The sequence below is a fragment of the Boleophthalmus pectinirostris genome, unplaced genomic scaffold (genome assembly GCF_026225935.1).
Source record: "Boleophthalmus pectinirostris isolate CB_2022bp ecotype Guang Dong unplaced genomic scaffold, ASM2622593v1 HiC_scaffold_5, whole genome shotgun sequence".
Classification (NCBI taxonomy): domain Eukaryota; kingdom Metazoa; phylum Chordata; class Actinopteri; order Gobiiformes; family Gobiidae; genus Boleophthalmus; species Boleophthalmus pectinirostris.
In genome coordinates this window covers 26830670-26900167 of record NW_026571404.1, presented here as the reverse complement: position 1 = coordinate 26900167, position 69498 = coordinate 26830670, and the positions used below count along the sequence as shown (strand labels likewise).

The window sequence follows — 69498 nt, the reverse complement described above, 5'->3', positions numbered from 1 at the left end:
AGAGAGATGGCACCACACGTCTCACACTGAGCACATACCTACAGAGTCATCCCTCTGGCAGAAGTGTGTTACTTCCACCTGTTTTAATGGAATAGTATATTGGGCAGAGGATGGGAATGAGGTAGGATACATTTACACACACATGCCAAGAACACAACACTCTGCCTAGCAACACGGTGCCAGTACAGATATGGAAATACAAGTCTCGTGGGCAGCCGACATTTCTTGACGAGTCCATTTTAAAAAGTGACATTAATTGGAAGAATCTCTTACTTACCCGTGTGTGTTCTGAGATGGGCTTTCAGATGAGATGATTTGGTGTAAACCTTCTTGCAGCCTGACAACACAGATAAACACAAACAGATCCTTACTGTGAGTAATTCATAATCTATTTGCAATATGAAATAACCAAGACACCGAGCTGTGGAATGGGAGAAATGTGAGCTAATGAAAAACAGAGTTTGTTTTGCATTTCTTGGGAGAAGTCTTTGAAATATACTGTATGTGGAAATAATGTTGTTTTAAACTTAAAAAAGGTAGAAAGAGTAGAAAAGACAATCAATATATAGTCAATATTTACACCTAAAATGCTGATGATTTGTCAGCATAAAACAGCTGTAGGTCAGAATGTAACTAATACATGTATGTTTGTGAACTATACTAAGCTCTGAAGAGTAGTCACCGCATTAAATAAATATTAAATTGGGGAATACATCCCAAGGTTTACAAGCGCAGACTTGTACGAAGAAGTTCCACTGAATCCCATTTTACACACTGCTGCGGGCTAGTTGACATTACGCATCCTACAAGTAGCTGCACATCATATAGCTATAGTAGATTTAGCTGTAGCTTTTGAGCAAGCTTTGCCAAATAAGCCCTTTAATTTGCTTCAGAGCATGCAAATTCAGTGGAGCCTGTTTGCAAATGTGTGTGGGAAAAACAGCTCAAACGACTAAGGGCAGAAAGTGCTTGAGAGTCTGTGATACCAGTTGGTCACAGTCAGGTTAAATACATCTGATAAGTATTTAAGCTTGGGCTGACATACAGGACTATCTAATTAACACAAACACATGCACCCACACACTGACACCAGCAATGCCGACAAAGCCTCAGCAGTCACTCTATCAAAAGTACTGGTCTATGTAAGATGGAATATTTCACTGTAGTTCTGCAAGCAGATATTTAATTATAAGGCTGTGACAGGAACTCCCATTGCCAAACAAGTTAAATGTGCCATGTACCACCTTCAGTCATTCCTCTGGCACACAATCACAATATGACTCAGAGTTTGGAGAAAGATAACTTGAACTTTGGAAAACATGAGAGGAGTCAGCCAAGTGACAATATCAAACTCGATTCTCAAACTATAAGACACACAGGTGGCAGAAGATACAGTCTCGTCTTTTTATCAAATTTATACTGCAGGATTTCTAGTTTCTAGGTTCAACTATTCCTCCTCACAAACTTAAGGATGATGTATTTGTGTAACATGTAACATGAGCTGTATAACTGGTGGTTTAGTTAGAATGTGACAAGGTACTTTGTTTGAACTGCAGCGAGAACAGTTTTATTAGAGCATACCTGGGTAATCACAATGGTGAATCCTTCTTTTCTCAAGATCAGGGTTGTTCCGCCGGTTATATCTGACTGGCATGGTGGTCTGAGAGGGAGCTGGAGTGCTTTGTGGTGCTTGAGGGGGTCCTGATGGAGCTGGCCCGGGCACAGGAGAGTGATGAGGCAGGGAGAGGTTAGCACCAGGGCTGTGGCCCAGGCCAGGGCTGCTCCCTGCAAGCTTGGAGGCGATGGAGGCAGCATATGATGGAGGGGGAGACAATGTGTGGAGCAGCTCCTTTTGCCTGTCAGGACTGCCAGGCTCGGAGCTGGGTGGGGAGGGGGGCAGGTAGGCGGGCTGCTGGAGGAAACGGGGGTGTGTGTGGGCACCAGGACGTGTGTATGACCCGTTGTTAAGGCCACAATATTCAGGCTTCGTACTCTGCTGTTCGTGGTAAGGTGTGTGAATAGGTGATGGTCCTGTGGGCATCTGAGAATGATGATGTTCCATAATGTTTCCATGGTGATGTTCCAGACCGGAGTTCAGAAGCTGAAACAGAGAGCTGCCGTTGTCGTGGAGCGCATGTTGTTCAAACTGAGGGGGCATTTCTTGTTTAATAAACACCTCAGAGCCTGAACCGTTGCAAACATTTCGAGAGTTGTTAAAAACACTAAAGTCTGGTAAACCTGTCATGTCCATAGGCATCCCACTGGCAGCATGTCCGGGGCTGCAGTTACTGGTGCTGCTGGGGCACTGAGGGGGGAGATGAGCAGAGAAGCACTGGGCAGTGGGCTCTGTTTTGATTTGGGGCACAGTGGAGTGGTTTTGGTCCTGAGGCAGCCGTACCTGCTGACACAAGCCCATTCTCAAATAGGCAACGTCCTGGAGATACAGGTTCATGTTGAGAGTATAGGGGGCACCTGTCTGATCATCACTGAAGAACTGGTCCATCACAGACACGGGCTCTCGGGTGGGCTTTTGCTGGCCGTCTCCTGATGGTTGAAGAAAAGAAAGATACCTGTCCAGTTCACACTTTGTCTGTGGAAAAAAACAAACAAACTGTGTTAATATCACAAGAAGAAACAGAGCTCAGACCTCAATGTAAGGGAGACAGGTTTGATAATACGGTCACTGCAAAAGCATTTATCAAGTAGTCATCAATAAGTCCCTGCCACATTCCCTTTCTGGCTGCGAGGTCATCTCAAACCCAGCAGGGATAAAGCACATTAAAAACAAAACACTGAGCGTTAAGAAGTACTCTATAAGATCATGGCTGTATGCAAATGCAAATAATATGACATTTGTAATATTGTTTTTGACATAAACCTGGAGGGTAAGTGAACAGGGATGTGACAGACACTTGACGCCTGCAGTAGCCAGGGCTGGCAGTGCAACATGAAAGGCAATGGGGAAACACCCATGCCTCCTGCCTGCAGCAGCAGCAGCAGCAGCAGCAGTACTGAGGCATGGCTGCTATTTCTAGCCTCCTGATCCGAACAGCTGTTGAGACCTCCCTCCTCTTAGGCTTGACAAGTTTTCTGCCTGGACTACTGAGCTCGGAGGGAGCTTTGAATCAGGGGGCTGCGGAGTCAGTTGCTGTCAGCATGGTATGATAGTCAGATCGGACGCCAAAAAGAGCCCAACAACTGCTGGACCAACTGGCAGGAGGGCGAAACACGCGGAGAAGAATGCGTTTACAGGCTGAGCCGCGCGCCAGCCTGCCACTGGCAACATCCATGTCCGTGCGTTTGTTCCCTTATGATTAAATACAAAGTAGTCTATAATCCATTTAAAAGGAATTATTGAAGCGAAACAAAACAAGCACGTCTGCCACGCCCATTCAATGAAAAACACGGTGTTCCATCGCCCGTGCTGACTACTAATTTCCAAAAGACATACCTGCGAGTAGTCGTTTTGGCCGCTCTTGTCTGTGTCCGGGATCTTGGAGTCCAAGCCGAACAGCGCGGAGTCCTCCAGAGGAAAACCCACCGGTAGACCAGACTTTTGCAGCGTATAGAAGGGCTCCTCCTGCCCCCCGCCGCCGTTCATCGTCAATGTCGCGGCCATGAAGCTCCGACGCAGCACAAATGAGCTCGGGGGAGTTGGGGGGAAAGTGATGATGCTACAGAGGTGTACGCTCAAAGAGGAGTCGTGCGTCTGCGGCTGTCTGCTACATCTCCTTCCTCTGGTTTCATCCCTCCACTGACTCCTTGCAGTTTTCTATGTCATGTTGCAGGGCGGGGCTGTCCAGAGTAAATACAGCGCACGCACCGCCTCCTGAATCTTTAAAAAACCTTTGATCATTCATGCACCGGCCACCGCCCTGCGCGCCATCTAAATACATTATCTGTGCCGTAAAGTGAGCGCAAAGCACGCAAACCGCAGTGAACACAGGGGCAGCGAAGGTTAATGCAATTGATCCACATTAAAAGTCAGGTCAATTTATGCATTAATACATTTTTCTATTATGAAGGCATTTTTTTCCCTTCTGCATAAAAAAGGTAATCGTTTGGGTTCTGACAGCATATTCCCAAAGTCTATATATTTGTATTTACTATAACTTAAAGGTGCACTGTGTAACATTTCTATTGGAGGTCCGCCACCTGCTTGTCTCCATAGAAATATTATTGCTTTGTCTAGAATGTTTCATAGTGTAGATTAAACACAAGGGTGACATGCAGGTTACAGCACTACGCTACATTACAATGCAGATCTGTGGAGAGTCGCCCCTATTCACACAAGAAACTTTTGTATTTTTGAGCAATAGAAACACCCATAATTAATAAATGTTAAATGTATATGTTTAATGTCATACAATGGTAACATACTAACATACATGAACATTCACACAGACAGTGGCTCCCTCTTTTCTGCTTCACTCGAGGAAAAACAAAAACTAATTAGCTTCCAGGCAAAGCAAGAACATCTCCATGGAGAAAAGTAGGTGGACCTTCCACCAGAAAAGCTGCATAGCGCATCTTTAAGGACGGTTTCCTAATGGTCACATTTGTCCCATTCTATAGCTACCCTATCCTTTTCCCGTATGCCATTGCGCTTTGGACAACAAAACATAAATTGAGTCATTTCATTGTGAAGTCAGTGGTGTGTAAAATTTCACAGCAGGGTTCCCTTTTATTACCATACAGCTGAAAAAGGACATGGCCAGACCAATACACAGTCAAATTATTTACAAATATCATACTATAAATACACTATACAGCCACATTTTAGTTTTTTTATTTGATGCACCGAATAGAAAGGCTCATGGCTTCATGCAGTGAATCAAAAGTACATAAAAAAATAACTCTGTCAAACTCATTCCTTTCAGTAAATTTGACACTAATAATACTAAGGTGCAAAATACAGAAATGCTGATATGTCTGCTGTTTCTATTCAGAACAGGGATTTGACTTGTGGAAACTAAAATCAGTGATGCTTGGATGGGTTTGTCTGTAGGCCCAAGCGTACTTGCAAATCTGGAAAAGATGAGGTTCTAATGATAGACAGACCTAATAAAAGAGTGGACTGCCAAGAATCAGGAATTCTTTTCTTTGTTAGTGAAGGCTGTGTACCTTGTGAAAAATACTATGACCAATTTATCACAACATTCTCACTTAATAAAAACATAATCACTTAACAGTTAAAATAATGTTTTCTGTTTTATAATGCTAAAATTAAGTTAATAAAAACAAAAATGTATAAAAGGAATCTCATGTCAACACTGCACTGGTCATTTAGGTTTCTGCTTTGTTTTAGCGTACCATCCAGGGGCTTCTTTCTTGGTCTGGAATGAAAATATAAAAAATAATTATTATTTCATAATTTTATGTTTCTAATTTTATTTTATTAAAAGGTCATAGAAATGTCATGTTTAACTGTTCTGTGTTCTTTGTTTCACACGTTAGCTGCGATAGAAACGAATATCATGCAAGCTAATAAAGTGAACAATAAAAAACGATTTATCAACTGCATTGAATGTCCTGCCAAGTGCTGTTTGTCTAAACTTGGTGGAGGCAGGTTCAAGTGCAGTGACTCATGTGAGGGTGTAGTCGAGACAGACACTTACAAAGACTGTAGGTTTGGGTTTGAGGGGTGACTCTTCCTCGGACCTGCTTAAGCCTCTATCTCTGATGCCCGCTTTGTCTGCGCTCAACATGGTTAACTCCTCTTTGTGACCAGACTGCATGCTAATCAGAACCTGCTTCATTACAGCTAACTCCTGTAGAAAAACATCCAAGAAAAATCACATCATCAACTTAACTGCTGAATACTGGATCACACACTTGGAAAGCTAATTAATATGAAAGCCAGAAAATCTATCTACAAAGCTAAAGCCCCACAGTTCAGCTCAAGAAATCCCAGATGAGCTTGACAAGCTCAGGGGTGTGTTGGGGTGGCAGCAGGGCAGAGGACTCTGGTTCTATTTATCAGCCCTGAGGACATGAGCCCCGGCATGTTACACACACACACTCACACACACACACACACACACACACACACACACACACACACACACACACACACACACACCACACACACACACACACACACACACACAACACACAGCATCTCAACCAGCCAGGCTGAGCAACAGCTGTCTGTGACAGGGCACATACTTCAGGCAGCAAACGGCTGGCCCTGGGACTCGCACACAGGCAAAATCTTCAGGGAAACACTGCAACACATGTGCAATAACCCAATGTGGATATTCAAACATGGAATGAAAGACAAGAGATAAGTGGTCCAACTGCAAAAGTTGTGGACATATGCTGTGACATGTTGGTTTTGCCAATTAATCTTTTAATTCTCTAGGCAGGTTCTGCTGGATATACCAGCTTCTCACCATTTAAACAGTCCAAGAGACTGGGCCAGTCAGGGTGCATTAAAAACAGAAACTATAATACTACACAATGCAACAGAAACTGAAGACATTATTACACTGCCAAGACAAGCACATGTGTACCTCTCGGTGGTTGAGGAGTCTCTCCAGATCAGCGGCCATGTTGTTTTTCACCTGTTGCAATGTTGACTTTTCTCTCCTCAAAGAGCTAAGGAAGAGAATATCACAAACACATTTAAACTTATTAACTCAGGTCATTGGTCTGGTAATTTGGTAATTTCACATGGCATGTTTTTGCTTATTTCTCCAACTTAAGCTATGGAAGAGAAACTGCTCCCAGAAAACTTCAGCACTCATGCATTTACAAGTTTACTTATCTGTGTTTATAATCACATCCACTGGTGGACTCAGAAGTACAAATGGTTTATGTAACTTTAAAATAAAAACAATTATTCAGCCTTTCAAAATGTCTTCCTATCAGATTAATAACTCCTTCCTTCCACTGTTCTTACCACAGGCGACTGGAGTACAAGCAGGAGCGTGTAGTCAGGTTCTTAAAAGCAAATCATCTGCAAATCTTAAAATAACAGCTGTGTAGTCATCTAAGATTTAACTGAGCACTCAAGAAAAGGCTATAAACCCATGGGTCTTGTAACCTTAGACACAGGTGCTCATTGTGATTCTGTAAATATTGCATCAGAGCTTTAAAAGTTTAATGCTAGCAACCTCCTCTTATTTACAGTATATAAATGCCTGTTATGACACGCAATTACCTGTTTAAGAAGTATAATGTAAATATTTTGTTCAGAATTGGCTAAAGGAAAACTTTGAAGTATCTGCATTGTAAATCATGACAGTGTATTTTATCACTAGTGGAAGAGTCGGATGGCAAGTTTGAAAAATATGACATTTTAAAAGCTACCTTGCTTGCCTCAGGTGAGGAGAGCAGCAAGAGAAAACCTGCCAAGTGTCAGTTCAAATATTTCTCAGATAAAGTTGGAATGGGAATCAGGAGGGATTTAGGTCAGTATTAAAACAACAGAACTGATTTTATGCATTAAAAACTATAATTGACCACCAGTGTGCTTCTGCTTTTATGCTAGTCTGCTAATTTTATTAGTATTCATTTTCAATCTTTTCATTTAATTTGTTTCACAAATATATTAAACACAATGCCTTCATCTTTTTTTCCACAAACAGGTAACTCAATGGCCAACTACCTTGAACTTTAAAACTTCTCAAATATGCTAAACATTCACTTTGGTCACCCCGTGTTAGATAAGGTGAAAGTAAAGATGCCTCAGGGTGTTCTGCTTGATGATGGGTTAGCTGAATCACCTTACTAATTTTGTTGCGCGTGACAGGATGCCAGTCAAAAACCACTGTCATTTAAGTTCAGTGTTTGCCTATAACAGATTTTTTTTTTTTATCTACAGTGTTCGTACTTGACATCGTCCTCAAGTAACGCTATGCGCTCCTTCAAAGTGCTGATTTGAGCCTCGCGCTGCTTCACCGTCTCGATCAGGTAGCTGTAGGGCTGCTGTGTCTGCTGCAATAGCTGGTTAACTGCCAAAAGCTGAAACATAAATGTACACACAGTAAATAGTAAATAATTACGAGTAATTACATTATATCTCAAATACTAAAAACATGAGCACTCATTACACAATTTAATTACAGCTCAGAATCAGACACACTGTTCTCTCCTCACGTGTCAGAGACGAGGTGTTCTCTTTTCAAGGTGAACGGGCGGGTAGGGAAATTAAATGTAAACTGTCCAAATCCAAATCAGTTTTATTTATACAACACATATGATAAACAGACACTTCAAAACAGTCCAAACTTGTGCACAAAGACTACGTTTGAATGAGGTTTGAGATATAGTGTAAGGCCAGTCCATTTTAGGCTTTAAGTTAAAATAAAACATATTTTGGACACTTTACGAAGTGAAAAAGGCAAGTGTGAGCTGACATTGTTACAATTTCATGTTGTACCTGGAATCATTATTATTATTGCATTTCCAGGAACTGTGTTTTTAATTTTACAGAAAGTGGCAAGTCAGTCTGTACTGGTGTAAATGTAATTGTAATAAAATTAAATGTAGTAATTTTTAGTTAAATGATTTTATGCTGAAACTAAAATTTAAAGTGACCCCAGGAAGAGAAGCTCATGCAGTGTGCTGCTCTCCCTCCCTTGTATGACCAAACTCCAAACCTGGGGAGACAGAGCCTTCTTCATCGGTGCACCCACCCTCTGGAACTCACTACCTTAGCAAACCTATGGCTGTGCTGAACTCACCACCTTCAAAAAACTGCTTAAAACCCATCTATTTAGAACCACTTTTAATGTCCAAGTTGCTTTTAAGTCATGCCAATATTTTGTCTCATTACCTTGTTTTTTTGTTATTTTTTAATATGTATTCTTATGTATTTTAATTTATATTCTTTGTACAATGTCTTTGAGTGTTTAGAAAAGCGGCATGTATTATTATTATTATCAACATTAATATTAATAATAATAATATATGCTAATTAATATATGTTATCGAAACAAACAATATGCCAAAAACAAACAAAAAAAGAAGTTAATTAATTTAATTTAATCATTTATACAAAAGCAGACCAAAAAAGCTACAATCAAAGTAATGTGGTCTTGTTTTTTGCAGCACAACTGTAAGCTAGTTCAAATTAATTAAAATATGGAAAAGGTTTGGCTCAAGATGAAGCATCAGCGGTAGCGAGAAACCCCTGAAGAAATTAAAAACAACTTACATACCATAATTTTAACATAATTTAATCCAAAAACAATTTGAGGCCTATATGGCAAAGTTTAACTGGCGTTACCTTTAAATGTCTTTTAAAGATAAAATTAAAATAATTACACTATAGAGTAGAAAGTAGACAATAATTACAGGTCTACATATTATAATTGCAAACACTTGAGTAATTATTTATAACTGCAATTTATGTTTACATTTTTTTTCCCACAACTGGTTCACAACCAAATGTCTTGACTCTATCTGAGTTTGGTTGGATAGATCATTACATTAAAATAAGTTTGTATGTATTATAGAATTTAATTAATGTAAATAGGCAGGTAATAGCTTCTTTTAATTGAAATGTGATAAATCTAAAAATTCATTAGTAAATATAGACTAATTACACATTACTGACTTCTTGTGAGGTTTAAGGCACGTTATGATGTTGTTATCCTATCAAAAACCTGTTTCATTCACACATGTTTGAGTAACCATTTATTTTTATTCTGTCTACATCTCCATCTTGTGATGTCATGAAGTGGTAGTTTTCCTTATCTGAAATTATCCAAATGATTCTAGTAAAGATGCATGGAGTTTAAAAACACAGTGGAGCATTTCCTGTATTACCATATGATATCACAAGGTGGAGTGTTATCTGTTTGAGAGAAGAACTCAGCCTAAATATGCAGGAATTGTGTATTAAATGAAACAAACCACAACTCCAGGCATGTTCTTGATGAGGAAACAACATTGTAACATAAATGTGAAAATATCGTAACACAGGCTCTTTGACATTCTATATAAAGAATGATTTATATGTACAAATTTGGCTCCATGGTGAGCTAATTTAATAACAATTTATATTTTGTTTACGTGAGACACCTGTATAGTTGCACAACATCTTGTTTTAGAATCAATGGACAAAATATAAAAAGAGCATGTTACACATTAATCCCATTTTACAGCTATAAAGCCAGTGCACACTGTTGGGTGGGAGCTGCAGGACAATAGTTAGTCAGAATATCTGTGTGGGTGGTTAAGCGGTTAACACCCATGGCCTATGTGAATGGGACATATGATTTTTCACTCCTTTTCTTTTCATACTCTATGAATCATGAAGAATTCAGATAAATGCCAGTCAATCACAGCTGACAGTTGAATACCCGGCTTATAAGGACTTAAATATGACTAGCTTTTCCTTTTCTCATTGCACAATCACTGCTGCACTGTAGTAGTAGCAGGGCCAAGCAAACACAGTGGCTGCCTGAACTGCCAGTCATTCAACCTGAAATCTTACTGGTAGATTTTCACACGAGTAGCGTACATGTGACTAATGGATGACAAAAAAAAAAAAAAAAAAAAAAAAAAAAAAGGAACTCACTGTTAATATTTAAGTCAGCTGATTTTTTAAAGTTTGCTCAGATTAATTAAAGTCTGACAGATTTTATCATTCTCAAATTTTGACTTAAAGGTGTACTATATAACTTTTTCATTGAAACAAAAAGGGTCACCTGTTTGTTTCTATGTTATTCTTCCACCTGGAATGTTCCACAGCATGACATTAAACAGCTATACCTTACATTCATTAAATTAAAGGTGGTTTTAAAGCTCAAAAATATCTAAAAAACAGGGATTCTGACAGTGAGCGGGGTCGTTTCTCCTCAGATCTGACCTGTAACTTGGTCTAGTTTGGCTATGAGGATGAAATGTTTAATACCATAATTTGAAACATTCCAAAGCAGTAACATCTCCATACAGAAAAGCATTTGATGGACCCTCCACCAGAAAAGTTACACAATGCACCATTAACTTGGTGATATGATAACAGCTACTATAAATATATAGTTTTACACCAATCAAGAAGCAATTTGAGATGAAAAGTTGAAAAATATGTTAAAAATTACAGGAAGTAGAGAGTCCAGACAAACTGAGGTGAGGTACATTTCTGATACTTTAAACATGATTTCGACAAAATAAAGGCACTGGCAGATTTTCACACGAGTAGCGTACATGTGACTTGTATGGAGAAGAAAAAAAGAAAAGGAACTCACTGCTAAAATTAAAGTCAATGCACATGGTATGCTGACAAAAGGCTTAGTGATTGGTGTAAGCTAGCAGTTGGATGATTGAAGAGATGGTCGTCACGGTTTCTGGCACTGTTTCGCCTGTGTCAACAAGTGTGACAAGTACTGAGAAGCCAACCTGTCTTCTGTCTCATGTAAAGCTCTCACTGTCTGCAGGCTACTCCTAACAAACTGTCAATTCTGTGAAAAGCCCTGGCTTGCTTTATTGTTCAACAGACAAAGCATCCATGGCTGGTGATTCCTGTAGCAATAACTCCTCAAGCATCTCTAATGGGGTGTTCACAAACTGTACAAACACAAAATTACATAACAAAAAAGAAGCGCTGATTTTTATTTCTTTTTTTCTTTTTTTTTCTTGGTATTGTATCTAAAGGGTACGATACATACTTGAAGCATCTCCAGATGTTGTATGAGAAGGTGGGTGGCTCGTGATGGAGAATCGCTATGACTCATTAAAGGTACACTACATAACTTATCCGGTGCAAGTCTAGCACCTGGTTGTGTCCATGGAGATATATACGACGGAGATATTTTTATAACTTATTTTCCATTTTCTTTTTACTTGTACATATGCATTTATATAATTATGCTTTATTTGACACCAGTCTCTTGCTATTTTTTGCACTTATTTAGAATTCCTTATTACCATTTATATTTTTCACCCTTTGTTATTATAATATATTCTGATTGTGTCAGCTACTGTGTCCAAGTAATTTCCCTTGTGTGTCAGTAAAGTTTGTCTGAGTCTACGTTCCCTGAAATTTACCACAGTATGACATTAAACTTGCTTATTATTTAATTAACGGTTTTTACAATAAAACTATACCTTGAAAAATTATGTGTTCTGCTGTACACCAGTCCACCTCTCCACAAACCAGACCTGTTAACTGGCATGGTGCTTGTTTCCATGGAAATAAATTTGTTTAATATCATAGTGTGAGAAATTCCAGCCAAAGCAACATCATCTCCATGATGGTTGACCCTGCTCTATGCACCTTTAATAAATAAATCATTATAACTTTAATAAAGGCTGGGAAATAACTGTAATTTATGTTTCTAAAATTGTGGATAAAAATGGTTGCTCAAATGAGTCATGCAATATTTTAGCTTAACTACAAGGTATTACCAGTCAGTGTACTCGTGTCACTTCCAAACCTGGAGAAATGTCATCTGGTAGAAAGCCAATGGCAGAATATTGAAATAAGAATGAGGTGTAAATTTTAGACTTAAAGCAGGATGATACACAGAATGTTTAGTATGTGTTATAGGACCTACAGTTAGGTCAGTCATGATAACTAATTTTGAAGTACTATATATTGCTGAATTAATATAAGATGATGAACAATAATATTGAAACCAAACATAAAGCAGATTTAGACCCCAATATGAGTCTAAATGTGTAATATTGTAAAAAAAACAAACAAACAAACAAAAAAACAAGCTGCACCACTTACAAGGTTTGTTTGTATAAACTATAATAATATAATATAATATTCTATAATGAGTTAAAGAAGTTCGTAATTCAACCTTCTACAGCTCAAATATTATTGTAGTAACGAAAAAAAAAATCCCACTAGTACATAGAAAAATTCGACACGCGACACGATAAATATTGAACCCCAAAAAAGATTGTTCCATGTAACATATGCTAAACGATAAGTCAACATAGTAATTATTGTGACAGGCTATTACTATTATTATTATTACTACTATTATAATAATAATAATTATTATTATTATTGAAAGCACAGAATGCAAACTTGCTTCCATCCATGGTTGATATTAACATGTGAACACCATCTCCCATGTCCCTGTGTGTGTGTAAGTGTGTGTGTACCTCTTGAGATACTTGTCCAGCCTGTGCCTTGTTTGCATCGAGCTCTCTCCTCAGTGCTGTGTTCTGTCTCTCAAGCTGTAGCACCCTCCGGGCTAGGTGAACGCTACAAGAAGAAAAAAAAAAAAAAAAAAAAAAGCACCCATGGAATTTCCAAAACACCATAACATCAACAAGAGCACACTAATTCTTCACTCTTGTTTCCATAATATTAATGTTTGTTTGCCTGTTTGGCACCACACGGTTATGTATACTCCTCCACAAGATAGGTTTATGTTCATGGGAAAAACTTGGCCTGTCACAATAATTGCTATATTGACTGTTTAATACATGAAAGCTGGAAGAATAATTTTTGGGACTCAGTATTTATCATGTATATGTTTTCTTGCAAAGGTGGGGAGATTTTTGCCATTTTTCTGAACTATAAGATTTGAGATATAGAGGGTAGAATAAATAACTTCTATACCTGATTATTGGTTCATTATGCACTGGTACGCTCATGGCTTTTACTTATACAATGTACTATATATATATAGTAGTTTAAATATTATCGTTTTTTGTGGTATTTGTCTGTAGCAATATATTGTGCATCAAAATGTGTTATTGTGACAGGCCTAGGGAAAACACTACTACATATATTCTATAGAAAACATTTATATTTTTATATACTTAGATGCCATGGGTCATCTGGTAGTATGGGTGTCTTTCCCAGGGACACAACAACAGTATACGCTGGAGGAAAGGTTCAAACTATAAATCAATGTTACAAATTACAGTTTATACAAACAGATATTTTCAGTATCCTCCAATGGCATAGTTAAAATAAAATAAAAATGTACCTTTGTTTTAGCCTTCTTTTTGCTGTTGTGGGGACATTGGCACCATAGCCATAGGAAAACAACACTCTCTCAGCCTCTTCTTCATTTTCAACTAGAAACACAAGCGCAATTCATACACTTAAATGGTTATTTTTTGTAATGTCATTACCTGTTCCCTTTGTAACGATGTGTAATGAAACAGTGAATGCATACTCTCAGCTGCCTGCATGGTGACCTGGTCCAGCTCCTGCTCCAGCCGCTCGTAGGTCTCCAGCTTCGAGGCCTGTTCTGCCGTCTGCGCCTGGAGTTCAGTCACCCGCTTCTCCGAGCTCGTCTGCAGCCGGTAAAACTCCTGAGTCAGGACCTGCCCAGTGAGAGACATACAGTTACAAGGGCAAACATTTTTGGAAACTTTCATTGTTTTAGATTATTGAGATACTAGAGTAATAATTTGTAATTTTCTTGGGTGTTATTACGATTACAAAATGTTATTATGGCATGTTATTACTGTAAAAAACGCTAATCAATGCCTAGTTAATAAGCAGATATCAAGGCTGTGTTATGACCTTAATGACCACAATTACTGTAGTAAAGCATGTGGTACCTCCAGTTTCTTCTGCAATTTCTCACACTCCACTTGGCACTGGGCCAAGGCTTTGGCTGTCTCCTCTTTGACCATCTCGGCACGCTCAGCCTCGAAGCTGTGAAGTTTGGCTTGATTGGACAGCTCTGCCACTCGATTGTCAGTTCCTAGCTGCAACTGTCTGAACCTGGACAGATCATAACAAAGCAGAAGCTCAATAAATATTAAGAAAATACGGATAATGTTAAACCTCCCAGGGCCAGTGACAGTTATAGATGATTTTATCTCTTGAGAAAGCCCAGTCTTCAACTTTACAAAACCTAAACTCAGCTCTAGGCCCTGGTTAGGCTCAGGCTTGTTCCGCGGTTTCCAATAAATGCTGCAACGTTTTTTTTCAAACACATGAAATTAGTTTTTGTGGTTAATTGCATGCCAAAAAAACTAGGAAGTGATAATCGGGTGTACATTGCGCAATGAACAATTTATGAGTTTGATGTATTTAGTGACACCTAACAGCTTGATGAGTCCATAGAGTCACAGAGCAGGAAAGCAAAGTCTTAAATCTTTTTTAATGATGCTCATAGCAATGTTTGTTCATGTGCAACTTCAGATCACTGGTTTGGCAGTTAGAAAACCATGCTCATGCTCAGGAATTAAGTAATTAAACATAAAAGCATTACATCAGAATACAGAGGCAAACACATAAAGGGACGATTCTCAGAAAGAAAGGAATGAGAATTCCCCACACAAAAACAGACCCGACTAACAGCAGCATTTTAGCATAAGTGGCCTCAGTTACCCTAGACAAAGTACAACGCAACCTGCACATGTAGATGTAATGTCACTTGTGAGAATGAAAGGTTTTACAGTCACACAAACATAAAAACACTATGAAAAGCATGTACAACTTTAAAGCCCTGTCACAGACTGCGTTTCACACATAGAACATAAAGCGCCTAGTTTGAATTCAGTGCAACATACTAGAAATACTTCTCTATACTCACATTAAAGTGAGTCTATCAATAATTGAAGCATTTCTGAAATTAACAAGCCAAATTATTCATGATCTCCTGGTCGTCCTCAGGCAGCTCTCAGACATGCGAACAAACAGATACACACACTCTGTGGAGCTGATTCTTGGCTGGATAATATTAATAACTCGATTACAGCTGACCTGATAGGATTTCATCATCCATAGAGCGCAGTCCTAAGCTGTGTGCTCACGGTGATAGACATGTGCACATGGGCCACACTTCAGACCCTCTGTTATTAACGGGGGCTCCATCCTCGGTCCTCAAACAAACTATAGCGTTAACACTTAGACTCTGAAAAAACTCATTAGTAGCTCATTAGCTTAGTAGCTTATATTAGTGGAGAGCTCTGTACCAATTTCTTATAACTCCTTGTGCTTTACTGTCCTGCAAAAAAAATCTCTTCATGAAATTGTTTGAATTCTTAAAAGTGTATTATGTAACTTTTTGGTTGGGGGTTTGTCACCTGTTTGTTTCTATGGATATGTCATCACTTGGCTTTGAATGTTCCACAGTATGACATTAAACAGCTCTACTTTAGTCACAGGTGGTTTTATAGCTAGGAATTCTGACTGTGAGTGTAGTTCTCTTTCCACAGATCTGACCTGTAACTTGTCTAGTTTTGTCTCCATGAACATAGAAAGGTTTAATACCATACTGTGAAACATTCCAGACAAAGTAATAATGTCTCTATGGAGAGAAGCAGAAGACGGACCTTCCACCACAAAATTTACACAATGCACCTTTAACTTGGTGGGAGTATAACTACAGAAAATATACATTTTACTTTTACACCAATCAAGAAGCAATTTGAGATGAAAAGCTGAAAAATATGTTGAAAATTACAAGAAGTAGAGAGTCCAAACATACTGATGACACTGATCACACTAGGGAGAATTCTATTCAAAAGTGAGGTGCATTTTACGTAGAAGAAATTTAACAATTTACAGTTCAAAAGTCTTCTCAACAAAGCCCTGACATTAATTCTGTCTTTTATTTGGTGGAATAATCTGACGCCATTTCAGGCTTGTCCACTTCATTCTTTACCCCAAAAATAGGGAGCTACTCGGGGTTAGGGGTTAAGGGCTTGTGGCTGGCATCTGTCGTTGCTGGCTTGTGATGCGACACAGAGCTGGAATGTGATCGCGGCAGAGAGAGAGTGGAAGGGAGAGTGTGTCAGCCTGGAAAGACCAACAGCTGGTGGTTTGGATCTGGAGAAATGACCGGCATGTCAAGTGAGTAGTAGTAACTCAGTGCAGCTACATACTACTGCTGACTGTGGGGGCACACACAAAACATGACTGAAAATACTGTAGGATTTTCATATAAAATTGCTACCAGTGATGGGGAGAATACTTTGAAAATGTGTTTCGTTACAGAATACCTCCATTAAGATGTATTTTGTTATGTATGCCACTGCATGGGCCAATCAGAGTACTGTATTCTGAATACTTAGAATATATTTACATCGAGTTACATGTAAATTACAGGGTAAAAGACGCAATGTAGTATTAAAAACAGCATTATATTTGTTTTGTTGTTTGTTCTGCATTTCCTTTCACAAACTGGAGAAGGAAAAACTATTCATGCTATATTTTGCTGTTTTTCTCACTGATTCTGTCCAGTTTGAAGCCTAAATTACATGATCAAATACTGTAATTCCTTTGATTTTAGGAAAGTAACTGTACTCTGAATACTACCAAATGAAAAAGTAACTGCACCATAATACAGTTACTCAGGATTAGTATTCAGAAATATGTATTCTCGGTACATGCATTCAGTTACTTCTCAGCACTGATTGCTATGTGGTACAATATATAAATCATATAACTATAATGAAATCAGTGTTACTTATAAAAGCAAAACAGAGTAAGTTCAAGATGGTAAAAGGTATTCTAAAATTGGGTGTATCCAGAGAAAGTTTAGCTTTTAATATTTCTGCTGCAATTTTTATGCAAGAGGTGAAACTTGTTTCAATAGAGTGACCCAGAGGCACGTTTTCAGGCAGTGTTCAGTCCAGACAATGAGCCTGGAGCATGGACAAGAAACTTTGACAGCTCTAAACTTTTCACATTTTAACTGTCTCAATCTATTTCAATTTACCATGTTTTTTCAATTGGGATCAATAAAAGGATTTCTTTACACCGAGCCAGTGGGGTCACTGGCACCAGCAGGTTGCAAACAAACCTTTAACCCCTCCCTTAACCTCTGACCCCTCAGCAATCCTCCATCTCATTCATTCCAACAGAGTAAAGGAAGCAAAATCACAGTTACCACAATGTATTTCTACTTTCTAAGCAGTACAAAAAAATTAAAACACAGACATCTGTAGGATAAATTAAATACATCAGAATGAACCATACAGTTAGACTTATATATAATTAAGTGGGATATATTGGGTCTGTAGTTCAGAGATAATTTAAGGAGTACAAAAAAAAGTGGAAGAAAAAAACACATGGAAGAGACTGAGCAAATAGTTTTACTTAATAACCGGAAAAGATTGAGGGTTAAGACAGGTGAAGTTCCCATTACTTTGATAACTATCTCAACTGTACCAGGAACTGATCCTTTTAAAAAGCTAACAATTAGTTTCACAGAATGAAGAGGTGATCTAAATGCCCAGGAGTGTATGCATTTGGGTCACTGTAAATGACCAGCACCTCTTGTGACAAGGTGTCCTTTTCAGAAATTTTGGTCTTCACACTTCAAAGCAAGGTATGCAGTGAATACACGTTAAACAGGAAATCTCTCCTGGGGCCATTCACCATTATCTAGATAATGATTACAGACTCAGATTAGGTCAATATCATATGGAAACCTCATGCTGTTCATTTTTATATGAACTAAAGAGGCACAAGAAGTCCTGTTGGAGCTATGCAAGTGTGTTGACAAGTGTTTGATTCTATATTTATTCCGTTATGACTGTTATGTGGAATATGGCAGAAATTTGCTTCAGTAGGCACTTAAGGGGAGCTCTGACTATGATGTACGCTAGGCAAGTTAAAATCTGTTATATGGAAAATTCAAGAACAGAATTGTCACATTTTGAAATATTACATTTTACAAGCATCTACTTTAGTTAGTTTACTTGTTATATAGAATTTGTCCAAATAACATTGCTTCTACTCTGTAACAGTTTAAGGTGTCAAAATTAATCATTACACAATTAAGTGTTCTTTATTTTTATATTTCAATCATAATATATAAACATATTAGATACATAACCATAACTTAGGCTCCTGAATCTGTCATTGTGGTATGTAAACTAAATTAAGAAGATGTATGTGGCATTTTATTGTAATAAACAAAACTCACTGTTCCAGCAGCTGGTCGTATCTAGACTGGGTATCCCTCTCAGCTGCCATCGCTCTGTCTCTCTCCAGCACTGCTATATCCCTGGCTTCACGCAAGTTCCTATTTAAAACATAGAATACAAAATGTAATGTAAAATGTAAATGTAAAAAAATTATGAAACTGTAAATATTTGTGTGTGTTACCTGTTCTCGCGTTCATACATCTCCCTGGAGGCTCTCTGTAGACTGTCCATTTCCTGTCCAGTTTTATGTCTGATGTTCTCCAGCTCTTCTCTCAACCTGGCCTCATATTCAGATTTGTAATGGTCTCTAAAACAGATAAATACACACATTAGGTAGGTAAGTACAATGTAATATCACAATAGTAATGTCTTAATATTGCTTCAAAACAGCTGCAGCAAGTTCGGAATTAAGAATCTAAAATTTTTATTCCACTGGAATCTAAAATAGTTTTATTTCAACCAGTTACCTTATTATTAGCATATTTAACCTTATTATTATTCTTTTTTTAAATTATGTGTTTTTGTTTTTGTGGAGTGAAAGTTGTAAGAGTTTGATGTCAAACCTGGATGTCACATATTTCTCGTAGGCCTCCTCTCTGGCCTTTTTGGAGTCTTCCAATTGTACCTAGGGTTTACAGTGACATGTTAGAATATATTATATAGTGACACTGTGTAATTGTTGATGTTGTATTTGTATGATAAAAACCTGAAGCCTCTCCAGGCGGTCCTCCTCATGTGCACACCGGACACTCAGCTCCATGTTCTGTCTGTGTAAGTACTCCTTATCCTTCTGTAACAGGGTCACTGACTGCTGCAATGTTGCCACCTGCAGGAAAACAAAAGTAAGGCAGAAAATAAGATCATAATAAGAATTATAAAAAACAGTATCATTGAGTGTAGTACCTCTTTGCTGAGTGTGTCCCTCTCTCGGTTAAGAGCAGTATGTATTAAGTCAAGGCTCTCATATCTCCTCTTCAACTCGTTCAACTCTACATCTAAGTGGTCACGCTCACTAAAATAGAGCACTGATTGATTAATTATTTTTAATGATTACATAAAACACAACAAATCTATTTAGAAGATTCACACACCGTCTAATGGTGGGATAGTTCTCCCTGCGGTAGTCTCCTTCCTGTATTAGTTGTTTTGTGTCAGCCAAATCCAGGGTCAGTTTTTGGCACCTGATCTCCAGCTCTGCTCGGAGACGTCGTTCCTCCTCATAGCTCTAAATGCACCCACAAACAACTTAAGCATGAGTGTGGGCGATGCATAAGATTTCAGTCACGTGGAGTAATTAAATAACATATGCTACCTCCATCAATGACTTCATCTGGGTTCGATGTACCTCGAGTTCCTCACTTAAACAGCCATTTTTTAAAGTGAGCTGTGTTACCTGAGTGCGCAGAGGATTCACCACTTCATAGAAAAGCACCTAAAGCACAGTGTGGTTATATTGGTGGAGGTTTTAAAAGGGTGATGTTATTTGGCTGGATATTGATCTTACAGAAACATATTCCTGTATGGTCAGTTTGTCTTCAGGTAAATCCTTTAGTTCCTCGTATCTGTCCTGGGAGATATCCAGATTTCTTAGAGAGCGGCGCAGTTCTCCAGCTTTGTCACACAGCTGTCTGTTGGTTTCCTCCAGCTGCTTCTGCCTCAGCATGATGGTGTCCATCTCCTGCTTACGCAGCGCCTGCTGCTTCCTGAGCAACAATGCCACATTGTCTCTACATGCAGTGTCACTATTCACAATAACATACTAGAGCATTAGGAGTGATTTATTATTTTAACAATTTAATAGTAATATTACTTGTTTTCCTCTTGAGCAAGTTTCAGCTGACTGTCCAACCTAAGGGCCAACACTTGCTTCTGATGTAAAGCATCGTTGAGTCTCTCCTCCAAATCTTCAACCTGGAAAATCAAAACAACGTCTATAAAATTGGTGCTACGGGTAACGGGAAAGTGATAAAAGGGTTTTCCCCTTTGATCACTTGTTGTTATGGTTTGCGTACCTTAGTCATGTGGTCAGCCTTCATGTTATCCAGAAGCAGGTTTTTCTGGGACAGCTCTATTTTGAGCAACTGGAGGCTGTGCAGCAGCTCCTTCCTCTCCAGTAACTGACGGGTCACCCTCTGAGAGCCGTCCCGGAGCTCGTCGGAGGAGGACACCTCCTCGGCGGTGGGGACGGTGGTCTCCAGGCTGATGTCCTCCGACTCGAGGTCCAACGAGCTGGACACATTTGCTCCTTTTGGTTTTAGGTGATGCTTCTTCGGCGGCATCTTGAACCTTTTATCCCAAGTCTGCTACTTTACACAATTAGATGTAGTTTCAATTCAGGCTGGTTCTGCACGCGTCAATAAAACAAGACGTGCATTTTGGTAGTTTATACGTTGTTGTTATTAAACCGTTAACTTTGAATGTGAACAGTCGGAAAGCGGAGAAAATCTGTCTCCAAACCTCAACTACGCTGCCAAACACAGAACGTTGGCAAGAGGTGTTTGAGGGTCCCGCTTCCAGTGTCCATAGCCCGCCGCTGTCGCCTTCTCAATGGGCGGTGGTGGAGTGAACATTTTACGTAGGGCGCCCCCGTTGAAATGGGCCCGTACTGCATATAACCCGTTCTCACAACCACAGTCTCTCCTTGTTATATGAAATGACAGTGTCATGTAGGTTGGACTCCCTGTCGCAAGGTGGCAGTGTAAAATGATACATTTTTAACCCTGCAGGAAAAAATGGCCAACCATAAACTATTCCGTGGTGACTGAATGTTCGTTTAGGACTACACACACACACATATATATATGCTTTTCATAATACAATGAACATATTTGTAGTTATTAAATCGAATGTCTGTTTAAAGCATATGCTGAGTATAATTGTGCAGATGCACTGTGATCGGAATCGGAAGCTTTCTTTTTAACTCCGGAAAAGTATGTGGTCGGCCCACGCGACTCGTTCATAGTTTACACATGCACAGATTCCTGCTAACGCTGTAAACTGGCACATGTAGGGGAAACAATTGTAATATTTCATTTTTTAAGATTTGGGTGTTAACATGTTGAAGTCTAAAACATTCGTAAAGAAGACGCGGTCAGGTGGGGTGGTGAAAATAGTGCGTGAACATTATTTGAGAGACGATATTTGGTGTGGTAGTGAGATATGTTCCGAGTGCAAACAGGAGACCACAGTGCTTCAGAGGGATGCTCGCATTGAGAGCAATCTGTGCACCTACCCACACTATTTTATTCCTGACACCAATGTGGTTCTGCATCAGGTAAGGGCATGTAAAGAAGAAAAGGGTAGAGCAAGACATTTTTACTCAACTGAGAGTACTGAGTAAATGTAACAGCGCAGCATCATCTCACTTATCTAATTATAAATATTATCTGTTACATTTTGTTTTGCAGATTGATGTGTTGGAGGATCCTATTATCCGTAATGTCATCATACTACAGACTGTTCTCCAAGAGGTCCGTCACCGTAGTGCACCTATCTATAAGAGGGTTAAAGACATGTTACATGAGAAAGAGAAGCATTTTTACACGTTTACTAATGAACATCACAGGTACACACAACTCGCATCATATAGGCTACTATTTGCATGCCAGCCTAAATTCCAATTTTCCAAATGTCTCCAGAGAGACATTTACTGAACGTGAACCAGGAGAGAGTGCAAACGACCGCAATGACAGGGCGATACGTGTTGCTGCAAAATGGTACAGTGAACACCTGAAGACCTTCAAGTCTACTTCTGATGGACTGGAGGTGGTACTCCTCACAAATGACCAGGGTAACAAGCAAAAGGCTGAAGAAATTGGACTGATAGTTTTTAAATGTAAGTTGTTTTGTTAAACAATGATTTATTTAAAATATATGTACCCTATGCATATACCAATATCGTATAATTACTATTATGCAGGTGAAGAGTACATTAAGAGTCTTATTGCAAATCCCGAGCTTGTAGATCACTTGGCATTGACTAATGATGAAAAGGTAAACAATTGTTAAGTCAGTTTAATCACAAAATTATATTTATCTGTCATTTCTCTGGTATTAATTAATTATATTTTTTGTCTTTCAAGAATGAAATCTCAAAGAAAGTATTATTCCCAGAGCATCTTCCACTGTCCAAGGTCCATGCAGGCATCAAGGCTGGTACTTTCCTTCAAGGAACCTATCGGGCCAGTAGGGACAACTACCTGGAGGGAACAGTGTTTGTCCATGGAGAGGGTGAAGAAAGTACTGAGGTACGGCTGTGAAAAGGGCATTATCATTCATTCATTCATTCATTCATATGATTGTTTATACCTACTTGAATATTACATTTGCTTATAGGTTCTTATCCAGGGCCTTACAAACCTAAACAGAGCAGTGCACCAAGATGTGGTTGCTGTGCAGCTATTGCCACGGGACAAGTGGGTGGCTCCTTCTTCAATAGTGCTTCAAGATGAAGGCATGGCAAAGGATGATGCTGGTGAAGAGGAGGATGAAGAAAAAGCAGTATGTTTTCTTGCTGATTACAAGCCTACTTTGAGATTCAGTCATTTTTAATCACAGACCCTTTTAAATAGTTGAAAACATCAGCAGCTGAAGCAGCCAAAAAAACAACTGGGAAAGTAGTGGGGATCATCAAAAGAAGCTGGAGACCTTTCTGTGGGATGCTTAATGTTTCTCAGATAAAAGAGGTAAAAAAACCACACACATTTAAACTACCTACTATGTTGCATACTATGTGGATAACATTCTTTGTTTTATTATAGTCAACAAGGCATCTTTTCACTCCTGCTGACAGACGTATTCCACGTATTCGTATAGAAACCCGTCAGGCATCCACTCTGGCTGGGCAGAGAATCATGGTTGCCATTGATGGCTGGCCCAAAGACTCCAGATATCCAAATGTAAACTATTTTCCTTTACATCCTCTAAATTGTGCCATTGTGTCATTGGGGCTTAAAATTGTTTTGGTGCTAGGGTCACTTTGTGCGCAGCCTGGGTGGTGCAGGTGAAAAGGAAACTGAGGAAGAAGTGCTATTGCTGGAACATGATGTACCACACCAGGCCTTTTCCCAAGCTGTGCTCAGTTTTCTTCCCAAGATGCCATGGTCCATCACTCCAGAAGTAGGCACAGTTCCAGCAAGCTAATTGTGTTGATTCCTAGGCTGATAATTGTTTTCTCTAATATTTATATGGCAGGACGAAGCAAAGAGAGAAGACCTAAGACAGCTGACTGTGTGCAGTGTGGACCCACCTGGATGTACTGATATTGATGATGCTCTTCACTGCAGAGAACTGGACAATGGAAACTTGGAGGTGTAAACACAAACACAATGCTTTTGGTCTGGTTGACATGGATAAAATAATTATTACTCAAAAGATTTCTTTTCATCTATTCTTGGCCGCGTGCATTTAGGTTGGTGTCCATATTGCTGATGTCAGCCACTTCATCAGACCTGGCAATGCTCTTGATCAAGAAGCAGCCAACAGAGGGACGACTGTCTACCTGTGTGGAAAGGTAGGAGCATCACGTAAATCACGTCATCATGTAAAGTAATATTATTGAAATATAATACTGCTGCTTTTTCAACAGAGAATTGATATGGTTCCTGAGTTACTGAGCTCAAATCTGTGTTCTTTGCGCTCCAATGTTGAAAGGTAAGGATTTGACCAAAGCTTCCAGTCTCTTCCAGTCTCCAGTGGTGTAACCTGTCCTAAAACTAATCATTTTTATTCATATGATTCTAGGTTGGCATTTTCTTGCATATGGGAAATTAACCATAATGCTGAAATAATAAAGACACACTTTACAAAAAGTATTATTAACTCCAAGGTAAAGCGTGCATTTACATTTATTGTAAATTTAAGTGTAAAATTATATATTAGCAAATAACTGAATATGTACTTGAGTTAACTGTTCAAACTTCCCAGGCATCTTTGACATATGCAGAGGCCCAGATGAGGATCGATGATACAACTATGAATGATGACATAACACAGAGTCTGCGGGGTCTCAACAAACTTGCCAAAATTTTGAAGAGACGAAGAATAGAGAATGGGTAAGCATAAATATATCAGTATCATATAACAATCGTTATGCCTTTTTAATCCTTTTTTTTTTAAGGGCACTAACTCTGTCATCCTTGGAAGTTCGTTTCCACATAGACAGTGAAACTCATGATCCTATTGACCTTCAGACTAAAGAACTAATGTTAGTGTCTTTTGATAAACTATCATTTTTTTATTCAGCCATTTGTTGCATTTCGTTTATACCGTTTAACTTTATGTAACCATGTCTTCTTCTTTTACTGGTTCATGTTCTCATTAGGGAAACCAACTCAATGGTAGAGGAATTTATGTTGTTGGCTAATATTTCTGTTGCCCAAAAGATCTATGATGAGTTTCCAGAGTGTGCGTTGCTAAGGAAACATCCAGCACCCCCACCTTCAAACTATGACATTCTCATAAAGGCTGCCAAGTCAAAAGTAAGCTAGCCTTGTTTGCATTGGAGCACAGGAGCAGACTAATTTATTTTATGTTTTATAATACATTTTTACAGAATGTAGAGATCCACACAGATTCAGCAAAGGCACTGGCAGACTCCCTTGATGTAGCCCAAGTGGACAGCTTTCCATACTTCAATACTCTGTTGCGAATCTTGGCTACCCGGTGCATGATGCAGGCGGTCTACTTCTGCTCTGGCATGGACAGTGATTTCCATCACTATGGTCTTGCTTCACCAATCTACACACACTTTACATCCCCTATCAGAAGGTAATGTATAAAAGCAAAATCTGTTGGGTGATATTTCTTTGATAACAGTCATATTCTCCACACAAAGGTACTCTGATATTATAGTGCACCGCCTTCTTGCTGTGGCTATTGGTGCAGACAGCACCTATTCAGATCTAATGGATAAGCACAAGCAGTCTGCTCTGTGCAACAACCTCAATTACAGGCACAAAATGGCTCAATATGCACAGAGGGCCTCGGTGGCTTTCCACACACAGGTAACAATGATCACCATATATTCACATTGGACAGCATGAATACATAAAAACGTTTTTTCTTAAATGCATCCATTTCCTTTTTTAGCTGTTCTTCAAAACCCGAGGTGTATTAAATGAGGAGGGCTTTGTTTTGTTTGTGAGGAAAAATGCCATCATTGTACTCATCCCCAAGTTTGGTTTGGAGGGAACTGTTTTCTTTGAGAATAAAGACAAAACAGGGCCAAGCCTTGTTTATGATGAAGAGGTAAGAACGGTCAATGAGTTTAAATGTAATGTTTAGGAGAAATAATGTAAGACCTCTTTTTAGGGCCCCAGTTTGACAGTGCTGCAGCATACATTTCACATTTTCGATAAGGTCAAAGTCACAATCAGTCTTGATGCATCCAATATCCAGCACCAGAAGATTCGAATGGCACTGCTAGAGCCTGTGGTATGTTGAAACGACTTTAATGAATGTTAAGAACTTAAATTGGTTATAATCAAGTTCTACTTCCACTAGATTCCTGGCGTGAGTGTTCCAGCTGAAGATCTGGAGCCCCCATCAAAGAAATCTAAAATTGATCACTAGATTAAAAAAGATGAATACTTCTATTTTTATATGGTGATGTATTTGCAGATGTTTTAGATTAAAAGAAAAAACTAAGATTTGTAGTAGTGCTGTTTTCTGACTTTTACAACATACAAGGTTCTGCTGTAAGTTCCAACAATAAAACTTAAGTTTCTTTAATTTTGACAATTATTCAGCCCACAGTAAAGTACAAATTTATAAAATGGCTCATTCAGCATTTGATTCAAGTGGCATGATTTACTTGCTATACTGGAATAAATAAACTTTCAAAAAGGTTAAGAACAATACTCGGATTTTAGCAATTCTTAAACAATTCAACAGTATGAGGACATTTTATAAAATCATGATAAAATATATAAAATATAAATACATTCTAATTTAGATTATCAATTCAAAATTAATGCCACAGCAAGATACCATATTCAAGTTTTTTAAACCCATTACAGTAGAATAATTGTGTAAACAGTTAAGTTTAAGTAAAAAAAAACTTCTGATGTTTAAAAAAAAAAAAAAATCTTGTTTTTCCACTGAAGTCTGCTCTGACAATTGTCATTAAAAATCTCAATGATAAGGGTAAAACATCTGCAGAAACAAGAAAACCATCAGAATTGGAAGACAGAAAATTATTTTTTTTTTAAAATGAGGACTAGCCAAACTGAACTTACCTTTGGTTTAGTGTGTCTTGTAAGTTGAAAGGTATCTTCTGACATATTTGATGTGAAAGACTCTTTGCCATTGCACTCTGAACCAAGTCCATCTATTAGACTGCCAGCGCCAGCTGAAGTAGTGTTGTAACCGCTGTCCACCTACAATAGAATAATAAATTCAACCCCTGCATATAGTGTTGTCAGAACTGCTACCCAGAGTCTTGTAATCCAGTCTTTTGCAAGTGTAAAGCTATGGTTGGTAAAGCCAGTCCATCTAAAAATATTATAGCATCCTAAACTTAGAAATTAAATTAATTAATTTTTTTTTTTTTTAACCAACCTGCATGCTTGACTCGTAGCGTATGCTGCTTCCCTCTGCCAAAAGGGACATAAACATTTGAGAGCTCTCTCCTGCAGACACATTTCCCATTCGAGAGCTGGTTAGTCGCACTCCTGGCCCTTCAGGTTCATGTTCCTCATCCTCTAATCTCCCCTCAATGTCTTTTCCTCCAACTTCTTCCATTGTCATAGGCTTTACATTTATCTCATTAATTGCTTTGGTGTCTTGAAAACCAGGCATCCGAGGAGACACTGGATCCAAATCCATTGAGGGTAGTGGCTGGAGGTCCTCAAGCTCTTGGCCGTCCTGGAGTCTTGGATTGAGAATAGGAGATATTGGAGGAGGTGAGGCCCAAAATCCAACACTATTCCTTAGTTTGGATCTGGAATAGTTTTTGAGCTCATGGTAGTTGAGCTGATGTGGGGAACAGCTACGAATAGGGGAACAGCTACGAATAGGGGAACATCCCTCAACAAATGGGCTCTCAATGCACGAAGTAATGTCACCATCCAGAGGAGCATTTAGTGGGGTCAAACTTGTTGGTGGCTTGTTTTCTGCAACAAGAAAGAAAAAAATTTTGATTGCCAGTGTTTACATTCAGTGTTTGCAAGATGGACAAAAGTATGAATTACTTGTAGCTATGGGTGTGCAAGAAGCTTGTGCAAAGATAGGGGAAATGATGGGTGACACAAGGCGAGCTGGAGACGATCTGTCAGGTAAAACAGGACTATTCATGCTACCAAGACTGCAGTCCCGGAAACGGCCATTCTGGATTGGGCTAGATGAAAACTGACCCTACAAAAAGCAAGTTCACAACTTTTAGAAACGGAACTCACAAAACACTGGTTGAATATCACTGTAGCTTTCTACCGTAGAGGGAGTTGCCGTAGGAATGCCACAAGACAAAGGGGAAGAGAAAATGGAGGAAGCAGTTTCTCTTTCTGGGATGTGCAAGTTCTCTGTAGCTCCGTCTATGCCGTCTGCTTGTAGTCTGGGTTGCTCTGGAAGGCCTCTTACAGGACTTGGAGGCGTGGAGCTATCTGACCCACTCCCTTGGCCATCAAGGAAAAGTTTTCGCCTCAAAGATGAGGAACTAAGGCTCTCCTGTACAGCATCACTTGGCTCTTCATATCGGTAGTATTCCCCTGTGGAGAATAAATCTGCATTAGATTTGTTAATTACAAAAACACTGGACATGATGGCCCTAGTATAATTTAGTGTTTTGATTCTCAAGACCAATCAGAAAGCAGAATGAGCATCACATGAGCCTCTTGCTTGGGTTGCCAGTTTTAATGCTAAAATCCACTTGGTTTTAACCTAAAAGCCTCTTGCAAATCTGAATTCTAACTACCCAGTACCTGCAGCCAATTATCTGTGTAATCTGTGCTGATCAGGTTCTGATCTTTCACATGAGACGTCTCATGAAGAATGAGAAAAGCATGTATGTATTCTCTACATGCAGGCACTGGCAACCCAGGTGTAACTTATAACTTGTTTTTTAATCACCAACCAATCTGAGCGCAGGCTACATACAGAAATCTTGTTGCAACTGTCAGGTGACTCACCAAGTACTTTTTCCAAATCAAAGGCCAGTGGCAACGAGAGCATTGTCTGACAACCAACTAGGGAAAAAAAATATAATAAAAAAAAAAAAGTCTGTAACCAAGGAAGAGTTAAAAATTGATGACATATCCTGATGTATACGAACCAGATATCTTCCCCAGGTTTTCAGCTATCAATGGAGACACAGTACCTTCAAACATAATAATGGAATGAGCACTTATTCTATTAGCCCACAGTAGGTGATGTAGAATATTGAAACAAACCTACTTTTCTTACAGACAGGACCAACTTTACGGGATTCTGATGCAGCCCAGGGTGAGGGGACAATGGATCCTTTGGTGAAAAACTGAAAAAAGGAATGAAAATTTTAATAAACATATAGTATATAAAACCTTTAAATTAATGAAAAGGTGCAACTATAAACATACATGGTCAATGGCATTTTGACACTTTTGTTCCATGTCTGAATCTGTTCTAAAAGGAGAATTATGAACAAAAACATAAAACATATAAAATTATAAACTGTTTATAATAAATTTGACAGTGTTTTGACATACCTTGTTTGGCTGAGATAGAAAGACTGTCGTTGAATTTCCTCTTGGTCTATATGAACAGGAAAAAGACTGGCCATTTCTTCAATAGACCAGGTAAATTTTGGAGGAGTCTAGAAAAGAGGCAGAAAATAGAACCATTAACTACAAGTTTGCCAGAGAATAATGTCCAGAGTGTGCTCATACTTACTGCTTTACAGGTTTTAGATTTAAACACAGATGGACTGGGTACAAGAGGCTCTCGAAGATGGTGGTAGTCATTTGGGCTTTCAAAAGGATTTCTAATTGAGGGTCTTCCCGGAGTCTCTGGTGTGATATGTACCTCAACATGATCCCCCATTTCAGCTAATGTAAAAAAAAAAAAAAAAAGTTTAAATGTATAAAAACAAACAACACCTTAATCCAAATGAACAGTTGTTTGGCTGCCTTGTTTGGCTGGAGGTTTGACTTGACGACGCACTTAGGCGTAGGTAATGGTTAAAAATTTACGTTAAGCTACATACATTCAGCAAATCAACCATGCAAACTGTATATTTTGACAATAGCAATCTCATTTGTTGTAAGTAGAGTAGTTTATACTTACACTGAGCTGGTGAGGAATTAAAACACTAGTCACAGAAAGAGCCAGAACAGCAGCAAAGCAAACGTTCAATTCAATTTCGCCTACAGCACATATCAGCCAATCAAATCAATGCAAGAAAACCTGTGTGAGCCAATCAGAACTGACGCACAATGTCACACGTCACATCCGGCGCATGGCTAGTGGTTTGTGTTTAGCAGCTAAATGGTTTGCTATCAACATAACAGATAGTCTGTTAAGCATTCATTTGTAAAATGACGTTTAGCAATATTACAGACATATGGTAAAGCTACTAAAGCAAGCAGACTGCACGTGACTTACGATTTTCCCCGTTTCTAAGTCATCTTTAGATACAGCTAACATACAGCTTCTGCAATGGCAAGTGCAGCCAACGCCAACCTGAACGCAGTACGAGAGACCATGGAAGGTAAGCATACTTACAATACTTTTGTGTACTTATGTTTAAAATGTACACATTTCAAAAGATATGGAAGAATACAAAAAAGTAGAACAAAGTGTAAGAACGTTGTTACATTCTGCTATTGTCAAAATGTCTTAATGCCATGTTTCTTCTACACAAGAGGGAGGAACTGAGTAATAATTTTACTCAAGAATAAATTTTGTTATTTGAAAATAAACAGTATTGGCCACGGTATAGCACAATATTTTTTTTCTAATATAAATGTACCCAAGTAATAGATGAATAATGCTACCCATCTCAACTTAAAAATATGATAATGTAACAGGTGGTAGATCCTTGATAACAGGTAATGCTTCATGTCACAATTAATATCAGTTATGTTTTCTTATTCCTTACAGTGTTACTGGAGATATCCAGGCTGCTAAACACCGGTTTGGACATGGAGTCTCTCTCCATCTGTGTTCGTCTATGTGAACAGGGTATTAACCCAGAAGCGCTGTCCTCAGTGATCAAAGAACTGCGGAAAGCTTCAGAGTCCCTAAAGGTGAATGAATGCTGCATAAGATATAGGTTTATAAAAACAAAGTTTGTGTTGCATTATGGTCAGATTTTATTATAAGAAAGAAGACCTCAGGGAACACCTCTATACTGAACTACATTTTTTACAATATATATTTTTTATCTGTTACATTTTATCTTCTAATCTTTGCCTTTTCTTTGCCCTTTGCTGTATTTTCCTCTGTAAAATGTCTTTTGCACTGCTGTGAAAGATCAGAAAGAAAATGTATTGCTCACATCAGTGTCACATTCCTTTTCAATAGTCTGACAGCTCTAGAAATAAAATTTGACGATTCAAATGATAAGATTCTAGGGCTGCAATTAACAATTTTTTGCTAATTGATTAATCCAGCAATTATTCCTTCGATTATTCAGTTAGTTGACAAGTCAAAAAGACTGAATTTAATGGTTATTTGATTACTGAACTGGTTGACCGCTATTTAAATAATCGATTAGTTGCAATTGTTTGATTAACTTGTTGCACCCTTTTTGTGTCAAGACCTTCCCACACCTTCCAGTGTGAATGGGTGAATTATTTTTGATGTATAAAGTGACAAGATTCATTATAGATAGAAAATCATATGGAAAGATGTTGTAAAAATGTTAGGGGAATGGTATTGCTATTGGCATTAATTATTATAATGTTATGTTTTAGACTTCAGAAAATGGCACAAGCTGAAGAAAGGAAGAGATGGCTTCTGGTCCTGAATGGAACTTGTGTGTTAAAGACATCAGCCAATCATGCTTTTTTTTTGTTTTGTTTTTTTTGAGTAAAATCCTTTGTCTTCTCTTAGATGAACAGGATTTACTTGACACATTTTTATAGATGTTGCATTACATTTTGCCCCTAACTTTTCATTTTAAGTTATACATTTCCTTTGTTTAATTTGACTTTAAACGTGTTGAATATTCTGTTGTTTTACTGTAAAATTAAAAACATAACAGCAAATGCCCACAAGATGGTGCTGTTTCATTCTTTCTGTGCCAAGCGTTTTCAAAAAAATGTGCCTGTTATGATATACTTTTAACAATTATAAATTATACTTATAATGGGATCTCATTCAAGACTGATCAGTAAAGCAGTACCTAATGTAATGGCAAAAGAGAAATACATTTTTATTTATTACCTGTTTTGTCTTTGTATGTGTGCTTTACAAAAACATCCATAGTCCCTATACTTCCCTGTCCCAGCATAGACTTTTTCCTTTATTTTATAGAACACAATTGGCCATTTTTTTACTATATTGCAAACTTGCCAAAAATGTATGCCTTTGATCAACCAGAAATGGAGACCGTTCATCACAAATCCAACCATACAGAACATTGTTTTGTTTCTCCACTGTCTGTAAAATGGCTCTATTCATCTTGTAGACGAGGGAAAATGCTGAGAGCACAGAAGATTCCTCCACAGGCCTCTGCTCGGGCCTGGAACGACCTCTCATCTTGTACCATGGACTGTCAGTGTTTGTGTGTCTGCTCCCCGCTGAATGTAGGTTTAAACCAGTGGAGATGTCTGCAAATGAGTAGCCCCTAAGCCCTTTAACAACACCTCTCCCTCAGAGGCACAGCGAAAGCCCAAAGTGAGCAGCAGGGTATGTGTGTGTAAGCACTTCTGTCTTCCTCTGCTTTGTCTCAACATCTTGACTGACAGACTCGCAGTTGAAATCTCTGTACCGCTCCTTTGATCTCCTAACACACTATCTTTCTGTTCCTCAATACCAGCATCGTGTTCTCCAACTATGAAAGGCATACAGACGCGCTGCAGCAATGGCTTTTCTTGATACCCCATAAAGCCCAGTGATGGAAAGAGTACTGAAACCGTGTATTAGACTACTGCTGTCAAATATGTACTTAAGTAAAAGTATAAAGTAGGCTACATATAAAACTACTCTAAGTTTGAGTTGATTTTTGTGCAATTTAGATCAAAAATTTAAATGAACTGTTTAAAGCTGAACAAAGTTTTTTTTTTTTTTGTAAATATGTACTTGTGCTGCACAACTTTTCTGATGGAGGGTTCGCTACCAGCTTGTCTCCTTAGAGATGTCATTGCTTTGCCTGGAATGTTCCATGGTATAACTTTACATATTTCTATCTAGTGTTTATTTATTATGTATTTCTATTGCTCAAAAATACAGTAATTCCTTCTGTGAATAGGGGCAAATCTCCACAGATCTGAATTTTAAGGTAGCACAGTGCTGTAACCTGCGTGTCTCCCTTGTGATAGATAGGTTTAATGTATACGGAACATGCTAGACAAAGCAATAATGGTTCCATGGAGACATCAAGTGATAAACCCTCCTCTTCAAATGTTACACAATATACCTTTAAGTTTAAGTATAAGTAAGCTACATATAAAAACACTATTCTAAGTACAAGATGCTTTTGGCGAAAAAAAGCAGGCAATGCAATGCTGTTTCTCATTTTTGCAGGTATCTGAGAGGAGCAGAGACAGAATTGAGACAACAATGTATTAACCATTGGGACCTGTGCTGTACTCTGAAACTCCTATGGTTTTAATGTAGCTAATTCCAAGTAGCCTACCCAGTTACAAGTAAAAGTACATGTGTTAAAATTTGCTACTCAGGCTCCCCAAAAATTATACTACATAACAGTAAAACGAGTATTTGTAACTTTTTAGCCCTGGAACAAAAAGCTGAAACGATTCTGAGCCCTATGTGGGGGGCGAGCTAACACGATGATGGGGAGAGACCCACATGAAGAATCTTTTTCTGTTACAAAGAAGACAGAGTTATGCATGGCTTGATTGGCTACTGTGGGCGTGGGACGCATTGGTCTCTGTTTGATGTGTTTGAAGGGTTTCTCCTGATCTTAGCCTGTTACTTTGATCTCTGTTAAACAAAATATTCCCAAATCCCACAGTCCTGACTGAGAGATTAGCGTCCACATATGCATAAACATCTAAGAGTGTTCAACTAGGGCACTGGTCAGGTCACATGACCGAATCAACTCAAGGAGTACATCCTCACATCAAACTTCTAAAGGTGTTTGTGTTTGTACGTCTGATAATTATCCAGCCTCTGGACTATTTTTCTGATAAATGAGGGCATTCTCATTTAAAAGTGAAAGGATCTTGTTTTGCAGGTGTGAGGAATGCACTTTACTAAAATAATTAGACTGATTAGTGGACACCAGCGTATTCTAAGATGGTAACCCAATTATGAGCACAGCTGTATATAACCATGTACCTCAACCAAGTACACTTTTGTTTTCATATTTCTAACTCAGGTTATCTGGGCCTCATCACCAGCATCAATGTAAGGCTTCACTGGCTCTATTTGCCCTGAGAGGAGTTCCATGACCTTGTTAGAGTTTACAGCAATATTGCACCCTTGATTAAATACAGACCACACTTCTACACTGTAAGATTATACTATTTAGGTACCAATTAAATTCATAGCAAGGAAATTGGATCGTAAACTCTTTAAAGGATCGTTAACAATCATTAGACAGATAATGGTGTGGCAATCAAAAAAAAGTCTTCAAAGTCTTAGTGACTTTGTTGGTTTTGGACATTTTCCAAACTGATTAATGTAGAATTGATTGATTTACAGTTGTAATTAGCAATCTTCTGCATGCATAATAATGATATATATGGAAAGTATTAATTGGTTTCATTAACAAAAGCAGTTAATTGAATAACAATTAACAAAGTTGTTGATGGCATCGACCGAGCGCGTGCCTACTCCCTTGTGTTTTCTCCTGGCTGATAATGAAAGTACCTTTTATCAGATTGGAATTTTGTGTGTTGGACTATGTAATGACTAATATGATATTGTGCTTATTAGTTTATTTGAGTAGCTCACTGAGGCGTTAAGTTGCTGTTGAGCATGTTGTGTTTAACAGGTACAGACCATATGCTGCCTTAATCAGACACTGAAATCGAATTTGGTTGTTAAATTGTCTTCTAATAAAAGCAGGTAGTAAAACAACTTGCACTAATTCAATCTCAAATGGGTTTGTGTAAAGTGAACATCTGTTCGTTTAGTTGGGTTCTTTTAACATTGCCTTTCTTGTTCTCCCTTTAAACGGCAATAGCCTGTTTGTTACTCAACTTTTCTTAAAGAAGAAAATAGAGATAGAGGGTGGACTAGCTGTCCACTCTCCTTAAAAGAAGACAATGCCAGGCATATTGCGGTGACAGCTTGTATTGTGTGTGTGTATGTAAGAGAAAGAGAGAGAGACAGGAAAAAGAGCATGTGTGTATATGCTGTAAAAACAGAAAATATGGAGTGTGTGTGTGTGTGTGTGTGTGTGCGCATGTGTGTTCACTGACAGCTTGTATTCTCAGTGATTAATGATGTGCTGTGTGACTTGATAAGTGCTTCGGAGGACCAACGCTTGTTTCAATTAGACCTTGTGAAGGTCGCGACGCCGCGCCGGCCTCTCATTATCATATCCATAATCAATCCACATTATCATAGGGGAATGTGCAGTGGATGTGTGATATCTTGGTCATACATCCATAGACACCTAATCACAAACCAAAATACAATGACATCCTCTCTTACTCAGCCCAGCACACACTTCACTCGGAGTTGATTTGAATCATAACAGTGGCTGTCGGAATGGATTGTCTGTTCAGATTAACTGTGTGTATCTGGGAATTAAGCAGCAATGATGGTGGTGGCATTTCAGATCCCATCCACAGGCACAAATGCCAAAACATCATCCTGTCAGCCCCTCTCTCCCTCACACAGACGTGTACACATGCAAATACACACAAGGACAATCCACTAAGGCCCTGGGGCATTTTTAATAGAGGCGAAGTGATTCGTACGTTTTTACTCCTCTAATGAGAACAGATTGAGTGGTATTTACACTTCATCGGCTGATCTAGCCACCTACACATTCCCCTCATGCTTCTGCTGCTCTGTGGCCAAAAGAGACATGTGGAAAGGACCAAGATCTTGGCTTTCAAACAACAACACAACATGCATATTAGCTTTGTCTCATTGACTCATAACAGCTAATATGGAATACAAGCTTTTAAATTTGGAAGATTGCACCAGAAATGTTGCTACTGCAAATGCGCCAATCTGTCTTTTTAGTACAATCAATTAAAGGGATCCAAAATTGTAGAAAGATTCAACTTCAGAATCATCAGAAAAATTGCTTTTAAGAGGATACCCATCAGATTTTAGTTTAGAGTTAGTGTTCAGGAAGCAAGCACAGCCCACCACAATTTTATAAAAATCACTTCTGGCAGAAGCTTTTGGCTTTCTGACATATTAACATGAGACAAATGTTGGAGGTTAAAACTGAGGAATTACAGTGTTCTGAAGCAATTAGCGGAATCAAAAGAGATATTAAAATATTAATTAGCAGGGCAATGTTGAGCAAAAGCAGATTACCAGCATTTGAGCAGACTATTATGTTGTAAAATGACACTGTTGAATTGGTTTCCTCTCTCCTGGTGGATGCATATGGGTGTATATGTATTAATAATAATAGAGGGGAGCTCATTGTTTCATTCAGTAGAGTAAAGGTACAATGGCTGCAGTATGAATTAAACCAGTGACCTTCCTGTTGTGAGACAAAGTCACTTCCCACCAGGGTATCCTGCTACACTTCTAACCTGGCTCCTGTGCACTTTCATACTTACCCCATCTATTAGATCAAACACTAAACATTTTACATTCACTAAACACTTAACGGTGCCCTGACAACAATAGGTTTTAGTCAACACTGATGGCTTTATTGGGGTGTTTTCCACAGATGTACAAAGAGAGTCGTGACATTTCTTTTTGGCACGGAAAAGGCCATACTCAGCAGGAGTTATCAAAGGCAAAAAGTAAAAAGTTCGAGTTAGCTATCTCTCTCCCCCTCTCTCTCTTCCCCTGGAGATACTCATGTTAAGCATAATTAAGCAGATTTGATTAGCATCAAGCCTGGCTTCCTCTCTTGACTTTTAATGAATGTAAATCTACCATCTACATCCTAAAGATTAATTTCTGCCAATTAAAAAACACAAGAGGGCTTATTGGGGCGAGGGGGTGGGGTGGCAGGGAGTGTTAAAGTCCTTTGAGTTGAAGTACAGTCTGAGTTTTATCCTCTTCCCCCTTGTCTTATGGTGAGATGGTCTCTGGAGATCTGTGTCTCTCTCTCCCTCACGACCAAGATCATTATCAGCACAATGTTCCGTGAAAGCCACTTTGAAAGGACTGCAAGCTCCATATGTAAATGACAGTGGCAGTGTGAGTGTCTGTGTGGACCGCAGAAGGGCTACACAGAACAGGTAAAGGGGTCAATTTGTCAAACCAAGGTTATTGCCCTCAGTGCCTTTAATAGTCCATGCCCCATATGAAGGATGGCAAGGCAGTGACTTTGTTGTCATTCTGAGTCCTATTGAGTATGGCCAACGGTTAGGCCTATAGCTGTTTTATGTATTGTGGGCAACTCACTGGTCTCATAGTGTGAATAACTTTAATGCTTACTTCTATGCTCTATGAAACTTCCTAATAAAACAACTAACCTATTTCACATTTGTAATAAAGAAGCAAATGTGCTGCAATAAATATTTTATTAGGTCTATGCAAAAGTTGTAGGATTTTAATGGCCTAATTATTAAGAGTGTTACAGAGAAGACATGATTACACCCACACTAATACCTTGAGAAACATGAATGTTTGTCTGTGTGTTCGTTAGGCGTTCATAAATAAGCTTATCCAAACTTTATATAGGCTAATCTGAACTCTCTCCCTCCTCTCCCTCTCCAAGAATATGGCAGGCTCCTCCTCTTTATGATAATGTGACAGTAGCATCTCCAGCGCGGAGACAAGCCTCTCTCATTCACATTCAACTATGTGATCTGTTTTTCACACACACACACACACCCGCGCGCAAACCTTGTCTTTTCCTTGTCCGTCTTCTTTTACCTTCTCCTAAATGCGCGGTTCACTCCTGCCAAACAGCAACACTTGTTAGAAAAACTTACTTTAGACACTGTTGAATCTAAAGTTTAGTTTTTTTGAAGATTACTCTTCAGCATGACTACCATGGCATCTCCCGCTGCCCCGGCTCTTCTCCCGGCTGCACCTCTCGGTCATCACCCGACACCGAGTTCAGTGTCTCCGGCCACCAACTCTCCGCCACCTGCCGCCACTTCTGCTGCCTCGTCCCCGGCTCCTCCCGTACCTCACCCGGCGCTTCTTCACTCCTTCAGAGCAGACCTTTTACTCCCGAACGGAACTCCGCTGAAGACGGCAGGGATGTCCGGGATGTCCCTGTCCAGTGGCGGCAAACCGGTGTACGCGACCCCATCGCCAGTGGAGAGCACGCCGCAGAACAACGAGTGCAAACTGGTCGAGGTGAAGGGGGTTAAAATCGCCTCTTTTACGGTGAAAGACACGGAGCTCATTTGTCTGCCACAGGCTTTTGATGTGTTTCTCAAACACTTGGTCGGCGGGCTCCACACCGTGTACACCAAGCTGAAAAGACTAGACATCACACCCGTAGTGTGCAACGTGGAGCAGGTACGGGTGCTCCGGGGACTCGGGGCGATTCAACCCGGGGTGAACCGCTGCAAACTCATCTCCAGACAGGACTTCGAGACCCTCTACAACGACTGCACCAACGCCAGGTGAGTGCACGAGGCGCGGGACAGAGGTGCGAGCGGAAAAGTTGTTCCAGCTGCAGAAAAGTGCACTGTAGTGTACTGTCTACAACTGGGACCCGCCGGGTCTCTCGCAGCAAACGCTTTATCAGGCAAAGCTCAGGACAGGCGCGTGTGGAGACTTGGCAGGCTCTAACTAACTTGTAAGCTAAGTAGCTATCATATCAAAGAAGTATACTAAACCTTTTGTTAAGTCGCAACTTACTTTGCCCACTTGCTAAGATAAGATTACTTTAAGCTTTATGGAATAATTATTTATGGACTAGGATATCTTTCACTTCATGGCAACTTCCCTGATCGAGTTTGTATTTTTAAAAGTGACTTGGGTAGATCGTGTTTGTGATTAATAGTATAGGCTACTCAGACCTCTGTCATCATTAGCTTTTTTGTTTGCTTGTTAATATAGTTATTACTAATTAATTGCCAATTAGTGCAATGTTTAAAGTTTCATACGGTGTACAAATGCCTGAAGAATGCTATAACTTTTAACATTTTAAAAGAAAAGCGCCTTCCTTTGGATGATTTAACACCTTCACATTTTCTACTTTTATCTGGTCTGGTAATTACCATGTAATCAGATGGTGATTATTGGATTGCTATGACGATGTTGATGATAATGAATTTTAGTAATCTCAATAAAAAGCTCTTTTCAAAGTTAGTCATGTTATCATAGGCTCTAATATCTCTCTCTTAGCACTCTCTGTAGATGTCACACACACATACACTCTTGTGCACACATTGAATCTGACACTGTCATTCTGAGAAATTGATTCTTCACAGAAATTAATTAATTTTCATTTGGCCCCAAGCGGCAGCTTAAATCAGGACAAGCTCACTCACTCACTCACTGATCCTTGCACTCTCTTCTCTCTCTCCTTCCTTAATAACTTGCTGTCTTATCATATCAACACTCTTTAGCCCTGAGCATCAGAACAGAGAAGATGATTAAATGAATTCTCGGTATTTATGATGCGATTATGTAAATGAGCTGTTTTGCAGAACTCTGATGGTGACCAACTACATGGGTCATCAATCCAATGCGCCAGAGATGTTTGGATAAAGGAGCTAAATTGGCGGAGATGTGGTTTCCTGGTGCTTCAGACGAATGATGTGCAGGCCACATGCTCGTAACAGCATGGGTTTTAATACACAACAAGTGTGGATTAGCCTCACCAGTTTGGGGAGTTTATATTGTTTGATAGTTAATCCCTGCTCCTTAGAGCATGAATAATCCAATTTACACCTGTCATTTAACGCAGATAGAGGATGTGTCAAGATGTCTACCAAAAAACTTGAGACAAAAAACATTATAGAAACTTTTTTAAAAAAGATTTCTTCATGGATTTATAGTATGTGGCCTTACATTTTTAGTTTGGCTTTATTAAAATGTTTTTAAACTAAAAGTGATTGTAATGTATTTAAAGCCATCACAAGCCGGTTAAATAGACAAACATACTATTGTTAGAAGCAAGTTGTTGTTGTTGAACGGATTAACACCTGCACTCAAGCACTTGAGAGCCTCTAACCAAGAGAAAATCCAGATGCATCTTCTGGCAGCTTGGGGGATTTCTTGTGATCAGGTGTTAATGGGAATGTTGTAATACAACTAGAGAAAATACACAACCTCTGTCGCCTTTAATTATCCACACTACACACAAACAGCTTTCGTTAATGAGATCTGAAAACATCACTTTATGGGTGGCTCAGGCTCGGTTTTAGTCTGAACCCCTCCAGTTCATGGCAGTCGTCTCAACTGTCAGCTGCAATCTTTAAGAGTCTGTGGTTTCAAAAACTCACTGATACATGGACGGGAAAACTCAGGACTGCAAGATGGCAGTGGGTAAATTTGGAACAGTGGCCAACAAAAGCTATAAAAGTTTCAAGAACATCTCCAGAATATGATGTTACAGCTCTCTGACAGCACCAAGGCTCACTCAGGGTTTTGTTACTGATTAAGACAGCCATCACTTATTATTTTCCAGCCCAGTACAGTCAGACAGGATCGAGCAGAAATAACAGCCTTGTCAACTATTTTAACATGACCAACACAACACTTTACAAGTTGCTCATTATGTTCTATTGTACATCAAATTTGGTTGGAACAAGCTTTGTTTAAAATCTTTTCTTTTGTCTTACTTCTTAGTCCTTCAAATTCACACAGATCACTGACTCATCAAACCATGAAGAAGGTCCCACTTCTTCTGTGGCCAAACCTTGTTATAACTCATGCATATAGGTGATACATACGCACACACACATACTACACAGTCTCACACACGCGCATAGACAACTGGGCTGAAAGGCTCCCTGGTCACGCCTGTATGTTTGCAGCCTTTGCTTCAAAATGACATTAGTTCCACAAAGAGAACATGACGTGTAGAAGGCAACCTGATACGCTGTCCTTTTCTCTCTGCCTCACAAAGGAACAGTTTCATTTTATGTTGCTTACACACATCAAATAACCTGGGTCAAATGCTGTACGTGCACGCGCATATATCCCTATTATACACACTATTTATTTATTTGTGTCAAGTTCAGAAATGCCAGCCTGGGTGTTACGCAAAACCTGTGTAATGTAGCATAGCGGTAACATCTCTCATTACCTTACAACAAAGCGCGTCTGCATTTGTGAATAGCGTTTGCATTGACCGCACTGAAAAGTAGCACACTGCTTGTTTTAATGGACAAATGCGTATTGTGTTTTAACATTATCAATTGCAATGGTCCAAACCCTGCAATAAAGGAGGAGATTTCTTTACATCTGAATTTCAGGTGCAAAGTTTCTTTCTCAGAACAGTGACCCCATTACATTGAATGAACTATTGAAAAGAGCATTTTGTTAATACGTGATTCGCTCTATTCTTAGAAAATTGCATGGGAACCAGTGGAGATGAGCTGACATGGATTTTTTTCTCTGCCAATATCAGATATTTGTCTTGCTTTTGTGGCAGAAAAACTGATATTTTTGTTGTTAATAACAGTGTTTTAAAATCAAGGCTCACACATTGTTGTAAAGATGGAATACAGTTCACAAAATAATGTTACAAACAGTCCTATACACAAATGGGAATGATACATGTATACGTAGAGAATGAGATTGCTTTGAAGAAAATATTAGCGCGTATATGTCGGGGGAATTTTCCATATTGAACCAATACGATACCAATATCACCTCTGATACCTTGTCTGATCTATTCTAGTAACTTATGATAAATTATATTTAGACAGATCATTTTTGAAGTGTTAAAGATCGTCCTTGGATACTCCACAAGACAGCTTTGTGTGACTAAAAGACTTCAAAGCCAAAGATACAGCAGGTGTAAAACAAACACAAAAAAGTTTGCAGATTCCAACTGGTTTGTGATAAATGAGACTGAGTGACCCACAGAGTCCAACAATGGCACGCTCTTTGTCTTTCTCTGTGGCAGACTTTCAGCATTTTGGAAACTGGCAGCGGTGGGCCCGTAGTCTGTCTGAAGGTAGACTCCCCTAAAGCTATGTCCCAGCACCGCTAGCTAGCCCCATAACTCATTGTCAAAGTCAAGCATTAGGGCATGGGAGGGGGAGTGCTTTGTAAGGGCGGGGTCATTAGCTCAACTTTAACCTTTGCTCTCTTTTGATGTTTTATAGAGAAACGATGAGATGGCGCGGGCTTCCCTGTCCCTTATGACAGGTCCTAATGGAACACACACACACCTATATGCTTGTAGACACTCTTGACACCGTCCTGACCCTGGAATGCAGGAGAGGAATGCTCGGCCGTATCAGTTGAGGAGATCAGATTCTTGCCATGATCAAACGTCCTGTCTGAGAGTCTGGCTTTGAAAGTACGTGTGTAAAAAGTGTGTGTGTGTGTGTCCAAGCTGCCTGCCTCTGTCATGACATCATCACGCAAGCTTTTTCTAATAACATCGCTGCATAAAGGTTTTTTCAGCCCTCAATTTAAGGAGAAGATCACAACATCAATCTTTGCCTGACTTCTGTAACCAGCAGCATAAGTCTTCCCTGCGCTAAAGCAACAGCCATATGATTTATCAAACCGGACCGTGACGGCGAATACAAACCCGCCTGATAAACACAGATTGAAAGGACGGGAGCAAGGGAGCTGTAAACCGCTGCTAATATATTCCAAACAAAATCTTGTTTGAGCTAGTCTCCCAAACAACCCCCTTCTCATTTTTTTCTCTTCTTGCACACAAACACACAGCTGCTACCTATCAGCACCTCAGTCCCTCCAAGCCAGTAGCTGTTCCACTGTTTTGACTGTAACACTTCCTCTTCTTTCATGACTTTTCGACTCCCCCCCGTGTGTGCGTGTGTGTTAGTGGCTAAGAGAGAGATCTGTCATCTTTGCTCTGTTTTGTTTCTCTTCCACCTGTGCTAAGCTCCAGCTGCCATGTTTAGCGTTTCGTGTTTCAGGTAAGTGGTAAAAGTGGGATAGGGGCTGAACGCGATGTACGGAGCACCTCTTCTTAAAAAATGTGTGTGGAGTGAGTGTTTGTGTGGCCTAAGCGTTGGCATGAGGGAGGACGTCTGGGTGAGATTTTAATTAAAGTTTGAGACAAAGAGGTCATAAGCCACACAGCCCCCCCCTCCTACACACACCTTACACACAGACACACAATGCACTGTTTTTTTTCTCTCCCCCCTCCTCTCCCTCATTCCATCCCCTCAGCTTGATGACTTTTCCATGAAAGGCTTTTTCATTAATCCTACCTCAGGGAACCGGTGCTCTCCAACCCCTCTCACACACACACACATAAGCCAAAAGTGCGCTCGCATGCACAAACACACACATGGACCTCCCTCCATGGGTCACTTTGATGTAGCAACGCACTTGCAGACTAAACACAAAATGAGGTTTGAGATCTTAATGCCCCCTAAAATGTAACACATACAAAAGAACACATCGTTTAAGATACACAAGCGCACACACAGACACACACAGACACACACAGACACACACACAGGCCATTAATTAGTGTGTGCAAATAAACAGGAGTGAGGAAAAGGGAAGTGGATGCAGTTAAAAAAAATCCGACCACGCTCTTTGGTCTCTGTGTGTTTTATTTCCCCTGCTGCTATTTGCTCTTCCATTTGTGTTAATATGTCTTTCAAAATCAGTTGCAAAGGAATTCATCTTCAAAGTTCAAGGCCTAAAAATACATTTCCTGCTTTTGTTAAGCGCAGTATGCTACAGTAAATGGCAATGTTCTCTAAACATGAGTTAGGGGCCCAAACATGGAACTAAAGATTTTTTAAAAATTTTGTTTATTTTTACTTTGTATTTATTTAGTTTACATTTATATATTTATTTGTTAGATGTCCACGCAAGAAATTCTATACAATATTTTACTAGTCGAACTAAAATCATTTATGAATTACTGTACATTGTCTTTTTGAATGTTACATTGTTTATGTGTACACATCATGTTATTAGCCTACATACTTATTACTTACAGAGCCTACAAGATATTACTGAACCCTTGCGTAAACAGTTGTGCGATTGTTTTCCTTGGACTCCCAGGCATTTTAATTTACTCTTGCTTCGTGGGACTTTTGCTAGACCTAATTCTTTTTTGATTTGAGATAGTACAACTTTTACAGTTTTTTTGTACATTTATGTTTAAATTGGCCCTGTATCTAACTGTTCATTGTTTTGGTTGGATTTTGCTTTAGAATCCATTGAGATAAAAAGCAAAAATTCACCCTGGTCATCTATCAAAATTTAAAACAAGACCTAAAATGTTACGAAGTTTTAAAAAGTTTTGTTGTGAAGTAATATCTCTGACGTGATTCTTAAAAATACAAACACGTCTCTCTGTGGGGGCTAGAAAAATGTTTAGCATGTTCTCCATCACTCAGAGTTTCACAGATATAGTATAATCCCCTTACCTCATCCCTCCTCACTCCCCACTGTTGGTGAGTGAGCCTACCTGCGCGCGTGTGCCGTGTGTGCGTGATATCTGATGTCAGCTGTCACATCCCAGTCGGTCTGGGCCCATAATAAGAGACAATAATAACAACTCATTAAAACCGAGGGCAGGAACTGTGGAGCTCATCGGCTCATCAAATTAACCTTTGAACACTTCATACACACACACTCACACACTCGCGACGCTACCTGTTTTTTCTCACGCAGTTAGTCACTACACAATCTCTCTCTCTCTCTTTTTTGTCTCTTCCCATCTTCCCCCTCTCTCAGCCGGTGGGTGTGTCAACAGGGGATTGGTCCTTTCTGCTGGGTAATTGATGAATTATATGCAATATGCAAATGAGGCGCCATTAATCTCCTGACTGACAGCTTCGTTTATGGGGCCTTAATGACGGCTGGATTAGATTCTAATTAAAATCTGCTCAAAGACACCCCACGCTAGGAAGCTGCTACTGCTAGTCTATCTCCCCCTCTTTTTTGTACACTTTCTCCTGTATCTTCTGCCTCCTCTCAACTTCTCTCCTTCACTCCCTCCTTTCTTTCTGGCGCACTTGAGAGGCACGCACCCTTGTATCGCCCATGTCAGAGTGGTAGGAGTTGGAGATGAGCGGTGCTGCTTGTCATTAAGCCTGATGCGGCCCGTGTCATTCCCCCTGTCAGGACATTCACACCGTTTAGTCAGAGCCCATGTGATGTCTGACAGCTTTTCACATACTTCCTACACGATTGATTGAGCGTGCCCGCCTCAATCAAACCATGTGAGCCTGCCTGCTTGTCGCCCTGCTTTATTGGAGGGAGAAATTTGTGACATGGCTGGAAAATGGGGATTGAATGAACAGATGAAGGTAGAGTGGTGAGGGAGGAAGGCAAACACATTTAATAAGCAAACAAATGAATGAGTAAGCTGAACAGTAATGAGGTGCTTTATTGATGCCACAGGGAAACTCCTTTTTTGCTTGCTCGTATCCACCGGGAGGTCAGATTTGCACTACAGCAGCCTTCCCGGAGACGCTCAGGTTTCACTGTTTTGCCAGAGCAAGATCAGAGGTTTTACAAAGTGAAGGACAGTGGGGTTTGCAACTACTATAAAGGCCTCCCATTTGAGTCGCAGCGTGTGAGCCAGGTATAAAAGTGCCTAATGACTGTAAGTTTGTGTTTGCTTTTGCAGCTCCAGGCCCGGACGACCGCCCAAGAGGCTCCAGAGTGTGACAGAGGGCGGGACCCACCCCATGCTGTCCCATAGTGGGCTGATGCACGCCGGGATCATGCCCCCTACAGGTGACCACCCACTCCCAAACTGTACACAGATTACATTACGGTATTTTAAACATGCATAAGAGCATAAAGGCAAGCCTCTTCAGTATAAACATTAAAATGAGCTTGTAATAAAGAGGGGCTTTGTTTAGATGTCTCACACTAACAAATTTTGATGCATGGTATATTACTACAGAGAAATATTGCAATAAATGATCATATTGAAACTACTTTATGCCACTGACACAATAACAATAAAGCAGATCCCAGTTAACATTTTTAAATATACTGTAAAAGCATGAGCTGCAACAAAAAACAGCAGAATGAACCAATAATTAGCAATAGAAGTAATTTATTCTGCGCTATACAGCCCAAATCTTAGAAAAATCTCAACACTTATGCAAATAAATTGTACACAAGATAAATAGTGAGCCCCAAAACATAATGTTCTAGCTTTCATATATTGAACGATAAGTCGATTTAGTAATTATCATGACATGCCCAGCTTTGTTCTTAATCCTCCTGAATTTACAGGAGTTTCACAATATAATGAAAGTCAATGTAAAAGCCAAAAGGTTATGAAAACATAGCAGTACACCTTTCATTATAATTTAAGCATTCTACCATTTTGTAAAACTATTTCTGTGCATTGTGCGTTCATTCACTCGATGCAAATTCAGTGGTAATAACGTACTTCTGTAGCCACAGCTGCCCTGGAGTAAACTTAGACATAGACAAACTTTATTGATCCACAGAGGAAATTGTTTGGACACAGTAGCTCACACATCACAATAAATATTACAACAAAGAACAACAATACAAATGAAAATAATAAATTCAAAATAAGTAGCAAAAATAGAAAGAGACTGGTGTCAAAGAAGGCATGATTATATAAACGAGCAAAAGTAAAATGTACAACTATACTAATATGAAATATAGCTGGGCTATATACAAGAGGTGGATCAGGAGAAAACAGTGCAAAAATTAAACAGAGATTTACATAGGGTTATCTATTACATAAGGGTGAGTTGCTGTGAGCTGGGTTGTATGGACTATAGTATGAATGTTGACTAATGGAAGTGAAACTGCCATGCTGTCTACCCCCAAATTTATTTACTCACCATGCATTCATACACAAGCAAAGTGGGTGAATAGTCATCCCTAAGTACACAACGACAATATGCAGTGGTCCAGGTAGAAGTCAGTTGCATTTTTGGGTTGCTGGACAAACGCTCTAACCACTGTCCAAAACCAAACCAAAACACCAAAAGTTAAATGATGCCCTAAAACTTATCTGCCAATGAAGCAGTTTAATCACACGCTGTTGAAATAATGAAATAATAGATCATCCGTCCTGAATACTGTAGTTACATGATGGGGCATTTTTATCCTAATTTCCATGAAACTGCATCTTTACTCATCATCGATACAAAGAGGTACAGGGAGGCGTAGTTCTGGGAGGTAACCTGCGTGCTGATTAATAAAATTAGCATACATAGTGCTGACACACGCGAAACTACTCATAACTTGCAAGCTTAGGGTTTTTGTCCTGAAGAACTCATGTAAAGTGGTCTGTTGCATCAATAACAGATTTGAGAGACCTTTGAAACCTTAACGGTGATGTATAAAGTCTAAAGATGAAGTGCATGAAAAGTTTCCTGTTATTTAGGTGATTTGAGTTTTACATTTTGACTTTGTAGTAACATTCGCTCCCCCTGGCCGCTCTACCTTGTCACAAACAGCAGTGTACCTGGATGTAAGCAGTGCCTGTCATGTTTGTGTGTGTTGGATTTGGGTGTGTTAGCCCAAAAAAAAGAAAGGGAGAAAAGTAATTGTTGGCACCTTACTGCTCTCAAAGTTGCCCTTGGCTTTGTGCTCTTCACTGCAACCTGATCTTTTCATTCCCCGCCTCAAAAGAAGCCATTTTCTATTAGCCTCCGCTTCCTCTCACTGTTCAAAGGTGCTTGAGTGCGTGCGTATGCGTGTGTGTTGTGCGTTCAAGAGCATCTTTCTCAGTGGGAAAAGAGTCTTTTTCCACCAAAGGAGAGGGCACGGCGGCAATGTCAGTGCCACTGATTAGAACTGGCCACATGAGAGGAGAGGAAGAGACAGGCAGAGGGAGGACATTTGGGCGTAAAAGGCAGGAAAAATCTTTGATGTGATCCTCCTTAGTCGCTTTTTCACTCACACAGGCTCACGCACACACACAACGCGGTGACTTATGTCCTGCTGTGATGCTGACATTTGAAAAGGTAAAGTAAGGAGAGGGGATGGGCACAGAACAGCAGCGAGGAGGTGAGAAGATGAGAACGAAAAGAAACAATTTGTTGTGGTTGTCCATGCCACAGACAGACAGGCTATTCTGGTCATTGCAGTGAGTTATTAAAAAAGAAAAAAAAAAGAAAAAGAAAAACATGGTTGCAAAGTCACAAATGTTTATGATGTATCCACTGTCAGGAAATTAAGAGAGTTTGTTTGCTTTCCCAATGCTCAGTTTGCTCAAGAGCTCAGTTTGTCCAACTTTAATAATTCACTGTGTTTGTCTTTATTAGTTTAATTTTCTGAGGCAAGAGGGAGCTTTAAGGGTTGCTCTGTGGGTCAAACTACCTTTAGAAGTTCAAGGCACAAATTAAAAAGAAAATCACCAGCACTCCACATTCTGTCACTCTCCATTACATTTTATCCTAAAGTGCAGAACCTCTATTAGAGACTATTTGTCTTGTAATTTGCAGAGATACAGAAGTGGTTCAGGACTGTGCGGTGGAGCCTGCCTGTGCGTGCCATGCTGGGCTGTGGGCTCCTGTGTCCCTGTGTGGGAGAGATGAATGTCTTGGCTTGTTCCTATCACTGCTGATTCGCTGGCAGACTAAATGGCCAGTGCAGCGGTGCAGTCAGAATGAATGGCTGGCCTCTGTCTTCCCATGACAACCTCCTGCCTACCCACTGCTCTAATCCTCCACCGGGGCCATTGATCTGCCTCTTATTGATCCCTCCTTTTCTCTCTTTTTCCCTTCCTCTCATTTTTCTTTTCTTTTTATGTCCGTCTTACGCTTGTGTCTGTCCTTCTCAGATCTGTCTGCCCTGGCCAAAAAGATCAAGCTGGAAGCGATGGGCGGTTTCCACAGTAACCACCAGCACGGCGGGCCAAACGGGGAGAACGGCGATCACAACCCCGGATTGGGTGAGTCTCTATCCATTAAGTGACCCCAAACAAAAAAAAAACTAAAGAAAAACAAAGTACACGCCAGTGGTACTTTCAATTCTGCAACTCACAATTGTTGCTTAATGCGATGTCAATACCACCACCACCTGAAGAACATCGATATAAACCAGGATGTGAGGTCACTTCTCTTCCATTCTTCTGGGCTGGTTGCAAAAACACAATAATTTTAGCTGTCCATTTGAAGACAACATAACTTGAATTGCATTGTGCTGTAAGGCGTTTGCCATTCTTGACGATTAATACATCAAAATCCCAATTAAATATTAGCCCACTATACAACCCACAACTATAATCCTTAATGAACATGTAGATCTTTAACAGCAAGTGGAGTACAAAAACAACTGGACCTTGGTTGTTTTGACTATAAAAAGCAATTCAGTCAAAATTACACAGAATGGCACACAACTAAGCACATCTTCCAAATATTGTGGTTCGCAAGTTCATTTTTAAGTTTTAAATTTTTTTGTGTGTCATACAATTTTGAGGAAAATAAATGTATTGTGATTACAGTTAAATTTGCAATATATATTTAAAAAGTTTCTTCTGAGTTTCTTCTGACTACACATTGTAAACAATGCCGGGAGCATTAACATTTGAGAGTGGAATGAAATATCCACTGATCAATTCATAAATTACAGGACATTTTGATATATTTTTGCATTCTTTAAATTCTTTTATCTAAATAAATGCAACCTTTGTCAATTAATAATTCCCCCAAGTGAAACCGTGATTGCGAATTGCCACACATAGCACAGATGCCACCCCCCTCTGTTTCTCATGTTCAACAAATCATAAAGTAGTAATACTGAGTAACTTGAGATCAGAATTTACAGGAAGAGAACCTCGGCTTTGTGGAGTTTAATGTGCTCTCAATGTCAGTAAAAAGCCACTAATGGGCAGTGGAGTGAGAAGATGCCTTGCTGTCAAACTTTCAATTATCACTTTTCCAAAAGCTGTCCCTGGAAAGCAAAGAATCGCCTAATTTTGGAAACTGAATCCTCTTTGGCTTTTGGTAAAATGTTTTGTAGTCATATGGAACGAAAAGCGGTGCCTCTTCACTTCAACGATCCTGGCCAGCAAAAGTGGAGCACCGGTAGGCAAAAAGCAAGGGTACACGGATGATAGAGAGATGAATAAGATGAGAGGCTGAAGCCAAATCAATAGTCTTCTCTCTAATTCACTATCCTGAATGCAAACGACAAATGCTGGACAATCGATGGCGGAACGGACACATGCACACACGCACACATGCACACGCACACACCCACACAAACAAACGCCAGCCGCCACCCCCACTGTTATCGACAGGTTAAAGCGACATCAGTGTGTTTAGACAGATGACAGGGCTTATGGAGGTCTGGGCGGAATACACTATCAACCTGGGACATAGTCATTATATGTACCGCAAGGTTGAAAGAGAAGAAACTGTCCTTACTGCAGGCCTCCTCCTCCTCTGGTTTGATTCTTTAAATCATTTTTGAAGTTGAAGGAGGAAAGTGGTCAGGAATCAAAAACCTGCTATGTGGTAAGATATATGGAGAGTCACTGATGTCGCCCTCAATTTACTTGTAAACAATAGTCTTTCTAAAGAACATCCACAATAAATCAAAATTTAACTAAATCAAATTAAAACATCTTTTCTAATTGAAAGATATAAGCAAACATACAAAATAAAGTCAGAAACATATTAGAGAACTACAACTAGAGATGTTGTCCCTCACTTAAATTTTAGTTTTACATATTTCAAAATAAATTAAACTAGATTAACATTTGTGTCAGTAATTAGTCGTTACATTTAACTTTTTTGCGATGTTTATTTCATTAATGTATTTATTCAGAAGTACAGGAATTCTTCTTGACAGTGTGTGCACAACACAGACGTGCTTAATTCGGCTACAATCCCACTTCAAAACATCCAGTCTAGTATGGCTTTAAGCATTGTTTACCATCCTGTGTACTCAGTTACAACTGTCTGCATCTGTGTGCAGTTAGGTGGCATGGTTACCACCAGCTATTATAAACCTGTAAAGCTTAATCACTGTTAATGATAGAGTCAAGTGGAAACACACACATACATACACACACACACACACACACACACACACACACACACACAGGCATTCACACACTCAAACACACACATACTGAGCACATGCATCAGCTCCATACACATACAAGCACAATGTGTTTTTTCCATACCGCCACCCACAGCCTTATGGGAAGGATAGGGCCTAGCAGCGCTTTAACCACTACAAAGACAATCTCAGATTACACACACGCACACACTCACAAATGCTGAGTGTGACACCTTATGGGCCGGGGAAGAGCGGGCAGCAGCCATTTCTGCATTTAACAAGATCTTCTGGGAAATTTACAGTAACTGTTTGTTTACAGTAATGGTTTGTTTGGATAAACATAAGAGAGGCACTTTGACTTTTGATGTTTTTAATGAAACATAAGAGAGAGTGATGGGAGGGCAGAGAAAGTGAGAAGTAGGGTAAGGGGGGTTAAGGAACATCAGCAAGAAAATGAAATTATGGGCGAGGTAGGTGGGGGCGGTGACAAATGGAGCGTTGGGTCCAGACCAAGGCTTAATATTTGGACTTGGCTCCAAGTTGATTGTTGGAGCATCTGGTTATTTAGCTCTATTCACACAGATCTTTTGTTTGGATTGGTTTCTGCTCTGGGCAAGTGAGGGACTAATCTGCCAAATGCACAAAGCACCGCACATATGTCCAGCGAACCCAACTCATAAAGTCAACGCCTCTCCCTTTATTTCACACTTTTCTCCCCTTTTAATGTCTCTCTTGCTTTTCTTCCCCCTTTATTTGTTTTATTTCATAATCTCCCTTCGTTGGATAGCCTTTTTTGTTTCCATCCACTCGTGCTATTATTTGTGACAATTGTGCGGAATAGAGTCCAAGATTTTTGCCTTTGTGTTTATAATTACCCGGCGTGCATTGCTGGCCCAGCACCAGGTCTGCCATCAGCTTCTTTTGTTCCACTTCCTCCCTGTGTTTCTTTTGTTTTTGTTTTTCCTTTTATTAAATGATAAATATTTATGTCATTTTCTCCCCCCTCAACAGGATTGTTTGTTTCATGAATAGAGGGACCGAAACAACCCACTGGGGTGCTGTTGAGCGGAAGGATTTTCTTTAAAGATAGTAGTTGCATGTCTTAAAGATAGGAGAGAGAACAACAGATTGTCCAAGATAATAAGAGTTTGGTTTGACTAAAAATCTGCTGGATTATTGTCAAGAACTCCAGGGCACGGAAAAGTAACTCAGGTTTGAGAGCCAGGTAAAAAGAATCTCCATTTTTAAAGTGACACTTCTGTGATGTAACTTTTCAAAGTCTTCATTCCAACCACCTTTAGAAACTCCACCAGTGATGTCTTCTTTCTGGTGCCTCTTTTATCACACATGCATTCTTACTTTGTGCTTTTTCCTATGTGGTTTGGATAATGAGCATCATCACAGAGAAATCCTGTTAAGCATAATATCGGTTTAGTCAAGTGAGAATCCTCCTTTGATTTCAGCACACACCACAGTAGTGAGCCGCACAAATGATAAATACAAACTGAATACATGACACCTGTTTTGTATCAAGGTGCTATATCTCCCCAGACCTTTGCCTCATGATTATTGATTCTAACCTCCACTTTTATACAATTTCTTTCTAGTTCTTGACCAGCTACCCTTCATGATGATGTCACATCCTCTGATCCCTGCCAGCCTGGCGCCGGCCTCCGTTTCCATGGCGATGGGCCAGATGAACCGACTGAGCACTCTGGCCAGCATCGCCAACGTGGCACAGCTCCACGCCAAGGCCCCCTCCAGGGCTCCCACCTCCGTCATTAAGGTGAACTCCGACTCCCATCATCCCACGGGAGCTGACCACTGGCCACAGGTTTTGGCTTGAAATCTGGCATTTTTAATTGGCCAAAATGGGCCAACCGTTATACAGATATGATTGATTAGTTCCACTTCCCTCAATATTGGATATGTCCTGGGACTTCCTCAATAACAGTTCTGCAGTTCACGTCACTGACAGTAAAAGTTAAGATGCAATATATTGCGATGGTTTTACTTTCTGTCAATTTGATCCTTACTTTCCATTAAGTAAAATCTGGTAAGAAAATTGCCAAATACAAATTTGCTGTTAAATACTATTGTTATATTAATTTGTTAGCCATTATTATGATAAAATGTTTGACCAAAGTATTTTTCCACTGAAAGGCCTTGCCAAAAGAAGGAAGTACTCTCCGGATATCACTGGTAACTGCATCGTAATAATAACGATCAGGCCATTGTTTTTCAGATGCGTGGCTTGGAACTTAACTACAGAACAAAGTTTATGTGCAACACACTGGAACACACTCCACAATGCTTTTATCCGGCTCTACTTCTGTCCATTTATTTGTTTCTTTTTGTGGTTCACAGGAGCGAATGCGTGATAGCCCCTCTCCCTCCCCTTCGTTGGAGGATGGTCAGATGTCATCTAATCATAGCAGCAGTGTGTCAAGTTCTCCATGTCACACAGAACGCAATCTAGAAATCTCACGTACGTCTTATAGTCTTGTAGTCTTATAGTCTTCGGTATAAATGTATAATAGTGACAAACTGTCCATTTTTTATACCATTTATAGACTCACTTCATGATGGTTTATCAAGTCATGGAGTACTGGGCCATTCACCCAATGTGGTTCAAGGCACTAGAGACACAGACTCTTCTCTGGATTACAGCAAAGAGAGCAAGAGGGGACACCCTGACAGAGGTGAGATGTGCGCTCAGCTCAGCAAACATGACTTTGGGTCAGTAATTAATTATTAATTACATAACTATGAATTAAGCTCACTGGCACATCTGTATTGAAGTATGTATGTTAGAATTTACAATTGATTTATACATGCATAACCCAGGATTTTTAAATAATCTATGTTTATCAATATTCATGTCAGCTGGCACAGTGAAGGTGTGTAGTTTCGTTCTTAAAACCACAAGTTCTTTCTCACCCACTTCTAGTATATAAACAATTTTCAGTAAAAAGGACTCAACATATCCAGTTTATGATCCTATGTTCAATATATTTACAGCCCAAAAGGGACTCTCTAACAGACAAACTGAGAAGTGCTGTCCTCAGGTCTCCGTCTGCCCCAGTCTCACTAACTCTGCATAGTAGTTGAGAAAGGGCTCCTAATAGGTTGACAAGAGAGAAATAATTCAGTAACAAGTCGATAAGGATTCGACTTCTCGGGCGGCTCTGCTCTTTCACTCCTCTTCTCTGTAGGTGTTCCCCTTGGTGTCCCGCTGTGAGCAAAAACAAATAATTCTGGAAAACAGGGCTCCATTAGACCAGGAAGCAGTGTTACATTAGTGAGCCATTTGCCGGGCCGCGGCCTAACGAGCCAGGCGGCCTCCCGCGCTCTCAGCTGGACCTCATCTGCATAACGACCACCTCCCTGTCGTTAGGGCCAGCGTTGCCACGGCGCTGCAACGTCAGTTGTTTGGTTCTCTCTGTCAGGGAGGTTTGCATTAGCTTAATGAGGACTGCTCAAGGACAAACAGTCAGCAGAAATCTACAGCGCGAGAGAGCAGCAAGTAAGAGAGAGTTTGTATGTATATGCACGCGCGTGTGTAAATGTATTCTTCTACTGAATGGCATTATTCTGTAATCGAATCTAAAATCACAAAGCAGCACAGGTAAAGTTTCAGATGCTGTCAGGTATCTGTGAACATATTGACGAAGCAGTGATGGCATCAACGACGTGAATGCCATGCATCACACGTTGCATTTATGCAATTGATTTCCAATTGATTTCCCTGCATGCAAATGAAATACATGTACATTTGCCGGATTGCTTGCTTTTGTGTTTGACCTAGAACACGGGCGCTCAGGTTCATCCCTGAGTTTCAAAGAGCACCTCAGCGCTGTCATTCTGTCAATCTGTTGTATGATAATCTCTAAGTGCATGTGCGTGTGTGTGAGGCCGTTTTGGCTGTGTGTGCTGTTTCAGTGGTCTTTGAACAACGTATCCATGCAGCAGAGATCAGAGGCCATCCCTGACACCTCACTCCCATTAACCAAACATCAGCAGAATTTTATTCTCTCTCTGTCTCTCTCCATTTCTCCCTCCCTCCTCCTCTCTTCCGCTGACTGGCAGTCTTCACATGGTGAAGTTCATTAGCCCTGGGGACGTGGGGCAGAGGGAAAAGAGAGATGAAGTTGGGAGAAAAGAGAAAAACAGACAGTGACCTTGGTTAGGGAGATGGGTAAATGATCAAACGAGCTGGCAGCCGTGTGTGTGTGTGTGTGCTCATGCCAAAATGTGTGCGCGTGAATGTGTGGTAAAGTAGGCGTAAAACAGTAACTCAATAAAGGATCAGTCACATCCAAGGAGCCTGGGGAGCCCATGCTGCTGACTGCGCACTTTAACGGCTGTGGATGTGTGTGTGTCTGTATGGGAGCCACAGGAGTGTAGTTGGATGCCCTCCGCTGAGTTCGCCAGCACCTGCTAATTACCTTTCTCTACAGAGCAATGCTTTTAGCAAGAAAGAGGGAGAAAGTGGAGGAGAGGGGGGCATTGCTTCTCATCTGTGAAACACCTTGAATGTGACAGTTGCCAAGACATGAGGCCGAGGCAGAAAAAGGGAGGTGGGTGGATTTGGAGCAGAAGATGCTGTGGTCAGCTAAGTGGAGAAAACACTGTCATTTGTCACAGACAGAGAAAAGTGCCAGATATCACATCGCACGTTCACACTTGTCTCTGCTCCAATAACCGCCAGGCTCCCAGGACATCTTGGTCCTCAGTGGCTCAGATGACAGTGAGCGCATAAAGTGAGCAACTGCTTGGTGAAGTAAAAAAAAGCACAAAACGGCTAATCTTCATCTGCCTCACCGGCACGAAGCAAGAACACGCAGTTCTCAGGTTTACAAACAGATGGTCATCCATAATGCAGCTTCTTAGCAGTTTTTATGGGAGATGTCAAGCTGTGATGCATTATCAATAGGCAAAGTGCCATCTAATAAAGGCTAACCACATTTACAAAACCCCAAACCAGAAGTCTGGTGTTTGTACACTCACAGGCACGTGGGACAGTTTGTGTTAACATCTATTTGTTTTGTGCTCAATGGTGTGTATGACAAAAAATGCCTCAATGCAAAATTTTGAGTACACTATCAGAAATAAAAATTGCTTTTGGTGTTGCTTCATTAAGCATTTTCCAGAATAATTTACAGGTTTATGTCAACACTACCACTCAATATTAGAGCATTTTCTCTCTTCATTTATTAAATATTCCAAATATTATAGTGATTATTACATGACCTACCACACAGTGCTAACACATTTTATTAATTTCTTTGATTTATTAGATTTTCTTGTTTGTTTGTGTGATCCTTCAGTTTTTTGATGGAACCCTAAAAGTGTTCACGTGAAAAACACTATCTGGTTAACAACATTTTAAATGATATTCACTCGTAACTTTATGCAAATTATTTTTAATGCATAATTAAATCATTGTCATGAACCCCCTATGATAGCTTAGTCTAACCACTTAAATATCGGGTAATGTGTGCTGTAGTACCTCTCTGTGTCTGTGCTCATCCTTGTGCTTATTAAAACAGACAGATGAGGAAGTAGACCTTTAAAACCGATATAGCCCTGGGAATATTGACTGGCTTCACTCCATGTGTCTTCTTCTATACCCTGCAGATAACAGCTCCTTGGCTGCTCAGACGACCAGGGAAGCCTGTGACAGACAAGTGTACCAGAAACCCCCATCAGGCAGGGAGGCCTGTGAGCGCCTCTCTTACCCTGCAGGACAGAAGCTCTCAGCAGGGCTCCACCATGCTCCCTTCATCTTCCCTGAAGGCCTGTCCTCCATAGAGACTCTGCTCACCAACATCCAGGTGAGCCTCTGCCAGGGTTTTATTTTGATAATGGTCCACATGAACTGAAAACCATCCTATGGGATTACCAGAATGGTAAATATTAAACCAGTCAGAGGTTTGGGATAAGCAGTAATTGGGCTGGGCGTGTGCTGACCTGCTTCTCAAATTTATATCTAGTCTTTGTTCATTTGTAGATACAATGAAACCAGTCTTTTGCGCTATTTTCAATACAGGGAGTTGTACGTGTGAGCTGCTAGAATTTATCAACAATTTCATTGTTTTCTTCTTTATGGGTCACTCCATAATTTAATATGCAGTCGTACAATAATCAATACTAGAGTGTAACGCCCCTTTCCAAATACAATGAACAACAATGAAAGAGGCTTCTAGAAAGTTCATTGAAAGGTCTCTGAAAGTTTTTTTTTTTTAGATGTTGTTTTTGTTTTCTGTTTTCTTTATGTGTGTGAAAAAAAAAATAAAAATAAATCTTCTTTTTGTTGACAGAGTCCAATGTGCATGCCTTTAAAATAAGTAAACTGACTGAATTTGAAAGGTGAAATAGAACTAAACCATGAAAAGAAAATATTTAAAATAGCCAAAACATTTATTTACCATGGATCAGTAGTTCTGAAATACAGAATTTTATTTTCAAATTTCTCATACTATATATACTATATATTTAAAAAAAAAACATACTTAATACAACAAATCTCTACATTTAATCCTGTATCCTGTATCCCATAATCCCAGTCTCAGATCGGTGTCTGACCTGTTGACGTGTGCCCGCCTGTGTGTCTCCAAGCAGGGTCTGTTGAGGGTTGCCATAGAGAATGCCCGAGCGCAGGAGAAGCAGGACCAGCTGGAGCGGACAGAGCTGAAGATGGAGCTGGTCCGAGAGCGAGAGTTGAGGGAGACGCTGGAGAGGCAGCTGAGCGTCGAGCAAAAGAACAGAGGTACCAAGCAGGAAATGCAAAACCACAACTCATTTTTGATTGCATTGTTGCTTTTGTTTCCTCTTTTTCCCCTTGTATTCAAGTCTACCCACGGCATTAAATTTCTCTTCATGGGTGTGGACTTCTATACACACTGACATTGTATTGATTTTCACATAAAAAGTCTTGACACTTTTGCTGTATAGCTTCACCTAATCCCCCACCAAGCTGCAAGGACTTCTAAAAGCAAGAAAATCAGATAAGGAAGTGAAGACATATACTGTATATTATCCCTGAAAGGCTTTGGCAGACGAGAATTAGGCCGAAGTTACCAAATAAATCATGTTAAAAAGTGTCATATAGTAGGCTATGTGTAAAATAAGAATTACAGTTGTTATATTGTAATAATTTAACTCTAATTCAAAATAAAAATGTGTCCGCTCACATGAAATACAAATATTATCTATGCATGTGGCAAGTTTTACTTTTCAAGAAATATGCTGATTTTACACACTGTTGGCTGCATCAATACTTGGAAACTCTCCAAGGTCTTGGTGAAGGGCATTCTGCATTAGACAGAGGCGACAGAGCGCTGATGTTTAAGCTTCACATCTGCTATGACTTATTTATTAGAAGCATCAAATTTGTGCTAATATTCAAAACAAGTGAGTCATAGACCAACTCAATTAGCAATTTACTGAGCAATCTACTGAATGGATCTATGTCAATAAATGAGCATTTTAAGTATTTTCAAAGTAAAAATAAGAATAATAATAATGTAAAAAGGTTAAAAAAAAGAATCTCATGCAAAGATAGACAGTAATAGACAAAAGCACCAAAACTATTATAACTTTTAAAGCTCTCTCCTCTTCAGTATCAGTATGTACAAATATGTGAGGGCCTGCACTTTTTTGTGCTGTATTTTGTAATAAGTGTCCTTTGTAATTCTAACATTGCAACTCTACCTATACCCTTGGATATGAATACAAACCAGATTGCAGTACAAATTATTAATTATTCATATTAAGTACTGCAATTAAATCCAGTATTCTTAGTAATTTCTGTTTTGTGGGTTTCTTTTTAACCACTTTCCCAAAAATAAATACATAAATAAATAAATAAATACACAAATAAATAAATACAATTTTAAAACTTGCTAAACAGCTTGAATTATGAACAATAAAAATAAATAATAAATAATAAAATAAAATATATGGATAAAAATGGGCAAGAAAATTATGTTACCTGGGAAATGCAATATTGTAGTTCAGACAAAGCCCATGTCAAACATGAACAGTCATACATGTGCTTTCTCTTTCTAGTTTTGATTCAAAAGCGTCTAAAGAAGGAGAAGAGGAGTAAGAGGCGACTACAGGAAGCTTTGGAGGAGGAGGTGAAACTGCGAGACCAGGCGGAGCACAGCCTGCTCCACAGCGCCCCCACACTCTCAGGTACACACATCATCTCTTTGTAAACATCAAGACTTATTTGTTTGAGCCGTAACTCACCAAGCACTAGCGCTATTCTCATTTTCATATTAAATGTCACCATGCCTTGAGTACAACACAGGCTCGACTGTCCATTAGCCTCTAATTAAGTGTCTTTATGAATTAATGACCAAACTACAGGCCATCAATCATCAGCGGCCCCTCCCCACTCAGAGTCTGTGACCCAGGACGTGGAAGGGAGCAAACATGATGACAACAGGCTGGACACTAAGGCAACAGCACAAGGTACAGCTGTCTGGCCCCTAACAAAGCATACTGCACAACAACCACACTTACTTTCTATTCAGACTTTTATTTGTTATCTTGAATCGCTGTTGCTGCAAAAGCACTCTAGGATTCAATTTGGTTTAGAGCAAAATAAAAGACAAATCCAAGTTAGAGAGACAATTTTACATTTTTATGTGCCTTTGGACATTGTAAACTGGATTTAAAAGATTAAGCATTTGCTGAAATTGTGGTTCTGGCAGATTTCTCAAAGCAACTGCATTTTCAACCTTTCCTCCCCTCTGAACTTGTGGGGAATTATTAACTTATTAACCATGCTTTTGTGAATCCGGAACCAGTTTAGGTGTTTTCGGTTTTCCTCAAATTTAGAGAATAGTGTGATTTTATTTTTCGGTGATCCTTTATTTGGCTCTAATCAACTGGCTTGTGACAACACATTTCATTATTTCACCTGCTCTCTGCATTTGATGCTTAACTGACCAGTGTACTGGAAGGGTTTTCAAAGATTTCTCAGGGAGGCCGCGCCTCAGAAATTGACCAAAATTAAATGAAGCGTGATGCAGTTCACTGAGGCTGCTGCTTTAATGGAGATGGGCATTTAATATATTTATTTCTGCCATCATTGTTGCTCTCACAGTGATAGATTAATGAGAAAATCCCCAAAGTAACATGTTTTAATAGACAAAAATAGAAATGCACATGATCTCTCGCCCGCTTCCATTAAATGAGAGCATAGTCCAACCCCTCCTCTGCTCCGTGCCGCTCCAGGACCACCTTACCAGAGAGCTTGCTTGTTCAAAGGCAATTTTTAATTGAATGTCAGTGAAGCAAGAAAAGAACTGGCCACTAATTAACGGCTGTCTTAATTGTCCTCATGACGAGTTTGTTTGGACATCATTTGCATAATTAACACCCAGTAATAAATCATTTAAAGGGGGATTGTCTGTCAGACAGCAGGGCAGGAAGCAATTCCTTTGTGCCAGGAAGTTTTATCGAAAAAACATGGATCTGAGCCCAAAGCACAATTCCCAGTTCTTCCCTAATCATGGCTGTATATTAATGATCTATGGTTCATTTACTTGACCTTTCAGATTTTTACTCTTCACAGACTCTTCATACATAAAGACACTGTTTAAATTATCTTTTTTCTGTGTGTTTCAGAAGGTAGAGTGTTTCTTAAGACTACTGGCCTGTACTAAACATATCATGGATGAACTGAGAAGACCGAAGCCCCTTTTACTAATCTCTGACAGGCATTTGATGACCACTCTCATCCTATACATTTCAGGGTGACATTTTATCTTTTTCTTATTTAATTTATTACACTTATCACTGGATCTCTGCTGTAGTGAGAACAGTTCTCTATTCTAATGTGTTTCAATGTGTTTCTTTTCAATCAAATTTTCTGATCCTACAGTAGTTAAGATGAACATAGTTGTTTTCTGTCAGTGCTGTTTATCTGGACTCAGTCGATGAATATAACTTGTAACAAGAGTCGTGTACATATATAGTCATCACTTTTCGTTATTATCATGAATATAACAGCATGTTGTACAGTCAGTAAATGACTTGTATTGTGAATGTTATGCAGTAGTGCAGTTTGACAATACAAAATACAAATCCTTTTTATGAATTTGTGTCTGTGCTTTTTCTTATCTCCCATCCAGCTTTATAGACATATAAAATGTATTTATAGCATGATTAACTGTTAAGTTCATTTCTAAATCTTGTGAGCTGAGGAGAGGCTGTTTAAGCACACGCTGGCTGCACTTGTGAGTGTAGCGGGAGATGTGTCATTGATTCTAGCTGCATCTCCAAAGCATACACGTAAGTATTGACACACAGACAGGGGGAGGCCAGAAGGGTCACATGCTAGATGTCCTTTAGTGAAACATGTTGACAATGCACTATCTCCCTGTGTGATGGGCTTCTTCTACTGTGTGTGGCCCCTGAGGAGAAATTCACTAACAGCCATATGCAAATGTTGCTTTAAAAGAAAACTTATATTATCTTAAATATAGTCTGGAGTTATAATCTACATATAAGTTATAATTGGAGCAGAACTTTTTGGTTAGATTAACTCTATAGAGATCATTTCTTCAATAAACATTACACTTTTCAAAGCCCTAACTCTGTTAAGAGTTGCATTAACAGATTGTATTCTAATGGGCGCTTGTCTAAAAATTCAATGTGCCATTTCCTGGACTCTGGCTGATAAGCTGTGATGCAGGAATAAAACAATACCTTTGTCGCTGACACCTGAATAGCAATGATTCACATAAATGAATGAGAGAATGAGCCATCAGCTTTCAGATGACCACCTCAGAGCTGTCCTGACTAAAAAGGTTTGTGACTTCATTCAGCGCTGTGCTACTCTTTCACGCTTGCTCGTATCTCTCTTTCTCCTGTCACACATGCACACACATTTGCCTCACAACTCACAGAGTTGCATTGTCCTGCCGAGCGATGTGTAATGGAAAAGATAAATGGAGGATAAAGCTAAGGTGACAGGACAGAGCATGCATGTGTGTATGTGCATTTGTGTGAACCCGTATGTGTGCACTGCACAACAGACCAGCAAACCATCTGCTCATCTCCTCTTAATGAACAAAGCAAACAGCAGGAGTCAAGGCTGTCTCCAAATCTGGAGTCTCTTTATTGGTAAGCACACACATGCGCGCACACACACACACGCACCCCACACACACACATGTACACACATCTTTGTGCTGTTTAATCTGATTATCTTTGATTGAGAACAGGGGCAAAGCAACCTTTTTAGACCTTACTCCTACATCAGTGACAGAGAAGGTCTGAAACACAATTAGCAAGCTGTTCCTGAGTTCTGCTTTGCAGTCACATCTGACCACGGGCAGCCAAATAGACCTAATGGCTGGGAACTAACCAATGGGAACTAACACACCACTGCATCTGTACATGATGAGGAAAAGCAACACTATTAGGCAGCTGTTCACCATATCTTTTCAAATGTACTTGGTCGTAACATAAGCATCGGATCAATTGCCTCTAGAGTAATAACACACTGAGAGGAAGGTATACACATGGTTTGATGTGACTAAAGCTGGCAGCTTGTGGTGTAGGACAAAGCAAGGCCTCTGAAAAAGGGAGTCTGGACATTGACAAGATATGACACTGCCTGCATAATTTCAAAGAACCACAATGAAAACTTTGTGCAGTCTCATCCTATACTCAAGGTCCAAAGTACAATTATCAGGTCCTGTACAGGAAAAATATAGGCCTAATGTACTGGATTTTTTATGTCTCATTATGGCATTGACCTATTAGGCCTATTTCATTTACTAATGCTTTATAGGCTAATTGGCATAATTGGCCGCAAATTGTCAAAAAACGCGGTAGTAGACTAGCAGTCAGTGTGGCTACAGACAATTGAACCAAAGGAACAATGTTTTATGGAAACAAGAAGAGAGAGGCCCATCTCCAGGTCAAGTAAGAGTAATTTATACATTTCTATGTATATTTAAGAGTTACACAGCAGTGCTTTAATGTAAGTTACATAATTTACTGAAAGCTACTTATCCTAATCTTAAATTTTGGAATGAGGGGGTGACTGCCGTGAACGAACAGCTACACTTTGACGTAAGAAGGTTACGCAAAAGGGCACTGCGTTGCTTTTCTGGTTGGGGCTCTGCCGTCTGCTTGCCTCCGTGTTATTGCATTGCCTAAAATGTTCCACAGTATAGCATGAAAAACATTTTCATTGCTTCAACAATAAGCTATCTTGAAAAAAATATATACTGTAAATAATAACTATAGGCCAAGCAAGCTTGTCTGATCTGCAACTTGGCCTGTTGAAGTCAGTTTGACTCACGGAAAATTCCAGGTGAAGCAATAACATCTCCATGAGCACAATAAGGTATTAATAATTCAGAGTGCATAGGCCTGATTTGCAGTTTATTCCTGAAAAGATGTGACTCTCAAATTTTACCTCTTATTCCAGAACCACTGTCCTTAACCTATTATGAAAAATCACTTTGTAATACATTTTACTGAGAAACTAAATTCCCTAACCTAAAGGGCGTTGCGGGACGGACAACCAGCAGTGGGACAGGTGGTCACCCATGTGGTCACTCTGCTGCGGCTTGGGTAAGAAGTGTAACAGCGCCCTCAAGTGTTTAAATGTAGTTTTCATGCAATCATTTATTTTGGGCTTTAAGAGCTTCCATAGCAGATTTCTCTTACCCTAACTGCTTCCTTGTCAGCATGGATCCCCAGTTCAATTTTCGCTCGGTGTTTTAGTATTAGTCTTTTATTCTCTTTTGTAGATATTTGATCGTATTGGTTTTGTAGTAGTTCTGCTCGCCATGTTTACTACTACGGGGTCGCGGGGCCTCTGTAAGTACATCATCCTGATCTTTTAAGTAATGCTAGCTTGTCGCAGTCCCCGGTACTGTTGATATATCTGTCATTTCCAGAGGCAGTGATTAGCGTTTAGCTGTTAGCATTATCCTGTCATTCATTTACTACTTCTTATCAGGAATACGGAAGTGCTTGCTTAAAGGTCCTATATTACGCTCTTTTTGGATCTATGTTGAAATGTTGTTTCAAATACCTGGAGTTGGGTTTTATTTCATTCACACATGTTTAACACACAAACCTAGCATATTTCTATAAAACGGAAAACACTATGTTCTACCTTGTGATGTCATGTGCCTTGGACTTCCCAATTTCTACTGAACAAAAGGTAACTTGAAAACTACCACTAAATAATATCACAAGGTGGAACAGAGCATTTGGAGCTTTGGAGATGTAGACAGACTAATTATAAGGGATCACTCAAACGTGTGTAAGAAACAAAACACAACAGGTATTTTTTTGAGGAGATAACTTCTAACATTGCTTAACGCTCACAAGAGTCAAATTCACGTAATATAGGACTTTTAATACACAGTATATGAACTGTATTCATTCCTTATATTGCAGTAGTTAGGATTTTTTTGGTTATACTTTCACTTAGGCCTATGTAAGTGTTGTCACAGTCTGTTTGACAAACATTTAAAGTAATTGCAGCGTATTTATACAAGAGGAAACAAAGTGTAACTGAGCTAATCATTGTTGTCTTTTTGCAGACAAGGCTCCTCTGTCCAAAGGCTTGTTGTTGGTGTTGAATGGGCTGACTGTGATGCTCACCCTCCTGCCACAGTACCAGCACATGTTTGAGTACAATCTGCAGGCCATTACTCAGCACAATCAGGTTTGTCACCTTCAAGCCACTCATCTGCATGATTATGAACTACACTTGCATACACATCATATCAAAATTGTGTCTAAACCTGGACTAAAAAAGGACTGGAATGGGACTGAACCATGTCTACATCAGAACTTATCTGTTACCAAGGACAAAACAGGTCAACTGTAACTGCACCCTGAAGGTATTCAATCCATGGGATTTTAGGACAATTAGGACAGTTGCCATAACCATGTAGAACAATTTATTATGTGTTTTAAATGCAAAAAGATTCTCAAAATCTTGCATATAAGTGGAAGCTAAATGAATGAATAGCTAGCTCCAAGTGAGTGAGCAAATAACAAAACTGTGGTGTGCTTTGACACTGGAATTCTTACCCTATTTGTTGTTTTCTAACCAGCTCTATTCCATAGTTACTATAGGGGACATGAGCTCTAATAAAAAGGGTGTCCAAAATAAATTAATAGAACTGTATTTAATGTGTCTTCTGAAGGTTATTAAAACATAAGAGCTACACAAGTTATATTATCTGAAACATCAGTGTATATATGAAAGCAGACTGAGTGTAGTAAGCATTTCTATTTCACTGTTGTATTTTTGCCATAGTTTTGGAGATTACTATGTGGGAGAATCGTGTGCCTCGACATCAAAGATTCTTTTTGTAGTAGTCTACTTATCTACAACTTCCGCATTTTTGAGAGGAGGTTTGGTACCCGCAAGTTTGCTGTAAGAGAATTTTCTATTGACTTGTAAAACTGATGTTGGAAGCAGTGAAGTGCTGTTTGACTCACCCCAATACATTTTATAGTCTTTCCTGCTGGGCACCTGGTTTCTGTCTGCGCTGATGGACTTCCTGCTGACACAGGTCTTTGAGTTTCTTTTTGACTATGAGGTGGAAGAACTGCCTGCTGGAATGTGAGTAGATTATTAAATCTTACAGACAGTAAGATGATTGTTGTTGAATATAAAAGCACATTTTCAATAATTTAATTAATCCTCATAATGATCCTATATCCACTGTTCCCTTTACAGGCTGGCACCAGTCTTTTCTCTTTTTGTGCCTTTTTATAATTCAATCCCCAGGATGCCAGTGACCCAGATCTTGGGTCAAATCCACATCACTAATAAGTCTCTGGTTTATATTGTAGGCTTGCAGGTGTGTATAGTTATGGCTCTTGAGTTTAACTATTTTATCTTCCATACACTCTCAGTCTGTATTGTTATTTTTGTTGTAATGTATGCTCTGTTGTCCAGCTGCTGACATCCAGTCCTTTCATGTGGCTTCTCGCTCTCAGTGGTCTGGTAAGAAAATAATCTACACATACATACCCAGGTCTAGAAAAATAGTTATATGCATCATATATGTTTTCTTTTTTTCAGATATCAGGTGCCCTGTATCACTGCAATTTTCTTAAGATGCAAAAGTTTGTATTTGTGCCTGCCTGGGTCTCTCGTTTGGGCCGTTGTACCCTGGAGCCTGTTTTTTCAAGTAAATGTCACACAAATTCATTTTGGGGAAAACCGTATGTTTGAAAAGTTCGATTGAGGTCACTATTTATTGCTCTCATCCTTTTTGTTTTCAAGGTACACAGCCTGTCAGTGAAACACCTATAGGGATGGGAGCTACTCTAGATATCCAGAGGCAACAGAGGATGGACATGCTCGACCAGCAGCTGCTGTTTGCTCAGTACAATGAGGCCCGAAGAAATGCAAGGCTTCAGCCTCAAGTACTGAAGACCATAAACCTTCTCTTAGTCATGCCTTCTACACTCATCAATGTTGTATCTAAATATACATTATCTCTTATCTTCACTGTATAGGGTGGTCTATTACAGTGGACTAGGTTGTTTCCATCATTGCGGCACAGGAGACAAAACCATCCCACCGCACAGCCTCAGCCCCAGGGTCAAGCACACGCCTCTACACAGCAACCGCAGCTAGACAACTTACCTGCTTCTGAAGAACAGGTGACCTTTTTTCCTAGCCAAATATGCATTTTGTAGTTGGATTATTTAACCTGATCTGTACTGTTTTAAAAAACATGAAAAAGATTTAAATTTTAAACGGTTTGCAGTGGTCCAAAGACCAGAGTGGAGTGGAATGGAGTTTTGCCGTGACGACAGCTGCTAACAACAAATAGCATGCTAACACACATTTTCTCATTATCGAACAGTAAAGTGCTTTCTGAGTAGATACAGATCACACACAGCAGACTTATTTTGCTTGAGCTGCTTATACAATATATTTGTATTGCGGCAAGGCAAATTTTGCTCAGGTCCATAGATAAGAATTCTGATAGAGGGCTTTTAACTAGCATAAACACTCTTTAGTTGATAAAAACAAATCATATAAGCCCTTAATGCTTGGATGTTGTTGCTACAGCTTGTAATATTATTTCTTATAATTTGCATGCATGTGTGCTATGTTGGCAGTAGAAATTGGAAGCTGTTGCTAATTGGCTGCTCAGTGGTGTCTCCCAAAATATCAACATGAGACAGGAACAAGCAACAAGCTTAAAATATACCCTGGTCTATATCCATAATATAAGAAATAATGTACATTTAATAATAATATGTTTTGTAACTCTAGCTTTTCGCTATTTTGCAGGTTGCAAGGCTAGTGGAAATGGGCTTTTCCAGGATCGATGCCCTTGAAGCCCTCAGAGCCTCAAACAATGATATCAACATGGCAACCAATTTCCTCCTGCAACATTGAGGGATCTGTAGATATACGACTGGATTAGAACAGAGTCTAGTCCGAAGGCTGAATATTGCATAGCAGGAAGTGAAGACCGAAATGAGGATGTAACAGATGAACAGATTATGTGTTGTGTGTCTGACCTCACCTGGACAGAGCCTTGTGGCATGGGGCATACATCCACACAGTTCTGGCTTGTTCGTATCTGTCCAAGAGGTTCTCATGAGAAAAATGTCAAATTTGTACTGAGAAAGTATAAAGAGTGGAGCAATAATTGCAGTTAAGCATTAATGCTTTGTTTAATCGGGAAATCTATGTCAAAGAATGTGGTGAAACACAGATGTAAAAGCACAGTTGTTACACATGTGTCAAAAGGATGTAATCAAGTGATAATTTTTCATCATTTTTATGGTGAGGATTCAGGTTATGTAAAAACTGCTGAGAGAACACATGATATGTACTTATGTTGACAAAATTGGAGGAAAATAGATTTTAATTATTGGAGACAAGTTATGAAAGGCTATCTGAAATGGAGTAAATTATTTTTGGTGACTTTTTAAAAAGCTGACCCCATTCGCTGTTAATGGATATGAGGCTATACTTCCATTTATAATGGGATGGTGTTGCTTGGTGACTCATGACCACCATGCAGTCAGTTGTCATGCATTAATCTCAGGGGCTCCCTGGCCACTTGTTTCATTTATACTTTACAAAAGTAAAGGCACGCACCAGCCCTAAAAAACACATTTTGATACACTCCAGGCTGTGTTTGTTTTTCAGAAGTTCAGACAGTTCAAACTGAAGCAGTTGAGTTTAAATGTCAGCTATTTATTATGCAAAATTATGATAAGTGGTACTTTGTGTAAATGAATCTAACTATCCAAATGTGCAAGATAAATCACTTCAGAGACTGTGTGCAGATGTAAACGATAAATGCTAGTTTTCTATTTTGTGCATTATATTTAATATATGACATCAGTTGTGTCTGTTGGTGTGTATGCAATTTAATTTAAGAGTGATATCAGTTTTGTTTCTGAAGAAGTAGTTGCATGGCCAACACATGGATGAAAGACACATTTTGATCTGTGGAATAAATAAGCTGTTTACTTTAAAGCCTCACTCTTTGGTATTCATATCCAAATATACATACTTTGAGCTTTTCCAGCAAAACAAAGAACACTGAGAGAAATACTGAATGTAAAGGCAGCTAGATAATTAAATAAGTGCTTCTGTGAGATTATTATTTTTGCATAAATTATTAGATAGTATTGGTTATGGGTGACAGTGACACTTTTTCTGTTTAGATAAGGAAATAACTCATAACTGCATTTAAGAGGCGTTGGTGAGTGCCTGTGATCGTCAATAGATGGCGTCCGTGAGCTTGTTTTGGGCACTCAGGCTCTGCCACACCCACCTGCTCCCATTATTGCACGGTTCCTCTTGGAGCAGACAGCGACAGACAGCGTCGCTCCAGGGTGGCTCAATAAGAGTGTCGACGAATTATTCATATCTTCGAGCTCAAATTAGAGATTTCAAAGGCTCGTGCTTCACTGACAGTTCTATGAATCAGAGAATGCTTTAGGAATGTATATGATGCTGACAATTTTAAATGTTGCACAAGTTCACGAGTCAGGAAAGCAAAAATATTTAAGGTCCTTTTAACGTACACAAAATGAACTCTTGTGAACTTTAAGCCATGTTATTATGTTTCTAACACCTCAAAAACGTACCTGGAATTTAGTTTAGTTTCATTCACACATGTTTGAATAATCTTTTATTTTTAGTCTGTCTACATCTCCAAAGCTCAAAATGCGCTGTTCCATCTTGTGATGTTAAGAAGAGGTCATTTTCAAGTTAACCTTGAGTTAACCTTTTACCTTGTGTTCCTTAGTCATAGACAATTCCAGGGTTGAAATTATTCA

At 39.5% G+C, this 69498-nt stretch overlaps 7 protein-coding genes across 10 annotated transcripts in view; 4 read left to right on the top strand and 3 right to left on the bottom strand.

Annotated features, from left to right (window-relative positions):
• Nucleotides 1-3823, bottom strand: part of klf5a (Kruppel-like factor 5a) — a 7498-nt gene extending 3675 nt beyond the window's left edge. The window contains exons 1-3 of the mRNA XM_020921493.2: nucleotides 3452-3823; nucleotides 1582-2590; nucleotides 278-337 (exon numbers count right to left, since the gene is read on the bottom strand). Coding sequence (XP_020777152.1) covers nucleotides 278-337; nucleotides 1582-2590; nucleotides 3452-3619 — 1237 coding nt within the window. The 5' untranslated portion in view covers nucleotides 3620-3823. The remainder of the gene's footprint in view (nucleotides 1-277; nucleotides 338-1581; nucleotides 2591-3451) is intronic.
• A 518-nt stretch (nucleotides 3824-4341) lies between these two features.
• On the bottom strand, nucleotides 4342-21365 carry pibf1 (progesterone immunomodulatory binding factor 1). 2 transcript variants are annotated; one of them, XM_020921250.2, is made up of 18 exons: nucleotides 20829-21365; nucleotides 20627-20727; nucleotides 20321-20519; nucleotides 20129-20248; nucleotides 19908-20041; nucleotides 19720-19828; nucleotides 19523-19642; nucleotides 19380-19441; nucleotides 18998-19123; nucleotides 18816-18914; nucleotides 14491-14656; nucleotides 14100-14250; nucleotides 13908-13998; nucleotides 13072-13174; nucleotides 7838-7968; nucleotides 6516-6600; nucleotides 5619-5771; nucleotides 4342-5336 (listed from the first exon to the last, which is right to left on the bottom strand). In XM_020921250.2, the coding sequence occupies exons 1-18, from the start codon at nucleotides 21093-21095 to the stop codon at nucleotides 5283-5285; spliced, it is 2271 nt and encodes a 756-aa protein (XP_020776909.1). In that variant the 5' UTR covers nucleotides 21096-21365; the 3' UTR covers nucleotides 4342-5282. The 2 variants fall into 2 exon arrangements, with proteins under 2 accessions (XP_020776909.1, XP_055018519.1); XM_055162544.1 differs by lacking the exon at nucleotides 4342-5336 and adding an exon at nucleotides 6169-6227 and having other exon boundaries at nucleotides 5644-5771.
• Nucleotides 21366-21745: 380 nt separating this feature from the next.
• Nucleotides 21746-26465, top strand: dis3 (DIS3 exosome endoribonuclease and 3'-5' exoribonuclease). The gene is made up of 21 exons (XM_020921249.2): nucleotides 21746-22090; nucleotides 22224-22381; nucleotides 22455-22651; nucleotides 22736-22809; nucleotides 22899-23063; nucleotides 23152-23316; nucleotides 23388-23501; nucleotides 23577-23714; nucleotides 23788-23934; nucleotides 24010-24126; nucleotides 24227-24328; nucleotides 24404-24468; nucleotides 24559-24643; nucleotides 24742-24869; nucleotides 24935-25021; nucleotides 25139-25295; nucleotides 25370-25584; nucleotides 25652-25820; nucleotides 25906-26064; nucleotides 26128-26250; nucleotides 26320-26465. Exons 1-21 carry the CDS (start codon nucleotides 21872-21874, stop codon nucleotides 26386-26388), a joined length of 2853 nt encoding a protein of 950 aa, XP_020776908.2. The 5' UTR covers nucleotides 21746-21871; the 3' UTR covers nucleotides 26389-26465.
• A 26-nt stretch (nucleotides 26466-26491) lies between these two features.
• bora (bora aurora kinase A activator) lies at nucleotides 26492-30197 on the bottom strand. 2 transcript variants are annotated; one of them, XM_055162545.1, is made up of 12 exons: nucleotides 30073-30197; nucleotides 29680-29834; nucleotides 29496-29602; nucleotides 29367-29412; nucleotides 29206-29284; nucleotides 29084-29128; nucleotides 28941-28997; nucleotides 28246-28520; nucleotides 28008-28170; nucleotides 27376-27929; nucleotides 27054-27194; nucleotides 26528-26970 (listed from the first exon to the last, which is right to left on the bottom strand). In XM_055162545.1, the coding sequence occupies exons 2-12, from the start codon at nucleotides 29827-29829 to the stop codon at nucleotides 26950-26952; spliced, it is 1638 nt and encodes a 545-aa protein (XP_055018520.1). In that variant the 5' UTR covers nucleotides 29830-29834; nucleotides 30073-30197; the 3' UTR covers nucleotides 26528-26949. The 2 variants fall into 2 exon arrangements, with proteins under 2 accessions (XP_055018521.1, XP_055018520.1); XM_055162546.1 differs by lacking the exons at nucleotides 29680-29834; nucleotides 30073-30197 and having other exon boundaries at nucleotides 26492-26970; nucleotides 29367-29407.
• Nucleotides 30198-30236: 39 nt separating this feature from the next.
• Nucleotides 30237-32174, top strand: mzt1 (mitotic spindle organizing protein 1). The gene is made up of 3 exons (XM_020921546.2): nucleotides 30237-30496; nucleotides 30889-31034; nucleotides 31704-32174. Exons 1-3 carry the CDS (start codon nucleotides 30445-30447, stop codon nucleotides 31725-31727), a joined length of 222 nt encoding a protein of 73 aa, XP_020777205.1. The 5' UTR covers nucleotides 30237-30444; the 3' UTR covers nucleotides 31728-32174.
• Nucleotides 32175-37898: 5724 nt separating this feature from the next.
• dachc (dachshund c) lies at nucleotides 37899-61169 on the top strand. Of its 2 annotated transcripts, none has more exons than XM_055162711.1 (11): nucleotides 37899-38648; nucleotides 45785-45894; nucleotides 48941-49051; nucleotides 52776-52954; nucleotides 53536-53656; nucleotides 53742-53870; nucleotides 56809-57005; nucleotides 57793-57940; nucleotides 59242-59370; nucleotides 59548-59652; nucleotides 60814-61169. In XM_055162711.1, exons 1-11 carry the CDS (start codon nucleotides 38056-38058, stop codon nucleotides 60849-60851), a joined length of 1860 nt encoding a protein of 619 aa, XP_055018686.1. In that variant the 5' UTR covers nucleotides 37899-38055; the 3' UTR covers nucleotides 60852-61169. The 2 variants fall into 2 exon arrangements, with proteins under 2 accessions (XP_055018686.1, XP_055018685.1); XM_055162710.1 differs by having other exon boundaries at nucleotides 57790-57940.
• A 2683-nt stretch (nucleotides 61170-63852) lies between these two features.
• On the top strand, nucleotides 63853-68695 carry ubac2 (UBA domain containing 2). The gene is made up of 10 exons (XM_020921359.2): nucleotides 63853-64026; nucleotides 64761-64885; nucleotides 65486-65605; nucleotides 65688-65794; nucleotides 65912-66035; nucleotides 66134-66181; nucleotides 66260-66368; nucleotides 66464-66606; nucleotides 66700-66846; nucleotides 67487-68695. The coding sequence occupies exons 1-10, from the start codon at nucleotides 63996-63998 to the stop codon at nucleotides 67592-67594; spliced, it is 1062 nt and encodes a 353-aa protein (XP_020777018.2). The 5' UTR covers nucleotides 63853-63995; the 3' UTR covers nucleotides 67595-68695.
• The last annotated feature ends 803 nt before the right edge of the window (nucleotides 68696-69498 follow it).

Excerpts from the sequence above, each read along its gene's own strand:
- pibf1 (XM_020921250.2), bottom strand. The coding sequence starts at position 21,095 with ATGCCGCCGAAGAAGCATCACCTAAAACCAAAAGGAGCAAATGTGTCC. Across the intron at positions 19,124-19,379 it reads GAGAAATATGTGACATCCAG|AGACCATTACAAATCTGAAT; the intron begins GTTTGACATCAA and ends TATCTGTTTTAG. Across the intron at positions 7,969-13,071 it reads CTGGACAAGTATCTCAAGAG|CTTTTGGCAGTTAACCAGCT; the intron begins GTACACACACAC and ends TTTATGTTTCAG.
- ubac2 (XM_020921359.2), top strand. The coding sequence starts at position 63,996 with ATGTTTACTACTACGGGGTCGCGGGGCCTCT. Across the intron at positions 64,027-64,760 it reads TACGGGGTCGCGGGGCCTCT|ACAAGGCTCCTCTGTCCAAA; the intron begins GTAAGTACATCA and ends GTCTTTTTGCAG. Across the intron at positions 65,795-65,911 it reads GAAGAACTGCCTGCTGGAAT|GCTGGCACCAGTCTTTTCTC; the intron begins GTGAGTAGATTA and ends TTCCCTTTACAG.
- mzt1 (XM_020921546.2), top strand. The coding sequence starts at position 30,445 with ATGGCAAGTGCAGCCAACGCCAACCTGAACGCAGTACGAGAGACCATG. Across the intron at positions 30,497-30,888 it reads AGTACGAGAGACCATGGAAG|TGTTACTGGAGATATCCAGG; the intron begins GTAAGCATACTT and ends TATTCCTTACAG. Across the intron at positions 31,035-31,703 it reads AAGCTTCAGAGTCCCTAAAG|ACTTCAGAAAATGGCACAAG; the intron begins GTGAATGAATGC and ends GTTATGTTTTAG.
- dachc (XM_055162710.1), top strand. The coding sequence starts at position 38,056 with ATGACTACCATGGCATCTCCCGCTGCCCCGGCTCTTCTCCCGGCTGCA. Across the intron at positions 53,871-56,808 it reads GAGGGGACACCCTGACAGAG|ATAACAGCTCCTTGGCTGCT; the intron begins GTGAGATGTGCG and ends TATACCCTGCAG. Across the intron at positions 57,006-57,789 it reads CTCTGCTCACCAACATCCAG|CAGGGTCTGTTGAGGGTTGC; the intron begins GTGAGCCTCTGC and ends TGTGTCTCCAAG.
- dis3 (XM_020921249.2), top strand. The coding sequence starts at position 21,872 with ATGTTGAAGTCTAAAACATTCGTAAAGAAGACGCGGTCAGGTGGGGTG. Across the intron at positions 23,064-23,151 it reads AGGGTGAAGAAAGTACTGAG|GTTCTTATCCAGGGCCTTAC; the intron begins GTACGGCTGTGA and ends ATTTGCTTATAG. Across the intron at positions 24,469-24,558 it reads TTGCGCTCCAATGTTGAAAG|GTTGGCATTTTCTTGCATAT; the intron begins GTAAGGATTTGA and ends ATATGATTCTAG.
- bora (XM_055162545.1), bottom strand. The coding sequence starts at position 29,829 with ATGGGGGATCATGTTGAGGTACATATCACACCAGAGACTCCGGGAAGA. Across the intron at positions 27,195-27,375 it reads GCTACGAGTCAAGCATGCAG|GTGGACAGCGGTTACAACAC; the intron begins GTTGGTTAAAAA and ends ATTCTATTGTAG. Across the intron at positions 26,971-27,053 it reads CAAGACACACTAAACCAAAG|ATGTTTTACCCTTATCATTG; the intron begins GTAAGTTCAGTT and ends TTGTTTCTGCAG.